Source organism: Saccopteryx leptura, chromosome 3, assembly GCF_036850995.1.
Source record: "Saccopteryx leptura isolate mSacLep1 chromosome 3, mSacLep1_pri_phased_curated, whole genome shotgun sequence".
Taxonomy (NCBI): Eukaryota; Metazoa; Chordata; class Mammalia; order Chiroptera; family Emballonuridae; genus Saccopteryx; species Saccopteryx leptura.
In genome coordinates, this window is record NC_089505.1 from 22,699,439 (window position 1) to 22,771,527 (window position 72,089).

Sequence of the window (72,089 nt, forward strand, 5' to 3'; positions counted from 1 at the left end):
TTGAATTCAACAAATTAATATATAAACCAAATAAATGGCATGACTCGAGAAGATATGCATACCTTTTCAACACACATTCAAGCGGCATTTTTAAAAGAGAAATATGTTGTTGTCTGCCTTCCAGAAGTTATTATTTTAATTAGGATGATAAGATTTGGGTTTGAAAAAAAAAGCTATAGTACCAGACAATAAGTGACAAGTGCTGCTATATTAGGCATATAAGAAGTGTCCTAGGATCAGAGATTATGAAAAATTCATTTCTAATTGTGAGGATTGGAGAAGTCCCCACAGAGAACACATACTTGAGGAAGGACATTGGTTAATAAGTGGAATTTCAGTGGATGAAAACATATTCAGAAAAAAAATGGACTTTCTGGAAGAAGGAATTAATTAAAAGAGAAAAAATAATAAGAAACAGCAATAAAAATAAGTTACCATTTATTAGACACCTACTATGTTACATATATTAGTTAGTAAATTTCTCATGATGATCTTAAGATGTATTTTTTATTATGATTTCTGTTTAATAGAAGAGAAAACTGAAGGAGGTGGAATAGCTCACTCAAGTTAGTTAACTGTACTTTGACCTTGGCCCTGTTTGACCCCACAGCCTCAGCTATTACCTCATACAATTTCTAACAAAATAAGGAACAGACAATTAGTATTCAAGAGTCCCGCGGAGTCAGAAGGCTTTCGTTTGGTATTAGCACTGGTGAGTCAAGGGGAATACAGAGACAAACTTGATTTGGTTAATTCCACTGCCATAGTGACATCACAGGTCGTCTGATTATTGGGCAAAGGTTCTGTCCATTAACTTCTTATCCACTACTTTAATCCAAGAAAGTTTGAAAAATGCAAAAGGTCAATGCATTAATACATTTCTCTAATAGTTACGTATTTAGAATTGTTAAGTTTAAGAAAAGTACTTTGAATTATAACATTATGAATTTTAAGCCAATGTGGATATGCGAAAAAGCTGAATCCTATTTAAATGCTTTTTAAAAATTAAATATGTGTGAAATCTGGCTTCTGTGTCTCAATGGCCTCCCACAGTGTTCATCCAAAAACTATTGGAAGCAATTTTATTTGCTTTATTCTTGTGTGATGAGACACATTTGTCATCCATGTGCTCAAGGGATCAGGGCACAGCTCTCAACATCCTGTAAGTGAAACCACAGTCCACCCTCGAAGAAGAGAGCTCAGTTTCGCATGCTAGTCATCTCTAAAGCCATCAAAATGCCAAGCAGAAGCACCCACAGGCAGCGCCTCTTCCATTTTCCGTCTCTTGAATTTTGTCTCTGCCATTTCCCTTCCGAGGAGATGAAAGGCCAGATTGCCATCTGGAATCCCTATGTTTGAGGATAATACTTCTTTTTCTTTCTACTGTTGGTACCATTGGGGGAGGGGGATCTTTCTGATTGACCAGGATGCATCTCCAAGGGGATCACAGCCGTGCCATTTACTTATCTGAGTGTCAAAGCGAAAGGCAGACAACACTCCTTCTGGTCTGGTTGAAGAGCAGCCTTTCCCAGAGGCCAGAAGTCCTTCAAGTCAAGTGAATTCTCCCGGACCTGTGAACACAGGAACCAGGAGAAGTATCCGAATAGTCCATGCTGCAGGCTGCCCCACCTGTCCTCACCAAGGAAAGACAATGTCAGCTAAGGGCAGGGAATAACTGAAAAAGTATGTGCACAGATTTCTGGAATGCAGAAAAGCTGTCTGTGCAAACAACCAACAAAAGATGGTACAGAATTGCTGTTTGGAAGGAATCTGGATTTCTGTCTTAAATAAATACTGCTTGAACTCACCATCATCAGAGTGAGCTGTCAATCATATTCCATTAGGGTGAGTGTCAGCCACTGTGTAACAGTAGAGAGAGCTGAGACAGGAGATCAAGGTGCAAATTCTAGCCTTCCCTTTTGTAAAGTGTTCACAGGAAAGTCCAACATCCCTAGAACTCACTTTCAAGTGAAAAGTTGGCACAAAAGACCTAGACCCTGGGTAACTTGATGGATACAATGTGGTAATAATTGGGAATCTTTTGACACATAGCAGACATTCATTAAAACCTCTTCGTTTTAATTAAAAGTTGCTCATCCATTTTATAGAGGAATATGTAATATAATTCCTGCATCTTTGATCTTTTGTCCATAAAACAAAATATCGCCCATAAAATGTTTTCTTGACTCAAGGTCGTAGCTCCACAGACCCTCATGTGGGGCAAGATCTTCTCTTTTTCTTTCTCCAGCTTTGACTTCTGACCATCACCATTGCCATCTTTACCAACACCATTATCACTAAGACATCTACCACAAAACGGGCAAAAATAATCTCATTATGAAACTGACCAGGCGGTGGCGCAGTGGATAGAGAGTCGGACTGAAATGTGGAGGACCCAGGTTCAAGACCCCGAGGTCACCAGCTTGAGTGTGGGCTCATCTGGTTTGAGCAAAGTTCACCAGCTTGGACCCAAGGTCGCTAGCTTGAGCAAGGGGTTAGTTGGTCTGCTGTAGCCCCACGATTAAGGCACGATTAATGAACAACTAAGGTGTCGCAATGAAAAACTAATGATTGATGCTTCTAATCTCTCTTTCCTATCTATCCCTCTCTCTGACTCTCTCTCTGTCTCTGTAAAAAAAAAAAAAAAAAAAAAAATCTCATTATAACACATCATTTGTTGAGTTCATTTTGAAGTAACATTTTTAGCTTTTGAGGATTTAAATGGAAGAATAATGGTCTTTTCATTCTTGTAATTTAGGTAAAAAGCTGAGATGTTTATTCTCACTCTCTCCATTCTACCAATTCCCTTCCATTCACCAGTCCTCCCAGCACGGCTCTGGTCAGTGCTCTTTCTAGCTACAGACCCTGGCTTCCCAGGCTCTGGAGGCTTCCTGCGGTCTGCTGGGTATAGGCACTGAAATGAAGTCGGGAAAACAAACTAACAAACATGTATTCTATTAAATCCCAGGCAGGCTGTTTGAGAGACAGCAGGCAAAAAATAAAAAAATACAAATAAAAAGAGTTTTCTTAGAAATATACTATCACACGCTATGTGTGTGTTTCAAAGCTGGTGCCCTCCAAAGCCCAATATTCCCATCCTACTTCTAGCCTTGCCTTCTCTCTCCTTCCTCAGAATGACTGCCACTCTTCAGATGAATTCCTGTGCTTCACATGCAGGCACACAGCATAGACACTTGGGATTTGTTTCTGCCCTAGAAAGGAGTCAACAAGATTAAAGCCAAGGAATAAATCATGGGATGAGAGAGATTCAGAAGCAGTGAGAGAAAAACCCTACAACTCCTGAAGGAAAAGATGCTAGACCCGAGGCGATGTCACGTTGGCTTTTCCTACACTTTCCATTCATTCTATTGTAATTTCAGCTGTCAAGAGAAGTGAATGCTGCCCACACTATATTGGGTGTAAAGTGATTAAACTTTAATGTTACCAGCATCACTTGCCAGAGGAAGTATTAACTTTGTTGCAGATACACTGTACGTGTCCTCTTGCACAACAAGGGCTTTATTCAGACTCCCTCACTGAGCAAGAAGTCAGTCATTCTTTTGCACCACAAGCATTAAAAATGTCCTCCCATGGCCGTGACATGAATTCTGATTTTGTCAAGAAACTGGAGCTGTGAGTGAATCCTGGGACATGCTGTCTTCACCTGAGCATAACTGAGAGCTACAGTTCTCTCCTTTCTAGTGAATAAGCATGGACTAAAAATCAACTCCCACCAGCCAAGAAAGTCCCACACAAGAAACAGAGCTCCCAGAGCGGGAGCATTTTAAAGGGATGGGGCTCTTCCTGGTGAAAGAGATTTGAAACATGGGAGGGATTGGATATCAGGAAGCTTCTCCATTGCTGGCTTTGAGGTGAGGAATGTGGGCAGCCTCTAAGGCTAAGAATGGCCCCCAGATGACACTCAGAAAAAAAAAAGGAGATGTCAATCCTACCACTTCAAGAAACTGAATTTGGCCAACACCGAAAGAGCATGAAAGCAGATACCTAATCTGCAGTATTTTGTTATGGCTGTTTTCACCAATACAGATTTTAGGTAACAGTCACAACATGCCAGGTTTGTGATGTATGGAACCATGAACTAATAAATGGGTGTTGTGATAATTTATTGCACAGTAAAAGGAAATTGATAACAGATCCCGAAGTTCATGGTCATACTCTTATTTAAGATTCTATTTCATTCTTTCTTTTTAACTTTTCTTTTCTTTTTATAATGTGTTAAACTCGAGTGTCATCCTCAAACACCAAGTTTCCAGGTTCAATCCCAGGTCAGGAACATATGCGAGGTTGCCAGTGAATGTATAACTGGGTGAAACAACCAATGAATACTTCTCTCTCTCTGACTCTGTCTCTTTCTTTCTCTCCCTCCCTTCCTCTATCTGTCTCTCTATAATCAATTAATCAATAAAAAGAATAATAATTTTTCTAGACATTTTTCTTTCCCCAGTCAACGTATATAAAATGCACTTTTCAGATGTTATGCACGACAATGGCTTCATCAGATAAACCCACCCCTGCTCCTTGCCCCCAGTCTGGGTGCTATGGGTCCTCACAACCCCATCAATGCCAAACTAGCATCAACAGTTCCGGTTTTATGTTCAGTATCGCACATTCTTTCATATATTCTCTAATTTGTCTGAAAGTAAAGTTTTATTTTCACAAAATCATATCTGAAAAGTGCGTGTGTATATATGTGTCTGTGTCTGGTATATATATGGCCAGGAAAAAGGTTCAACTGCAGTTTGTAGATGATTTTAAATTTCTTTAAATTAAAAACCCAAATTAAAAACATCTAAAATATTTTTTCTTTGTTCTTTTGTCTTTTTTAGCCCATCTTTAGTGATCCAGTTGTCAAGTATTTGAAAAACTAAAATATGTAAATTAATGGAAATTTTGATCCAAAGATAGTTCAGAAATGTAGATTAGCCCTGGCCGGTTGGCTCAGCGGTAGAGCGTCGGCCTAGCGTGCGGAGGACCCGGGTTCGATTCCCGGCCAGGGCACATAGGAGAAGCACCCATTTGCTTCTCCACCCCTCTGCCGTGCCTTTCCTCTCTGTCTCTCTCTTCCCCTCCCGCAGCCAAGGATCCATTGGAGCAAAGATGGCCCGGGCGCTGGAGATGGCTCTGTGGCCTCTGCCCCAGGCGCTAGAGTGGCTCTGGTCGCAACATGGCAATGCCCAGGATGGGCAGAGCATCGCCCCCTGGTGGGCAGAGCGTCGCCCCTGGTGGGCGTGCCGGGTGGATCCCGGTTGGGCGCATGCGGGAGCCTGTCTGACTGTCTCTCCCTGTTTCCAGCTTCAGAAAAATACAAAAAAAAAAAAAGAAATGTAGATTAGACTGCCCAAATCAATGCTTACAATATTGTAATAGAAATGTAATTTCTATTTACACTGGGCCAAATGTTTTCTTTTATATTTATTTTTAAAAATACACATGAAATGTATCTGCATATGTGTTAAATGCGAAAGATTCACAACACTGACTCATCTGGTTTCACAGTGTTGTGATAGGACTAGTATCTGCAGGTATTTGCATGTCCTACACCCGATTGGCTAAGACTTTCCAAATTAGCCTGCGCATTTCTCGTCCGCATCCCATCTCTGAACTATTGGGTGAAAGGTCAACGCTCTACCTTTTTTCCCAAACCACTCATTTACAGAAAGAAAAGGAAAGAATAGAAAAGTCAATTTCACTTAGAAAGTTTTAGATAAAGTGGCAAAAAATACTATTGACTGAAACCTGATCTTTGAGTACATGTCTTTTTAATATTTGATATGAAAATACAGTAAGGGCACGCAAAGTTCTTCTGCTGTATACTAAAATATGAAAACACTTCACTAGATTGTTTCAGTTGCAAGATGAACTAGCCACTCTTTTTTTCTTTGAATGTTTTTCTTTTCCTTGAAGGAACAACTGACACATAATTGTCATTATTCAAATTTGGGTATTTGGCACATTAATTTTTCTAAAAAATTAATAAAATTAGACTGTCAGTTCAAAGACATAACCAAGAGTTCTTGGTTGCTAATTATAAAATTAGAGGTTTCAAACAAAATTAGAATTTTGGAAAATTTGTATCTGCTATATTTAGTGTGATGATTTTCTTTCTTTCTTTTTTTTTTTAGTATTTTTCCGAAGCTGGAAACGGGGAGAGACAGTCAGACTCCCGCATGTGCCCCACCGGGATCCACCCAGCACGCCCACCAGGGGCGACGCTCTGCCCACCAGGGGGCGATACTCTGCCCCTCTGGGGCGTCGCTCTGCCGAGACCAGAGCCACTCTAGCGCCTGGGGCAGAGGCCAAGGAGCCATCCCCAGCGCCCGGGCCATCTTTGCTCCAATAGAGCCTTGGCTGTGGGAGGGGAAGAGAGAGACAGAGAGGAAGGAGGGGGGAGGTGGAGAAGCAAATGGGAGCCTCTCCTCTGTGCCCTGACCGAGAATCGAACCCGGGTCCCCCGCACGCCAGGCCGACGCTCTACCGCTGAGCCAACTGGCCAGGGCCAGTGTGATGATTTTCTAATCTTAAAAAGTTTCTGAGACCAGTGTGGATATTAATGAATATGATTTTTAAAATATTGATTGATCTAATTTGTCAACATATGGAAGGTCTGCCTGACTCAGTAAAGCAACATGAGTTTTCATGGATAAACGATTCATTCAGAGTCAAAGTTAGATTCATAGATATTAATGTAATGGACTATGAAGTTTCATTAATAGCATTTCTGATTCTACATTGCCACAAAAACTCTAAGAAAGTACCACTTGTCAACTTTTGGTATTGTATCAAAATATTCATTTAATTTCTAAATAAAAAAAATATTCACAATTATCTGAAAAGACCATTAAAATATTCTTCTTCTTTCCACAGGTACATCTGTACAAGGCTGATTTTCTCCCCTACACTTTAGCCAAACAACATATCGCACACACCGAATGCTAGATATATGAGAAGCTAGCTGGCTTTTTAAAAAATTTTTAAAGTCACTCCCCTCATTAATTTTTATTTTGCAATATGTGATGAAATTATTATTTATGTTAATACTTATGGGCTTATTGCTTTTAAATTAATAAACATTTTTAACTTTTCAGTCTTCATGTTTAGATTGTACATATTTATTAAAATACCCTATAAGCTAAAGTGATTTATAATAATTAATAATTTTAAAGGGTGTAAAGGGAAACTTAGCCCAAAATGTTTGAAAACCACTTCTACAGGATTTACTTCATTCTAAAAATAGGATACAACCACATACAGAAAAATGTATAATATGTAGATACGTAATTTAACAAACGTTATTAAATGAACTTTTTCCATATAACTTCACTGTGGTCAAGAAAAATTCTACAAGCATTTTAAAAACCCTGGTCTGCCCTTACCAATCGCATACTCTCCCATCTTTTATTGATTGATTCTTAAATAAAATTTCAGATTTATTTACAATTCTACATAGCTTACAATGTGCCAGACCCTGCTCTAAGTGCTTTAATTTATTTATGAGGCATTACTATTATCTCAATATATTGTTGAGAAGATAACAGCAGAGAAAGCTTAAGTGACTGGCCCAACGTCAAGTGATGAGTCGTCATTTAAAGGCAGACAATCTGCTTCTAGTATTTTGACCATTATATCATGTCTCTAAGATTTAAGATTCTTGCTTGAAGTTTAGGGACCAGCCAGGCATTGTGATTTTGTGTGGCAAATCAAGAGCTGGGTTGTGTATACAGCAACTGGAGGTGGAGATGGTGGGCTTTATCTTCTCTGATTCACCCTGACTCTGAGACTCTAGACCTTTGTGTAAGGAGGGATTACTCTTAGACCCCCCACCTTGGGAGTTTAGCTCAAATTCTCAAAAACTGGCAAATATTCTCAGGGCAAAAGTGGCTTTAGTGTTTTATATAAGGACGGGTTTCTGCTCTCATTCACTAACTTGTTGTCTCTTCAGTGGTATTTTTTGGCATTTTTAGATATTTTTAGTGGGAGGTTTGTTCTGATTACTTAGTTTGCCATATTATGATATAATATAGAACTCCATATTGTACTAAATTGAACTTTTATAAACATAATAAATGTTAACAGATGTGCTTGGGGTTGAGATTGAGACTTTGAAAGAGCACCTCAGCTTGTCAGTTTTTTAGGTTGATTCCTATTTATGTATTTATTCCCTGCCTGCTGCTGAAAGAGCTTTAAACCTCATGATTTCAGAATGCCCTTCCCTACTATCCAAACCTTTTTTCCTGGGCTGTGAATGATTGCTAGCTCAGTGCCTATTCATTTAGATCTACAATTGTAGTACTTTGGCTCTTATTCACAATGAACTTCTCTGCAATTTTGTCCCCATTTATCAGACCAAGTCAAATCTCCATGTACTCTTCATTAATTTTGTTGTTTCCACTACACCAAAGAGCGTATACATAATCTTAGCCAAAAGGCCGAGAACCGATTACTGCACCAAAGAGTGTAATGTTATCATCAAACTCTGACATTCTTTCCCGACTCCTGCCTGACAAATATTTATTACACAAGGCTATTGAGTACTGATCCTTTTCATGCTTTAAAATCTTTCATCCACTTAAGTGCCCATTTATTCTTACCCAAGGCATTTCTCTGTTTTTGGTAAATCAACCTCTTCTCTAGTCATCAGGCAACTGCAGGAATAGTCACATTGTGAGTCAATTTTAATGATAGGGTTCTAAGTAAACCTTTTTGAAGTACTTTGGATGCTCAGATTACATTTACTGAGCTCTCTTTTACCTATAAATTTATGTACCATCACATATCTCTCTGATGTGTTAGAAAACTGTATGCCTTTTCCTTCTATAGGTAGTTTTAGTAAGTATTCAATGATTCAATCATTTGCTACAGATTCCTCCAAAATGAAAAATAAATAAATAAATAAACAAACAAACCCCACCAATCCTGAGTGCTTGTACTGCAGAATGGGCTCCAAAATATTCATCAATAAAGTAGCTTAGAATGAGGCGCATACCCTGGAAACCCAGAGAATGTGTTACCATGACAATCTCAAGGTCACTGAGACCTTGAGGTCCCAGGTCTCCTTATGGTTCTCTTTTGTTCACATCTAAAGAGCAACAAGAAGCCACTGAGTTACCTGTACAGCTACTGGCTTTTACTTTTTCTGGAAGGAAGTTAGGTTGATCAACACTTGTGTGTGTGTGTGTGTGTGTGTGTGCGTGTGCTGGTTTCTACATTAATCTAACAGAAAGAGGCAGAGGTCAAGAATCATAGTTATCCAGTGACCCTTTGAACAAGGCTGGTATCAGCTCGTTTTCTTTAATGACAAAAGTGCTGCTGACCTCCCAAAGTCAGTGGCCTCAGATTAAATAGCCTCTGAAAACATGCTCCTCTCTAGACAGGGTCAGAGCCGAGGCAGGGCCTTCAGATGACTTGGAACGACTGGTGATTTCAGCTCTCATTCTTTTCCCATAGGTACATATATATGGTGTTAAGTGATTAAATGGATTTTTAAACAAAAATATCTTGCATTGTAAGTTTTCAATCTTGTGTGGGTCTCCAGAATGCCAGCCTCAATAACTGTGAGAGGGGAAGTCACTTGTCTGTAAGCCCAAAAGGTTGGCACACTCCACTGAACAAAACACAAAACACGTAGTCCACTGAGTATATTTTCCCAAACATCTTATTTTATTCAAAGGAAAAGATAATTACTCTTTCATCTGCTGAAATGGTAAATGAAAGAAATAAAGGCTTTCTCTAAGAGAGCAGAATTGTGTGTAGAGTATGGGAGACATATACCTCTACACAAAACAGTAATTCATGAATGTCTATTGGAGGAATCAATGAAAGAGATAATAGAAATTTAGTCTCTCAATTAATCTGGGAAAAATTATAGGAATAAAATGGGAGATATGTGCAATAGGTAATTTTATGTATCAACTTAACTGGGCCATGGAGTGTCTGGGCCCAAATGTCTGAACGTTTGGTGAAATTTTGTTCATCTTTGATGGTGTTTCTGGATGAGCCTGATGTGTGAGTTAGTAGACTGAGTAAAGCAGATCGCCGTCCACAAGGGCAACGGGCCTCATCCAGTCAGTTGAGAGACTAAAAAGAACAAAAAGCCTTGCCCATCTGAAAGTAAGAGGGAGTTACTCCTACCTGACCGCCTTGAGTGGGACAACAGTCCTTTCCTGTTTGGGACTTGAACTGAAACATTGTCTGTGTCTGGGTCTTGAGCCTGCCAGCATTTAACAAGCTGCTAACTTCCCGTCCAGAATTCTGTTTAGAAGGCATCCACACTGAATAAAGTAAGCAGTTACTTTGCACAAATGTCTTTTGTAAATCCCTAAATTGTCAAGTTCATACAATGTCCTCTATCCAACTTTTAGTTTTAAAGCCTAGGAAACATGAAAAACTTTTGTCAAGATTTTAAGAAATGTAGGGAAAGAATGAACGAACTGCTAGAAGATAGAGGAGGGGGGGCTGTTAGAAAAATCAGAATCACTTAAGAAAATTTGTATGGCAGTAAAATGACTTTATTTATGTAAGTCCTATTATTAGCAAGGTACTGGAAAGCCTGTTCTTCAGTCTACTTGAATAAAGAAAATGGAATTGTTGAACTTGAAGAGCTTCCAGTTAGGAACAAGAGGAAATTTTTTCATTAGATGTGGCAATATCTACTCACAAGACAAAGGCACTGTCACCTGAATCTCCAAAAAAAATTGTTTGTTTGTTTTTTGTTCTTAGGACCTGTTGCGACCTTAGCATTGGCCATCCATCCTAGTGAGCCAGAGCATTCATGAAGGTCTAGAGTAACCAGTCAAGATAACCATTGGCCAAACATAGAACAAATAAAAATCCTGATTTTGTTTTAATTTTTAAGAAATGTTCAGTGGTAGAGTGTCAGCCTGGCGTGCAGGAGTCCCAGGTTCGATTCCTGGCCAGGACACACAGGAGAAGCACCCATCTGCTTCTCCACCCCTCCCCCTCTCCTTCCTCTCTGTCTCTCTCTTTTCCCTTCCCGCGGCCGAGGCTCCATTGGAGCAAAGATGGCCCGGGCGCTGAGGGTGGCTCTGTGGCCTCTGCCTCAGGCGCTAGAATGGCTCTGGTCGCAACAGAGCAACGCCCCAGATGGGCAGAGCATCGCCCCCTGGTTGGCATGCTGGGTGGATCCCGGTCAGGCGCATGCGGGAGTCTGTCTGACTGCCTTCTTGTTTCCAACTTCAGAAAAATACAAAAAAAAAAAAAAGAAATGTTTGTTAATAGTAGATAATAGGCTTGACTTCTCTACATTGTTTCAATTTTCCAACTGATGGATACATTAACTTAGTCAAACCTAATGTTAAATAATGAATGTCAAGTGGTTAATAAATATATGTGAGGACACCTCACACAAAAAGAAAGGAGACTGAGCTTTGGTCTGCAAGGATTTAGACAAAGCCTACTCAGAAATAGAAGACTGGGCTAAATGACCTCTGTAATTTCAACCAGCCTCATGACTCCACAGTGTTTGTGTTGGCTTATAGCACAAAAAATAAACAGTAAGTTTTTGTAGGAAGTATATTAGAAGGAGACACTATTGTGTAAGAAATTTTCCATTTTCAAATCTTTTTTGTTATAAGCAAATGACAAATATTTTGTTTGAGAAAAATTTTTAAAAAATAGAAAATTTGAATTTTAAGACTAATCTATCCATTAATAAAATGTTTAAAATTAATTTACTTCTCTGCCATGATGGTTTTGAAATATGTCTAGGCTGAACTACATTTCTTAGAATTCCCTTTCTTGTTATTTCTAGCTGGAAAAAAGCACAAGGGATACTCTTGGGAGATTTAGAGAGCAGAAGGGGCCACCTCTTTGTACCTGGGACTCACTGACATGATGACACGTCATGTTGGCCTGAAGCAGCGTCTGCGTCCGAGTCTGCTCACCTTGGACTCCCTCACCTTCTCATGCTTACCTCCATGAGGACAGGTCCTGGCTCTTGCAGGGTACCCACAGCACAAGTGCAAAGGATCTTAGGAACTGACAAGTTTCAGTCTGTCCTTAGATACTTCTGGTCCAGTTCCGTGTGTGTGTGTGTGTGTGTGTGTGTGTGTGTGTGTGTGTGTGTGTGTGTGCGTGCGCGCGCGCACATGCGTGCATGAGCTCTAGCTTATTCTTGCTCTCTCCCACTTTGTTATTTTTAAAATTAATTGTATTAGGGTGACATTGGTTAATAAAATTATATAGGTTTCACGTGTACAATTCCATGACACATCACCTGAATATTGCATTATGTGTTTACAACCCAAAGTCATATCTCTTTCCACCACCACATATTTGACGCACTATATAACCCTCTTTCCTTCCTGACTGCCTCCCCTGAGGACTTCAAGCTACAACATCAGATGTGAAGACAATAGCCTTGAAAAATTGCCTATCCAGTTCCCACTATTGTGAAATCCCTTAACACATACACGTATAAATGTTATTAATGGCTCTGCTTCTCTGGTTGAACACTGGCAGGTACTCAGGATAAAACTCCAAGAGGGTTAAACACCAGGTGGACATTCAATGAGATGAGTAAATGCCTCAGCTAAGATGGGAGGTGTGCCTTCAGTAGAATTACAGATCTTTCTATAATCAAATTACTTCCTTAAACTTCACTGGAGCCAAACCAAAAGAGATGAGCTGATACAGAAAACTAACTATACTCAAGGCCATTTGGTACCAGCTTTTAAATGTTGATTAAGAAATAATCTCATCTCATACATAGGGAAAACAGAAGTTCAAAAGCTTAAATAAACTCGGGCCCCTGGCTGTGTTAGAAGGCAGTTCAAGGTTGAGATTTCATAATACCCATATGGTTCCAGTTAGAGTGGGATCAATGGAGGAAAGCTGTGATGTTTATCAGACTGGCTTCCTGGACTCAAAGGGAAGGAAGTCATATACATGATGTATGCTAGATACTTGTTGATTTCATTCTGTGCTATAGGGAACAATGATTTCCCACAGAATATAACAAAAAAACAAACATGGAATAAAGTGACCTATAAGTCAATGTGTGTATACACACACGCATACACACATAATAATAGCTAACATTTCTATAACACTTTGGATGTATTAATTCAATTAGCCACCAATGACTAGGTAATATTATAGCTATTTTTCAGAGAAGAAAGCAATGCACAGTGGGATTAAGTGACTGGATAGGGTCACACAGAGGCATAAAGTGGAGTGAGATCCTGGTAACCAATGCAGTCCAGCCCAGGGCTGCTGTGCCTATGCACGCTGCTCTGCTACCTTGTGTGCAAGTAAATAATGTAATGGTTGTGTAGGTGTGTGAACCCGACCTTCACAGTTCTTTATAATCTGGCTACAAATTGCTCTTTCAACTCCATCTTTCTGTTTTTTTGTTATACATTACATTCCTTACGTTTCAGCAAAACTCTACTCTTTATATAGCTTACTATTTCTTTTTTATCACAGCAAATAGAAAGCTCAAGTAATTCAGATAATCATGCCAAAATCATTATGTCTTCATGAATTCTTAAAACTCACCCAGTTCTCTCCTCCCTTCACATTTTTATTGATGACATCCTGCTCACTTGATGCCTTCTTCTATCTCACCCTCACCCAGTCCATGCTGCTGCAATTTCTAGAAATTCTATCTATTTCTTATAGTTTTGTTGGAATAACAATTCCGTTAGGATACTATTTCTGAGTCCCCTGTCTGGTGGCATTCCCTCCTTCCTCAGGGTTTTTATAGCCCTATGTTCATGGATCATAACATTGCTCAGTACAATGTATACTTGTTTATGTGTTAGCGGATTGTACATGGATCTCCTTTACAATTTAGCCACAGTTGAACATCTGTCTTGGCATCCTGGTGTGGCCCCCTTTCTCTTTGTGACTGCTCACTGCTCTGCTCTCGTACTGAGAGAGACAAGTCAAAAAAATTTCACGAGTTCTCTGTATGTGAAACCTTCCCTTCCTGAGCTACTATATATGGTTATGTACACGCACACCAGGGATATAGACTTCTTCCTTTCTCTGTGAAACTTCTTTAGATATTACCAGATGTAAACAACTACTGTGTACTTCTCAAGTATTTTATTTATAATAATGCCTCTCCTACACCATTTATTATATGTTGATAATCTCCTAATTACACTATCATCCATCCTCCAATAAAGAGTGACTTCCCTGCATTTAACCATCCATTTTTTTTTATCTCTACAGCTTCCTGATTCTTGTCACTGTACATTGCATAGAAGTGATGTTCGCTAATTTTATTTTTTTATTTTTTTTTTTTTTTCATTTTTCTGAAGCTGGAAACGGGGATAGACAGTCAGACAGACTCCCGCATGCGCCCGACCGGGATCCACCCGGCACGCCCACCAGGGGCGGTGCTCTGCCCCCCAGGGGGCGATGCTCTGCCCATCCTGGGCGTCGCCATATTGCGACCAGAGCCACTCTAGCGCCTGAGGCAGAGGCCACAGAGCCATGCCCAGCGCCCGGGCCATCTTTGCTCCAATGGAGCCTTGGCTGCGGGAGGGGAAGAGAGAGACAGAGAGGAAAGCGCGGCGGAGGGGTGGAGAAGCAAATGGGCGCTTCTCCTATGTGCCCTGGCCGGGAATCGAACCCGGGTCCTCCGCACGCTAGGCCGACGCTCTACCGCTGAGCCAACCGGCCAGGGCCTAATTTTATTTTTTAAAACTTTTTAAAACCAACTGCTAAAATATATCAATTTTAATTGCATAGTGCTATGAATTTTGATAAATGTGTGCATTCACCCCCTGGTCAACATTTTTATCACCCACTGGCTTACCACGGGAGGAAGAGGATGGGTGAAAAAGCGTGGTGGTGAAAAGAAATTTGTCATTGATGTGGTTTAGAATTGCCAGTATATAGTAGCAAAATAATCTAATCTTTTCTTTTGTTTTTTGTTTGTTTGTTTTTGGTATATTTACCTTTTGTTTAATTTTTTTAATTTTTTAAAAATTTTTTTCTGAAGCTGGAAACGGGGAGAGACAGACAGACTCCTGCATGCGCCTGACCGGGATCCACCCGGCACGCCCACCAGGGGGCGATGCTCTGCCCCTCCGGGGCGTCGCTCTGTCGCGACCAGAGCCACTCTAGTGCCTGGGGCAGAGGCCAAGGAGCCATCCCCAGCGCCCGGGCCATCTTTGCTCCAATGGAGCCTCGGCTGCGGGAGGGGAAGAGAGAGACAGAGAGGAAGGAGAGGGGGAGGGGTGGAGAAACAGATGAGCGCTTCTCCTGTGTGCACTGGCCGGGAATCGAACCCGGGACTTCCTCACGCAAGGCCGACGCTCCACCACTGAGCCAACCGGCCAGGGCTGTACCTTTTGTTTTAAATATCTACAGACAACATACCCTGGTTACAGACCCAGTAGTGTATATTGTCCGTTTAGGTCTGTGACCAAGGTAGATCACACCCGCTGCCTGCCTTGCAACACCACCGCCAACACCCTTGCTGCTCTGCAGGGCAAAGCTCCACCCCGGCTTCTGGAAACCACCTCTCTCTTTCCTGCAATAATAGATTGTTGTTCTGTCCTTGAACCGCAAATGAATGAAATCATACAGGACATATTCTTTAGTGTCTGGCTTCTTTTATATAATATAATATTTTTAAGATCCATCTACGTTCTTGTGTATTAGTAGATTATTCGTCTAAGTTGTTGATTAATATTTTATTGCTTGAATATATCAAAAATTTAAACATTCTCTCATTGATTTATTTTGAGATGTTTTCAAGTTTGACTATTAAAAACAAAGCTTTTGGGTCAAAGAAGAAGGAGAAAGAAAGGTGAAATAAAAATATGTATAGAGACAAGTGAAAATGACAATACAATATATCAGTAATTCTGGGATGCTTTGAAAGCAATAATAAGGAGGAAGTTTGTACTTTTACAATCCTATCTCAAGAAACAAAAAAAATCTTAGAGCCTGACCTGTGGTGGCGCAGTGGATAAAGTGTCGACCTGGAAATGCTGAGGTCGCAAGTTCAAAACCCTGGGCTTGCCTGGTCAAGGCACATATGGGAGTTGATGCTTCCTGCTCCTCCCCCCCTTCTCTCTCTCTGTCTCTCTCTCTCTCTCTCTCTTCTCTCTCTCCTTTCTAAAATGAATAAATAAAATAAAAAAATTAAAAAAAAAACTTAAGTAAACAACCTAACATTACACTTTAAAGAACTAAAGAAAAATCCAGGCCCTGGCCGGTTGGTTCAGCAGTAGAGCGTCGGCCTGGTGTGCGGGGGACCCGGGTTCGATTCCCGGCCAGGGCACATAGGAGAAGCGCCCATTTGCTTCTCCATCCCCCCTCCTTCCTCTCTGTCTCTCTCTTCCCCTCTCGCAGCCAAGGCTCCATTGGAGCAAAGATGGCCCGGGCACTGGGGATGGCTCCTTGGCCTCTGCCCCAGGCGCTAGAGTGGCTCTGGTCGCGGCAGAGCGACGCCCCGGAGGGACAGAGCATCCCCCCCTGGTGGGCAGAGCGTCGCCCCTGGTGGGCGTGCCGGGTAGATCCCGGCCGGGCGCATGCAGGAGTCTGTCTGACTGTCTCTCCCCTTTCCAGCTTCAGAAAGAAAAATAAAATAAAATAAAAAAACTAAAGAAAAATCCAAAAGCAACCCAAAGTCAGCAGAAAAAAGAAAATAATAAAAATCAGAGCAGAATCAAATGAATACAGAACCAAAATTTTATACAAAAAAATAATGCAACAAAAAGCTGGTTTTTGAAAAGATTAATAAAATTGACAACCCCCTGACTAGACTTACTAGAAAAAAATAGAAAAAATTCATAAATTAAATTAGAAATAAAAGAGAAGTTACCACAGACATCACAGAAATACAAAGATTTATACTAGAATACTGTGAGAGATTATATGCCAACAAATTTAATAACCTCAAATAAATAGATAAGTTCCTAGAAATATATAACCTCCCTAGACTGAATCATGGAGAATTAGAAAATTTAAATACACTAGTCAACAATGAGGTAATTAAAACAACCATCAAAAACCTCCCCCAAAATAAAAGTCCCAGATCAGGCTACATTAGTCAGTTTTACCAAACATTTAAAAAAGTTTTGATACTATCCTTCTCAAACTCTTCTGAAAACTTGAATAAGAAGCAATACTTCTTAACACATTTTATGAGACCAGCATAATCTTGATACCAAAACCTGACAAGGATAACTTACAAAATGAAAACCACAGACCAATATACCTGATGAATACTGATGCAGAATTCCTAAACAAAATACTAGTAAATTGAATACAAATAGACATTAAAAAGATAATACATTATTATCAGGTGGGGTTCATTCCAGGGGCACATATATAATTCTATCAATGTGTTATACCATATTTACAAAATAAAGGATAAAAATCATATGATCACAATAGATGTAGAAAAAACATTTGACACAGTAGAACATTTATATATGATTAAAACAATAATATGTGGTACAGAAAGTACCTTAACATAACAGAAGCCATATATGACAAACCCTCAGCTAATATCATATCAATGGTGAAAAAACTGAAAGCTTTCTTCTCAAATCAGAAACAAAACAAGTATGTCCATTCTCACCACTCTTATTCAACATAGTATTGAAAGTCCTGGTCAGAGCAATCAGGGAAAAGAAGGAAATTAAAGGCATGCCCATTGGACATAAAGAAGTAAAAGTGTCACTTTCTGCAGATGATATGGTTTTTTTTATATAGAAAACCCTGAAGATTCCAACAAAAAACTTTGACACAATAAACAAATATAGTATGGGGGGGTAGTAGAGGGTATGGGGGTAAATGGTGAAGAAAGAAGACTTGATTTGAAGTGGTGAACATACAATACAATATACAGATGATGTATTATAGAATGGTATATGTGAAACCAATATAATTTTATTAACCAATGTCACCCTAATAAACTGAATAAAAAATATAGTAGAGTTGCAGGATATAAAATCATTGTATAAAAAACCCACTGCATCTGGACCAATTTGGTCTTAGAGAAGATTTGATAAATTTGACTCCAAAGGCAAGGGAAGTAAAGGCAAAAATAAATGAGTGGGATTACTTCTGCATAGCAAAAGAAACCACCAACAAAACAAAAAGACAACCAACCAAATGGGAGAAGATATTTGCAAACAACAGCTCTAACAAAAGGATAATATCCAAAATATTCAAAGAGCTTGTATAACTCAACACCAAACACACAAACAATCCAAGTATAAAATGGGTAGAGGACCTGAACAGATACTTCTCCAAAACATTTGCACATGGCCAACAGATGTATGGAAAGATGCTCAACATCACTAGCTATTAGAGAAATTCAACTCAAAATTACAATGAGATGCCTTTTCACACCTGTTAGAATAGCTATTATCAATAAGACAGGTTATAACAAGTGTTGGCAAGATTGTGAAGGAAAAGGAATCCTCATCACTAGTAATGGGAATGTAAACTGGTATAGCCACTATCGAAGAGAGTATGGAGATTCCTCAAAAAATTAAGAATAGAGTTACCATATGACCCAGAAATTCCTCTTCTGACTACCTACCAAGAAAATTTGAAAATATTTATTTGCAAAGATAGATGCACCCCTCTGTTCATTGCAGCATTATTCACGGTGGCCAAGACATGGAAACAACCAGTATCCTTTGATATATGCTTGGATATAGAAGACGTGGTACATATAGACGATGGACTCAATCACAAGAAAAGATGAAATACTGCCATGTGTGACAACACTGATGGACTTCGAGAATATTATGTTAAGCGAAATAAATCAGTCAGGAAGAGCTAAAAACGGTATGATTTCACTCATATGTGTGATAGGAAACTGAAATTCATAGACACAGACAGCAGTATGGTGGTTCCCAGAGGGAAGGGAGTTAGGAGGGTAGTAAAGGGGAAAAGAGGTCGAATATATGGTGTTGGAAGATTTGGTTTTGGGTGCTGGGCACACAATGCCCAATACTATCTGTATTTCTATGATACAGATAGTGTATCATAGAAATACACATTTGAAACCTCTGTAATCTTATTAACCAGTGTCACCTCAATAAATTTAATTAAAAATAAAGCTTATATGAACATGCTTGTACAAATCCTTTTGTAGGTTTTTCCTAATTACACATTTAACTGTAAGACACAACGAAAAAGTTTCCAAAGTGCTTTACAAGCTTTAAACTCCCGCCAGGAATATATGAGAATTTCAATTGTTTTGCGTTCTCATTACATTTGGTGATAATGCTTTTAAAAGTTTCAGCATTTCAGTGGATATAAAGTGGTATCTTGTTGTGGTTTTAATTTAGTCATCTTGTGATTAATGATATAGATTAATTTTTTACCTGTTTAATGGCCATTCATTTATCTTTTTTAGTGAGGTGTCTGCTTAACTATTTTGTTGAATTTTTTCAATTGTGTTTTGTTTTATTTTCTTTATATACTTGGGATGTGGGTTTTTGTATTTGTATATATTGTATCCCAGTTTGTAATTTGTTCATACATTTGCTTAGTGATATCTTTCAAAGAACAATTTTCAATTTGATAAATTTAAATGTTTTAATTTTTTCACTTTAAGTTTAATGCTTTTTGTGTCTTGTCTAAGAAATGTTTGCCTAATCAATGTTAAAAAGATTTTTTTATCTATGTTCTTATCTAGGAGATTTATAGTTTTACTATTTATGCTTAGGTCTTTTACATATTTAGCGATAACGTGTTTGTGGTATAAATAAAAGTAAAGATTGATTTGTTTTCTAAATTTCAGCACTATCAGTGAAAATACAATCTTTGCCTACTTTGAATTATCTTGGCACTGTTGTCACAATTCAGTTGACATCTATATGTATATAGATTTATTTTTAGAATTCCTTTGAACTATGTCTTTATTCTTATGACACTAATTTACTATCTTGATTTATGTGGCTTTTTAATAAGTCTTAAGATCTAGTAAGATATACACTCTAATCTAGATATTTCTTTTCAAAATTATTTTGTATATTTGAAGTTATGTGCAATTCCATATAATGGTTTTTAAATTACCTTGACAATTTATACAATAAAAAGAAATATTTATTTATTTATTTAATTTAGTGAGAGAGAGAGAGAGAGAGAGAGAGAGAGAGAAAGGGACAGGTAGCTGACAGACAGACAGGAAGGGAACGAAATGAGAAGCATTAGCTCATCGTTGTGGCACTTTAGTTGTTCATTGCTTGCTTTCTCACACTTGCCTTGACCAGGGGTTCCAGCTGAGCCAGTGACCCCTTGCTCAAGCCAGCAACGTTGAGTTCAAGCCAGCAACCATGGGGTCATGTCTATGATCCCATGCTCAAGCTGGTGAACCCGTGATCAAGCCGGATGAACCTGTGCTCAAGCCGGTGATCATTAGGTTTTGAACCTGGGTACTCAGTGTCCCGGGTCCACACTCTATCATCCTTGGCAACACCACCTTGTCAGGCATTACTGACATTTTAATTATGTTAACTCTATAGAGAAGTTTGGGGAGAACTGACATCTTAAAAATAATGAATCATTTGCTGTGTGAACATGATATATCTCTCCATTTATTAGGCTTTGATTTCTATAGTCAAATCAGTGTTTCCAATTACGAGCATACAGATTTTGGCATGTAATTTTTAAGCTTTATGTCTTTGCATTTCATTTTTTTTTTTTTTGGTGTGATCATACATGGTACTTTTAATTTTAATTTCCAATTTCTTTTTTGCTAGTTTCTAGAAATACATTTGATTTGTGTATATTGATCTTACAACCTGTGATATTGCTAACTTATTAGGGCTACAAAATGTAGATTTTTTGGAAGTTTTTATATAGATAATTTTCCTTTTTGTGTGTGAATAGATACATTTTATTTGCAATCTGTACATTTCATTTCTAGTTTTGACTTATTGTACTGGCTATAATCCACAGAATGATGTTAAGTAGAAGTAGTAATAATGGACTGTTGCTACATTTTGTTTCTTATCTTGAGGGTAAAGCAATCAGTTTTTCATCACTGAGTATGATGGTAGCTGTAGCTTTTTCATAGGTGTTTTCTTTTCAAATGGAGAAAATTCCCTTCTATTCTCAGTTTTTTGAGAAAATTTTATCAGGAGTAAATGTGCAATTTTAACCAATATATTTTCTATTTCTATTGAAATAAGCAAATAGTTTATATTTTCCATTGTATTGATATGGTATTACATTAATTTTTCATTGAATTTATTGGGGTGACACTGGTTAACAAAAATTTTTTTTTTTTTTAGTTTTTTTTTTTTTTTTTGTATTTCTCTGAAGTTGGAAACGGGGAGAGACAGACAGACTCCTGCATGCGCCCAACCGGGATCCACCCGGCACGCCCACCAGTGGCGATGCTCTGCCCACCAGGGGGCAATGCTCTGCCCCTCCGGGGCATTGCTCTGCCACGACCAGAGCCACTCCAGCACCTGGGGCAGAGGCCAAGGAGCCATCCCCAGCGCCCGGGCCATCTTTGCTCCAATGGAGCCTCAGCTGCGGGAGGGGAAGAGAGAGACAGAGAGGAAGGAGGGGGGGGTGGAGAAGCAAATGGGCGCTTCTCCTATGTGCCCTGGCCGGGAATCGAACCCGGGTCCCCCGCACGCCAGGCCGACACTCTACCGCTGAGCCAACTGGCCAGGGCCTGGTTAACAAAATCATACAGGTTCCAGTTGTACAATTCCACAGCACATCTCTGTACACCATATTGTGTGTTCCCCTTCTCAAGTCAAGTTTTCATCTGTCACCACTTTCTCCCCCTTACCCTCCTCCACCTTCCCCTTCCCTCTGGGGCATCATCACACTGTTGTCGGCATCTGTGAATATTTTCTCTCCTTTTTTGTGCTTTTTTACTCAATCCTTCAATCTTCTTACCCAGCCTCCCCCACTCCAACAGCTATCAGCCTACTCACTATCTAAGAGAATGAATTTTAAAACAACCTGACATTCTAACCTGATTGTGACATATTTTTAAAACATATTTTTGGGCTTAATCAACTAATATTTTATGCAGGATTTGTGGCCTGTCACTAAGATATTGACACTAAAATATTAGCCTGTCATTTACTCCTCTCATAATGTCTTGGTCTGGCTGTAGTATGTGAGAAATGCTAGCATCATAAAATGAGTGGGAAGTTCCCTTGTTCTTCATTTTTTGGAAGAGACTGAATAGAATTGGCTTTGAGTAATACCCAAAACAGTGGATCTGGGTTCTGGCCTCTCTTTCTCCAAGGGAGCAAACGCTTGTCTTTGTCTCTGCTTAGGGTACCCATCTTTCCTTAGATTTCAGGTTAGTTGCTAATTCTCTTTTGTCAATTCTGTGATGGCTTCAAGAAAAGTTATAATTTTATATATTATTCAAATTTTTATTTTTATCAGGAGGTCAGAGCACTGTTTACTTTCTAGATTCCTACCTATTATCTAGCTGTTTGCAGCAAGAAGAAAAGTCTTATACCACTTGTTTCACTGTGACTAGATGTGGTGTCCAGTAATTTTGTTATAAATTGATTAGAAATAGATGCCAATAGTCAAAAAGAGACTGAGTCTGAATGGATTGGAATGAAGCTACTTTGACTAGAGCTTTATGTCTGTGAGTGAAAAATGCACATTCAATGTGTATGGCTCAGTTTTTATTTTCTAGGTTCTCAGCAGGATAGTGATCATTCTCATTTACAATGTTTTCCTAGATATATATCATCAAAGAGCCCTGATAAATGGCTCTACAAAGCACATCTGTGGATGTTTGCCGATACTTCAACCATATCAGTGAGTTCCATTTCATGCTCAAATCAACTGTGCCTACACATAATGGAAATTTATTGGTCTATATTTTTCTCTCAGTCTAGCTTTCCTAAGAGACTGATGAAAAATGAAATAAATCCTATCAGTGTTTTTACAATTCTTAAGGCAAAAACCATAACACTTCTAAAAAAAACCCCAGGAAGTGTGTTTTAATGGTCAAAGGACCACAAAGGATGCAGGTGCCCCAAACTTCATATATCCCGGGGTACAAGGGTGTCAGATGCATATCATTCCTAGGCACGTTCTCGGATGTCAGAGGAATACCCTAGCCTTGTGACCAAGCTCATGAGAGCAAGTCATGAGTCTATAAAAATCTGAAAATGCTTGCGAATTTTACTCCTGTTTTGAAAAATTTTACTCCTTCTTTATACAAATACAACTTTGCTATCATCTTTGAGCATTTAGTAGGTGCTCAATACATGCTAGTGAAATCACTGTGTAGGTTGAATGCAGGCTTTTGAAGACTTCTTCCAGCCCAGTGCTTGCCCCTCTTCTTGGGTTGTGCTTTCTCCTCACCAACCAAACACAGAGGCCTTTTATTGCAAGGTCATTTCCTGAGAAAATACCTAGAAATTAAATGTAAAATGGATGCTTTAGTATCAATTTGAATTTGATAAGGCATCAATTTCACAATATTATGGATGAGACTAGTGGTCTTTACATTCTAAAATGAAGCTGTATATTTATTCTATTATCTTGACTATGAAAAACAACCATAATATGTACTGTGCCATATGTAGCACACTCATTCCAATTTGCTCTAGGTACATCAAAGGCATACATACAAGCATTTAGATGCATGCATCAGAACTACTAACTCTCTGTCATTACTCAGAAGTAGTGGGTGACGAACCAGTAGGTTACAAAGCACTTCAGAACTCTCGGGAGATATCAGTAAAATGAGACATGCCATATATAATGTAATTATATATCTCTCAGTGGTGTTATTTTGAAAGACAATAACCCATTTAATATTTTGAAATGGCTTACCCAGACAGAATTTTTTGGAACATCTTGCATTTCCCTTGACCTTAGTCTCTAAGGTCTTTCAGCTTTAAAAGATTCTTTTTTTTTTATAACTGTTTGGACTTCCTAAGGAAGGCAGCGAAGATTTCTCATTGTTGAAAAGGTATTTGCTTAGAATTTCAAATTGATTTTAAAAAATCAATTAAAATGCATGTACCTTACTCTCCACTGATCACTTCTTATTCAACCTTTTCTCCATATGATGTCATAACCAAAACATGACTGTGGAACCAATCACAGTGGGCTATTTTTTCATAATCTATATCTTTTTCTTTGGACATGTGGACATGTACTGCCAATAATACTACCACTGATAATGATCTACTTTTACAAACACCAGTTATCTGACACTTACTAATACATTATTTGGGAAACAAAAACTAGATAGACAATAAACGTGTAGTAACATGGGATAGATTTTTATCAGAAGGCCTGGTTCAAACCCCTGGAATCAACAGTTCTTTAATCATGGACGGTAAGTCCATAGTTTCTTCACTTATGTAATGGCAGAATAGTACTTGCTTTACCTACTTCGTAAGGTTATTAGGAAGATGACATAAAGTTATATATGCGATCTATGTTTGTGTGTGTATGTTCCCTGCTCACAGTAGCTAGGCAACAGTTTCAAATCCCTAGAAATTTTATACAAGCAATTTTTATACAAGTAAAGTATTGGTAATAAAGTAGACAAAGTAATAATACTAGTGCTGGGTAACAACCATCTTTGTGACACTTCCTTTGTGCTCTGCATATGCATTAGGTTATTTGATCATTGATCCTGTCTAATGGAGAAAACCGATGCTCAGATGGCCCTTTGCTCCAGTCACACAGCCAGGAAACCCAGCAGAGATTCAAACCCAGGTCTGATTGGGGGCAAAGCCTATGTTCTGTACATTACTATGTATACTTCTTGCTCTCTGATTGACAGAATTAAAGGAGTCAACAAGGAGATGAGGAAATAAGTAAGAGACTTGGGTGTAAAAATATTATTAACACCTCAGTAGTAAAAACCAAAGAAGTCAGCAAATAAAAATTTTGCCTGGGTAATAGAAAGTATTGAAACGTAATATAATAGTAATTTAACCTCAGTGACAACCATAGAATAAATAAAATAACACCAACTGGCCTTGTTAAATGAGGACTCTTAAGCCAATGGTCAACAAAAAAATTAATGAGTTATTCGATTATCTTAAGAAGAAATTAAGTGTGAGGCAGTAAATTGTAAAAGCACCCATTTTTTTGGAGTGAGTTTTGGAATAATACTTGTAAAGATAAGACTTTATGTTAGATTTCAAATTAGTTTTGCCATGTGAATTTAATTTTATATGGGGAGACAGTTTCCTTTTTATATTTATGCAGTTTGAAAAAGACTAAATTTTAAAGTGAGTTCCAAGAAAAATAGTAAAATCCTCAAGACAAGGGATTTGACATAATCATATTTTTAGGACTAAAGTTGATTCCCTTGTCCACTGGAAATCATGCTTTGAGGCATTTTGATTTGGTTTGATTTTTAATATATTATTGGAAAGTAGGGTCTTGAGCTATAAGAACAGATGGATTGTCACTATCAAATGAAAACTAATATTTTATTTATAATAATCTTTCTTATTTTAATACATATTTATATTATATATAGGAAAAATTAATATCTGGTCATAAACGTGACCTCCATTCCTATATTCTTTTCATATATGTACACACACCACACACACACACACACACACACTCAGGTAGAGAATGACCTGAGTATGGGTGAAACATTACATGCTCTAGCCAGAGCTTCTTAAAAATAAAATTCCTTTGGGGAGGGAGTAGCTCACTGATCTGTTATGAACTTGCTGTGAATTACTTATTTATCAGAGGTTTTTCTATTGTTCTCGATGATTGGGGGTGCAGAAAGACTTTGTCAGGGGAATACAGAGATTGGGAGGGAGAAGACTCTTTCCTTAGGCCACTCAACAGGCACAGTTTCAGTGGTGCTTGTTAGAACTCTGCCCCCTGAGAAGAAAGCCAAAACATAAATAAATAAACCAGTTCAGTAAGCTGTATAGCCACAGGGTGACCTGAAGTCACCAAAATCATCTATTTTATGTCTCTTCGGATGGTCTAAATCAAGGATCACTAACTCAAGTATTTATAGGGGACTCTGCAGATGACATTCATAAGCCAAGAAATCCTAGTAGGGCAATGACAAACTTGAGAGTAGTGCCATTTATTTAGTTGTTTTTTTTTTAATTTTTTTTTTAATGTGAAATCTTCCAAATTTAAAATATTGGCTCTGTATTTGTATTAACTGGATCAATCATTGAAATTACATAGGCTAGCATCAATCAATCATCAAAATTACATTAGGCTAGCATTGGCCTTAGGCTGCAATGTTCTGTGTCTTTATAGTGCTTCATCTTAGGCTTTACTGTATAAATGAGGAGAGTGAGGAAGATTAGGTGGCATGGTGAGGGGAGTATGCTTATTATTCCTTCATTCATTACAGAGAACCTATGTTATAAGCCCCAGTTCTATTCATTGCATATACATTTGGGAACAAGATGAAGTTCCTGTCTTCATAGAGTTCATCTTTGTGTGAGTAGGAGTCATGAGGCTGCTAAAAAAGAAAAATTGATGAGATTAGAAAGAACGGCCATGAAGAGGAGAGACCCAGAGAATTTTTGGGTGGTATAAGGGTTTGTGACTTCTCATCTTGCAGAAAGAAAAATGACTCCCATAAAGATGAATGAATAGCTCAAGGACATAGCAAATTACTGGGAAAATCCAGGTGAGAATCTAATTTATGGTGTGCAGACTCTGTAAAGTGATTACACAGGGTCTATACCTAGTTTGATGTTCTGTTGTCACTGCCCAGAAGTTCTTGATCACTTTATCATTGACCTTTTCATTTGGAAAAGAAGTGCAATGGAACTATGGGGAGTGTGCTGGCTACTTCTTCTGCACATGGCATGTGTGTCTTTCAGCACAGATCTATAATGTTCTGAGTTCAGCAAGGCTACAAGCAAGAAAAAGGTAAGGGTGTTAGGTCTATGGGAAACTGGAGGTGGTGCTGGTGAGGTCCTGACAACCCCAAGAGACTACATTTTCCATTCCAATGAGAACTTGCTTTGAACACAGAGAAAAGAAAATAGTGTTCTAAAAAATCAACCAACTTCCTTGGCCGGTTGGCTCAGTGGTAGAGCGTCGGCCTGGCGTGCAGAAGTCCCGGGTTCGATTCCCGGCCAGGGCACATAGGAGAAGCGCCCATCTGCTTCTCCACCCCTCCCCCCCTCCTTCCTCTCTGTCTCTCTCTTCCCCTCCTGCAGCCAAGGCTCCATTGGAGCAAAGATGGCCCGGGCGCTGGGGATGGCTCCTTGGCGTCTGCCCCAGGCACTAGAGTGGCTCTGGTCGCGACAGAGCGATGCCCTGGATGGGCAGAGCATCGCCCCCTGGTGGGCGTGCCAGGTGGATCCCGGTCGGGCGCATGCGGGAGTCTGTCTGACTGTCTATCCCCGTTTCTAGCTTCAGAAAAATACAAAAAAAAAAAAAAAAAAAATCAAACAACCAAGGACACTTCTCATATCCTCTGTTTAGTTGTGCGACTTTCTTGTGTTAGTCAATCACTTATGATGAGCATGACATCACAGAAGGAAAGGGAAAGGTAGGGGAACACATAGTTTAACTTTTAATCTTTCCTTACCCCTCAGTAGCCTGAGGTGGAGAGTGTTGGTAGGATTTATATGCATCAAAAATTGAAATAAAAACAGTTGAGTTCTTTCTGTGCATTCCTACTGTCAGGTAAGAATGAAATGCATGCTCTGGCCAGTTAGCTCAATGGTAGAGTGTCACCAGGCTTGTGGAGGTTCAGGGTTCGATTCTCAGTCAGGGCATACAGAAGCAACCCTCTGCTTCTTCAATCCTCCCACCCCTTCTTCTCTCTGTCTCTCTTTTCTCTTCTCCTCCTGCATCCATGGGCACTGAGGATGGCTCCATGGCCTTACTTCAGGCACTAAGATGGCTCGGTTGATGGGCAAAGGAGCAGTAGCCCCAGATGGGCAGAGCTTCGCCCCATAGGGGTCTTGCAGGGTAGATTCTGGTCAGAACACATGCGGCATCTGTCTCTCTGACTCCCTGCTTCTCAATTAATAACAATAATAAATGCATCTGTATTTAAAACTAAAAAAATGAATTGTGTGGTTTCAGTGATTTTTCATTTCAGTTAAACATTTTTCTGTAGTTTTTAATACTGTCATTGTATAATATAAAGCTAAATGGTAAAATTTATGTCAAGAAAGGAAATAGCTTTTTATTTTAGTACCTTCAATTCTTTTTTCCTGCTTTTCACCAAGCGACCTTGCACTTTTATTTTGCCCGGGGCCCTGCAGATTATGTAGCCGGCCTGGCTAAACCACAGTTAGAATTTGTTATCCTAACTTCTAAGTCACAAGAGCTCATTACCCTCTGGTTTGATGTTCCAGATTTTAATGGTGATGATTATAAGCCTAGAACAATGAAACAAGGAAGACTTGTTTAAATAGTTTTCACTTTACATAACAGTTATCATAACCATGATTTCATAGTAAATATGAATGCATCCACACTTGCCCATTTTTGTTCTGTTCTGGGCTAATGAGGTAGTGTGAAAAGGCAGGCAGCACATACAACAATTTATGTTAATTATGGCTTTTTTGGTGTGATCATCGAAACATGGTTATCTGACACTGCAATACAGAAAAAATTCTTTGTCTCAGCTGGAAATAAATGATGAGGATATGGCGTACACTTTTCCAAAGAGAGGGGCTTTTCAAATAGCACACTGTCCTTATTTGGGGACACTCATTTTGAAGAGCTAATATTTGCTCTTTTATCTTCTCATTTTCAAAGCTCTTAACATAGAAACGTGAAAAGGTTTTGACAGACTGAGTGGCTGAAACAGTAGGAATTTGGCCTCACTGTTCTGGAGGCTAGAAGTCTAAGATCCAGGTGTCATTAAGGCTGGCTCGTTCTGAGGGCTGCGGGGAGAGTTTGCTCCATGTCTCTCCCCGGGGTCCTGGCGTTTGGCTAGCCATCTCTGGCATTCCTTTGGGTGGGAAGGCATCACCTTGCTCTTTGCCTGCACCTTCACCTGGAGTTCTCCCTGTTGAGTGCGTGTCTATTGCCAAGCTTTCCCTTTTTTTACCAGGAGCTCATATTAACTTGATTGACACCGTAAAGATTCTGTCTCCAAATAAGATCACCTTCTGAGATACTGGGGGTTGGAACTTCAACATATGACATTTTAGGAGACACAATTCAATCCATAACTTCCTGACATCCTTGCAAATATTAACCTTGGTCAGGATAAGGAGACAAAATAATATGTGTCCAGTCCCCATCAGGCTCCTGCTTAATATTTGATTCTTCACTGGAGGCCCACTCACATGTAGCTGACATCAGCGTGCTTCCGGGGAGGGAGGCCAGTAGAAGGATGTGTCCCTCTACTCCAAGACATCACTAATCAATGGTCTGAACAGAAGGCCATGCCTCCGTCACCCTACCACGTCAGTAGTTCTGTTCGTCAATGCCAGGCATGATTCATGGTCAAGAGGGATGGTAGAAATGAGGCCATCCTCTGCATAATCAGGAGTCACAATTATACTCTGTTCCTTCGGCATGTAACAAGGGCTTGCTCCTGGTGACTTTATTTCCAGGTTTGATTGTAAATCTCCCAGTGGTCTATGCTCCTGTGCATGTGAGATGGTATATTTAAAAGGAGTCAGAAAAGCTTGAAATATTAGAGAAGCTTACCCTTCAGGGTAAATTGATGGACAGCTAAGCCGTAGCCTTAGTTTGGACTGAACAAAGCTTCTGACAGGGCTTGAAACATGGTAGCCATTCAGGAACATTTTGTTGAATAAATCAGTAAAACTAATGAGTGGGGGCTGTGATCTTATATGCTTCTCCAACTTCTTACTTCTGGATCTTTTTCTCTCTACATTGTAAGAGTGGAGGAGAGAGGTATTTTTATGTTTGTTTCCTGGTCCACTGTCATACATAACCACTTTTATCCACAGCTCACATGTTTTTAATAAAGAAGGTTGATTTCTACAGTATATAGCCAAGTTTACTACATTTAGATTGTCTAACTTTTCCCTGTCCTTAGAAATTCCTTTGACTTAGAGCCAGTGGTTATGCAGATGTGTGTTTGCGATAAGCTGTGACTGAGATGAACAACTTCTTTTCCATCCTATCATTTGCCACTTAATCCTTTTTTGCTGACTTTGCGTGGTAGGGTATGCTCTTGGCAGAAACCTAGTGTTGGACATCTATTCCAAACTTGGAAGAAAGAAGCCAACATTCTATTTTCAATTTAGTTAGACCTTTGTGGATAGGAAATAGTCATGATATTAAATGAGGTTACCAGGAAGAGAATGAAGAGAATAGGGCCAAGAGATAAATCATTCTGCAAGGCCAAAAGAAGCAAAATTCTTCTTTCAATGGATCCTTGATTTGGGAATTTGTGTCCCTTTCTGAATATAAACAAATTTGATTCCATTTAGATAAAATCTGTCATATCTTTTATAAATTTGTAAAGCCAAAGAAACTTCTACTATTGTCCATGACTGACATTCTCATACACTTACTTAGCTGGTTATGTCTCAAGTATTAAGGCTAAAAATAATGGCTAAAATTGATATAACACTTTCTCTGTACCAGGCATTATACTGGACAATATTTACTTGTTTTATCTCATTTCATGCTCAATATAATGCTTTAAGGTGAATACCATTAACTATGTACATTTTACATACAAGGAAACTGAGAAATGGTAAAATTAGGTAATTTGTCTAACAGCTATTAATAATGGCAGAATAAGGACTGACACCTCGAACATGTGATTGAGAACATGTGCTCTTAATTATCACATCAGAGCATCAGACTGCCTCCTATGAGCCTGTTCTTCTGGACAATGAGGCTTAGTCCCATTTGTTTTTCTAATCTGTCTCAGACAGCCTGTTTTAAAAGATAAGCACATTATTCAAAAACTATTATGTCGTGTCTCATATTTTAATTTGAAAGGATTCTAGTAAAATTTTTTGTATATAAGGAGGGAGTAATAAAACAAGCATGAACCCTAAGTAACTAAAATTTTGGTCTTGAGAAAGGACAGGTTAAATAACCTATTAATTTAGTAAGTTAGGCTTTTAAAAGTGTGCTTGTATTATTTTTACTTTTTATACCAACAGCAAGTTATCCCAGACCCTTTTCTCATGAAAGTTTTTGCTCCATGGACGTCTCGGTCACCCTTGCTGTATGCCCACAGATCCTTTAATCTGGCAAATATAAGATGACAGTATCGCAAGTTTTCAGCTTTCCTCGTACCCACTTTAAGGCTTATTGCAGAGCTTACTCATCCTTCTGACTTTTTAACTTTTTTACACGGGAGAAATGCAGTCATCCATCTCTCACAATACAAGTTGAATATAAGCCTATGTTGCCTTTTTTTTTTTTAATTAAGACAATAAAAACAATTGTAAAGTGTCAGTTCAATAGAAATTTAAAAGAAAATTCCATGACCTTGTTGAAGGTGTCATATTTCATGTTTGTATCTTCAGCACAGGGTCTGGCACACAGTAAATACACAATGAATATTTTCTAAAACACACTGGAATAAGACGTAGGTTGGATTTCTAGCTAAGAGTGTTGCTTTAAAAAGAAAGACTAGATAATACAGCCGGAAATTCTAGGCAGTGCAAAGAATGTTGGAGACCCCAGTCTTCTGAAGGGGAGGAGAGTGAGGAAGGCCCTGGAAATCAGTGCTTCTTCTTCTTCTTTTTTTTTTTTTTTTTTTTTTTTTTTTTGTATTTTTCTGAAGCTGGAAACGGGGAGAGACAGTCAGACAGACTCCCGCATGCGCCCGACCGGGATCCACCCGGCACGCCCACCAGGGGCGATGCTCTGCCCACCAGGGGGCGATGCTCTGTCCCTCCGGGGGGTCGCTCTGCCCCGACCAGAGCCACTCTAGCGCCTGGGGCAGAGGCCAAGGAGCCATCCCCAGCACCCGGGCCATCCTTGCTCCAATGGAGCCTCGGCTGCGGGAGGGGAAGAGAGAGACAGAGAGGAAGGAGGGGGGGTGGTGGAGAAGCAAATGGGCGCTTCTCCTATGTGCCCTGGCTGGGAATCGAACCTGGGTCCCCCGCACGCCAGGCCGACGCTCTACTGCTGAGCCAACCAGCCAGGGCCTCAGTGCTTCTTCTTTTTAAGTTCAACCTCTGGCAGGTGTTGAGATCCATGGTGTTGCTGTCTATGGATGCTGAGAACTCACCTCTGTTCTTGTTCAGATTTTGTTCTTGGAGGTTGACCTTAGAGACTCTAAGATGCCATCATCCTTAAAAGGAAAGATAAAAAAAATTAATGCATCTTAATTATTTCAAGTATATCAAGAGTGTTTCAAATTTCAAACTTGCATAAATATTTATTACTTTTGATGTATATATCTCAGCAGTTGACATATTTTATAAGTACTAGGAAAACAGTGAGCAATGGTAGAATTTTTTTTAAATTTGTGTTTTTGAGAGACCAACTAAGACCAGAAACCATTATTCTGTAATATAACCAACCAGCTGATTAAAGGAATTTGTGTTTCTTAGCATCCAGGGTGAGATACAAGAAACAGATGGTTTAATTGACCACAGAGAGAATTTTCTGGGTTTAGTGGGGTGAGACACAGGAGATTTCTGATGAGAATGCAGAGGGAAAGTTTGGTCCATGCTGGCTGAGGTCTTGCACAAACAGGAAGAGCTAATTTGGAAGGATCAGGAGACTAAAGTGTGACAGTATCAAAGACAAGATTTGATAAGAATGATGAGTAGATTGAGGACTAGAATTAGACATTTCTCACCTCAGAATTAAATATTTTGAAATGGAAAAGTTGAAAATTAAGAAAGAGCAAATGTAGCTAGGCATTGTTTGATGAAGCAGAATTATCAAAGTCAGATCTAAGATTTCCTTGAACTCTCCTTGAAGTTCCCTTCTGCAACATAGTGAAAAGGTTAAAGTCGCCTGTGGATACATGCTTCTCTTTGACTCCAGTCCACCTGAGGTCATCCTAAGCAGGATGCCTGATAAGGAAGGGCAGCTGTAGTAGGCTGTCCTCATATGCTCAAGGAATCTTTTACAGGAATCTGCCCTGTGATTGTGATGGGCTCTGAATTGACTACTCTCAACTAGATCATCCTATCAGTTGTGGTCCATTCTTCCTGGACTGGGCTGTTCTTAGAAAATACCAAATGAACTGTGCTCTTTAAATTTGGAACATCCCAGTATTTCTCTTGTCTCTAGATGCCGAAATTAATCTTTATTTAGAAACTGCCTATCTACTTCCCACGCCCGTATTTTGACCTTACCTCTTCTTTCTGAACTTCGGATATATTGTGCTACCTTCCATTTGGTAGACCATCTCATAGCTGAGGTTCCCTGCCCTTACAGAAATTTAATATCCTTTAAACTTTTTTGTTGTTTAAATATACATTAGGCTCTCTCTCTTTCTCTCTTCTTTCTGAGTCTACTCCATTTATTATTTTTTTTCAAGACTTTATTTAACATCTCCCAGATTCATTTAAAAAATCCGGGTTTTTGTTTTTCATGCTCAGCTGGAAAGAGCTAAGAAACGAGTCCACACTTAGAGTATTTTATCTCAGTTATTATTTACCTCAGATAGGCTTGAAGTATTTTTCTAAAATTATGGTAACAACAAAGTTACCTAAACAAGTGGGGTAAGTTTTTTAGGGCAGAAAGAGCCTTCTTTGTGTTCTCAAATCATAATCTTGCCAGTGGAAATGGTGTTCTTTTATGGAGTCAGTGAAAAAGCATTTTATAGAACATACTATATGTAGAACATACTATATATATGTTTTGCAGTAAGATTGTTTTCAGGTTTGAAATGGAAGACTGCCTACAGGTTCGCAGTGGCTCATATTTGTTCCTTCCGCCGTGGAAAAAGTGCAGTCTAATCTTCATCAGGCCCAGTACAAAGGTTAGTGTCCAGATGGTCTGTGCCGTGGTCCAGTCCAGTAAGTCCTCATCCGGTTAGCGTACTTTGTGTTCCTGGCTGTGCCTTGGTTGGTGCTACATCCCAGCTGGGATTCACGTGGTTGCTGTCAGCTGTCTGGCCTGGGCAGCTTTCAAAAACCTGCTACCTGCCTTAAAAGCTTGTGAACCAATGGGGTGAGCTTGTGTTCCCAAGGAGGAAGAGAGAAGGGAAGGCCAGTTCTTTGTTAGGCTTGTGTTTATAGTTTTAGGCTGGGAATGACTAGCTTTTCTCCAAGCGAGCCAATCAGTTTCTTAATCTTTTTGCATGGGTTGCTGTCACTAACCAATCAGATCCTTCTTTTGGGCTAGACTGACAGGCCTCTATGGCTGCCATCCTGGCTTCTACTGCACATGCCTCAAATTGGAAGCACAGAAGCACCCTTCTCCATAGTCTTGAGATGAACTGGTTATATCTTGGGGAGCTTGAATAACTGATTCGTCCTCCTTATGGGGAAGAAAGGAAGGGTGTTAATCTCCTTAATGGGGGGGTGGTGTCCAGAACTATAAATGCTATAGTTTCCTAGTAAGTGGAAGGCTGTAACTTCCTTCTGAAACAGGATCTTCAATGTCTGATTACCTCTGCGCCTTTTCTTTATTAATTATTATTTACCTACGATAACAATAATAGGTGGCACTCTATGGGTTAGGATGTCAGTCATATATACCCCTTCGTTAGTGATTTCAGAACAAGACTAGACTAGCCTAGACAAAGAATTAGTCTGGCAGGTAATATTCCTTATTCAATACAGTAGCTCAAAATATCTAGTGAGGAAGATCATGCATGATTTCTCTTCCTTGAAAATTACTGCTTAATTTTGTTGACTTTTCTTGGAACACGTCAATAAAACATATCCAGTGGTGAGAAATTTCTTGTAGTCATTTTAATGTATGCTCTCTCCTCCTAATGGGATGCTGGTTTTGATCAATATGGGAGGCCAGGGGACTGTGCTGTCAGAAAGAGAGAGAGAGAGACTGATTTTGGAAGAGAGCCTGACACCCTCAGGAGGCGTTCAGGATCCCAGCATTAGCACTGTTAGCCACATCCTAAGAGACAGCTGGCTTAGTGAAGTGAGGAGTATTTTGTTCTCTAAGCAGAAAGCTTCAGGGCATGGAGGTTTATGAATTTGTGAAGTTACTTTGCATATTCTGAATTAGTTGCCTTTCCTTTCACAGGAATTAACTTTTTATTCTGCCATCCTGTGTTTGCTTTGAAGAGTTGGTCTTTTTTCAAAGCCTTTTTTTTTTTTCCATTCATTGTTAGGTTCTGGTTTAAAATTGCTTTTATTCCTAAAGTAAAATTCTTTGAGTCTTCAACTTTTCCTATGTGCTGGGAAATAATGCTTCAAATTTAAAGACATTTGGCCACACTTCACACCAGTGTTTCTTCAAACAGACACATCTACTGGTGACTAGTTTTCAAAGGTGAGACTGAGTTCTTTGGCCCATGCACCAAACAAATGTAACATTCTTTGGTGTGGATTCCATGCAAACATTACCTTCTCATTGTATAAATGAGTGCTAGACATGAGTAAGTTCATTGTCTTTTGTGATGGATGTTGGTACAATGCTCAAAAGTGTAGCAAGATTAAAGTAATTTCAGTGGTTATCAGTTGAATATACCTAATAACATAGTGGGCCCATGGTCAGAAGTTATGGGGATGAGCTATTTCTAGCCAAAACGCAAGGATCTAGTTTAACTCTTTCCTGGTGCCAGGACAGTGCAACCTCCCTGGGAACTTAGGTCAACCTTGGGCTTAATAGTAGATAAGGGAAGAGGGAAAAAAACCTTCAAAACTGAATATGTACACCAGGGGTCGGGAATCTTTCTGGCTGAGAGAGCCATGAACACCACACATTTTAAAATGTAATTCCATGAGAGCCATACAACAACCTGTGTACCTTACGCATTATCCAATAAAAATTTGGTGTTGTCCCAGAGGATAGCTGTGATTGGCTCCGGCCACCCGCAACCATGAACATGAGCGGTAGGAAATGAATGGATTGTAATACATGAGAATGTTTTATATTTTTATGTTATTATTATTTTTATTAAAGATTTGTCTGCGAGCCAGATGCAGCCATCAAAAGAGCCGCATCTGGCTCGTGAGCCATAGGTTCTCGACCCCTGATGTAAACCTACAGCGTCTAAGTATTAAAAGTGACTGAGATGGCAATTTGATTTAAAAGATCACTGAATTACTCTAAATTTACTAAAATTAGATAGAATAATAATTTTCCACTCAGTAGTGATTGGAAGCTTTAGAAAAACTTAACTTTTGATGGAGAAAATAAGTAATATATTGAATTTAGGCAATTCAAATATTAGTATATATAATGTTGACACTGCTACACATATATTGTCACTTTTATTACAATAATAAATAGCTTGCATCTCTGTTTTATAGTTCATGAATGTTAGGCTCAGTGAGTTGAGTTAATTGTTCATGTACACAAAATTAAAAAGACAGAATTCAAATCCTGGTTTATTGTTATCTTTGAATATATGTATCCTCATTTATTGATGTCGCCCCATTAAAAAAATAAAATTATTAAAAAAAAAAAAAAGAAAGAGAGAAGGGAGGGAGGAGCAGGAAGCATCAACTCCCATAAATGCCTTGACCGGGCAAGCCCAGGACCAGCGACCTCAGTGTTCCAGGTGGACACTTTATCCACTGCGCCACCACAGGCACATAAACAACAAATATTGGTGAGAATAACATTTGCCAAAATAAAAAAAAAGATTTAATGAGAAAAAACAAACAAACAAACAAAACCAAGTTGTGTCTTTTCCATCATTAGCACAGGCCTTGAAGGAGGAAAGCACCATCAGAAACTGGTTAACACCATAGAGAGCTGACCTCACTCACCTCCGCCTTGGTCCCACCATTTTCTAAAATAAAGATCCTCCTAAATGTAAACGTTTATAATTCTATTTTAATAAATAGTGTGTCAGAGAGAAGTTAGTAATTTATTTTTCTTTAGATATGAGTCACCATCTTAATTTTATTAAAGTTGAAATATGAAAAAGTTGAGACATTGTACCAGAGTTCAGGACAAGCTTAGCTTATCATATACTCATTTTCCCTACTTGTTGGTGCATTTGTTTCTTTCTCTCTCTCTCTTTTTTTTTTTTTTTTTTTTTTTAGGAGTCAGAAAAGCCCTTGTTTGTCTTCAGCATTAGCCTAATGTGGAGAGATGAAGTAGTTTAAAGTTTCTTCTAAAGAAAGAGCTCTGCAATCATCATTTAGCTCAAAGTGGGTGGTGAGAGATAATCTCTACTCTATTAAAAAGTTGTCAGGCCTCTGACAATTATAAAAATCTCTTGCCAACAAACCCTTTTATTATATAGAGTTTGGGTTAGCAGTACCTTCCCCCAACTGTAATAAGTATCCATGTGGGAGAGAAGAACAGAGTTTGAGGATATTTTTTTTTATTCTAGAGAAAAAGTATCTTCTTCAAATAATACAACTAAGCTACAAAGATATATTCTTCATTGATTCAAAAACAAAAAAAAATATTCCCAAAGTGTTATTGTATCACTACTTACATTTTTAAACTTGCCTTTATTTTTAAAAAGTGTCTAAAAATCATCTTAAAAGATTCAGAATATTTTTCCTTAAGTACTTTGCATATTTCTCCACTGTCTTCATACTTGCATTGTTTTGATGAGAAATATACTGTCCTTATCTTTGTTTCTCTGTATATAACCTTTATTTATTTATTTTTTGCATCTATTGATGGAAATGTGCCTCGCTTACCATTTATATGGCAAAGATCTAACTTCCAAGGTGATAGTATTCGGAGTTGGGGCCTTTGGGAAATAATTAGGTTTCGATGAGATCATGATGGTGGAACCATCAAGATGGGATAATAAAAGAAGAAAGAAACAGCAGAGTTTTCTCTCTTTCCATGTAAACACATCAAGGAAAGGCTGTGTGATGACATAATGAGAAGCTGGCCATTTACAACCAAAGGAGAGAATTCATTAGACATCAACTTGCCTGTACCTTAATCTTGAACTTAAAATTTTCAGAACTGTGAGAAAATAAATTTAAATTTCTGTTATTTAAGTTACCCAGTCTATGGCATTTCCCATGGCAGCCTGAGCAAACTAAGATTTTATCAATCTGATTATGCTCTTTCTTAGTGTAATATTCTTCATGTTCCATATATTCGGGGTTCATTGAATTTCTAGGACATGTGCATTTACTATTTTCTTTAAATGTGAAATATTTGCATCTACCAGTTTGTAAAGTATGTTTTATTCCCATCCCTGCTATATTTGAGAACTCCAATTGTGTATACATTAGGCCACCCAAATTTGCCCCACAGCTCACTGATGCTCTTCAATTATCTTTATTTTTTCCATGTGTTTCATTTTAACTTTTTTTGCTACATCTTCAAGTTCATTAATCTTTTCTTTTATATATTCAAATCTGCTGTTAATCTCATGTATTCTAGTTTTTATCTTAATAAATTTAATTTGATCTTTTAAAAATATATTTCATGTTTCTACTTACATGCTCAATTTTCTATGTAACTTTTTAAAATAAAGAATATTATTACAGATTGCTTTAATATCTCTGCCTACTAATGGCATGATTTTTTATAACTTCTGAGTCTCTTCCAGTTAGAAAATACTCTTCCTCATCATTAGGAGTCATATTTCTAGTTTTTTTGCATATCTGGTAACTTTTATTGACTGCTAGACATTTGTAAATTTTACCTTGTTTGATGTTTTATATTTCTAAATATACATATATATACTCTTAAATCTTGTTCTGGCATAAAAATTATTTGGAAATACAATTGATTCTTTTGATTCTTAAACAACATGGGTTTGAACTGTGTGGGTCCATGTATTTGTAGATTTTTTAAAATAAATATGCATAGTACTGTAAGTGTATTTTATCTTTCTTATGATTTATTTGTTGATTGATTTTAGAGAGAGGAGAAGGAAAGAGAAAGAAACATCAATTCATTATTCTATTAATTTATGCATTCATTGATTGATTCTTGACTGTACCTTGACCTGGGATCGAACCTGTAACCTTGTAATATGAAGACAATGTTCTAACCAACTGAGCTACCCAGCCAGAGCCTATTTTGATTTTCTTCATAACATTTTTCTCTTTAGCTTCCTTATTGTGAGAGTACAGAATAAAATACATATAACATACAAAAGTTATTATAATTGTATGTTATCAGTAAACCTTTTGATCACAGTAGGGTATTACTAGTTAATTTTTTGGGGAGTTAAAAGTTATACCTGGATTTTTTTTTTATTTATTCATTTTTAGAGAGGAGAGAGAGACAGAGAGGGAAAGAGAGGAGAGAGAGACAGAGAGAGAGAAGTGGGGAGGAGCTGGAAGCATCAACTCCCATATGTGCCTTGACCAGGCAAGCCCAGGGTTTCGAACTGGCGACCTCAGCATTTCCAGGTCGACGCTTTATCCACTGCGCCACCACAGGTCAGGCCTATACCTGGATTTTTAACTGTGCGGGACAGTGCCCTTAACTAGCACATTGTTCAAGGGTCAAATAGAGTTGTTTGTTTGTTTGGTTGGTTTTTTTGAGGGTTATTTATCAGCTTTATTACATGAATCAGACTTTCCTTAATTTAAGGGTAATTTTGTTTCACTACTGAGACAATGCTTATTGTGTTCTCTCTTCAATGTCATATAAATTACAAGATTCTTTTCCTTTTCTGGGATGAATACAAATTATTTACATTTCTGTGTGAGTTCCACAGATTTCTCACTCTAATAATTTAGGGTGCTTTTCTTCAGCTCTATATAATTTCCTTAGAGTGCTCAGCTACAGATTGATACAGGATGCTCTAGGAATTTCTGGAATTCTATTTCTATAGAACTTTATCTTCTTTCATAATCTGTCCTGCAAACTCTACCTGCCTTGGTCTCTCCAGACTTTCAACTCAATATTATCAATTCAGGATGATTTTTAGACTCCATCTTGGTTCCTCTCTGATTTTTTTTTTCACTTTTAAAATCCTTTAAATTACAATTTAACTAGAACTTCTGTAACACCCACCACAAGCACTTTAGACAAATTCTAACATTCTGATAATCAACATATTAAGAAATAACAGATATTAAGGATAAAACTTAGAAAATTAAAAACATGAAAAAAGATATTTTAAAATAAGTCTATTAGAATAGGAGTTGCTAAGGAACTATCACCACTAAAGATTTTCCTTGGAAATATCTTATTTTAAACATACAGTGAAGACAAACACTGTGGGCAGACCAGGCCCAGCGACAAAGACATGCAGCATGAGTCAGAGAAGAAAAAGGGACACACTTTCCAATCCACCTGCTCCAATTTGCAGCTCTGAGCAGTTATCAGTAAATATCTGGAAGCTCTTCCTGTTGTGTTAAATTTAAAATTTAAAATGCATTTCACTCTACAGTTAATAGTGGACAAAAGCAATTAGGACTCCAATAACAGTCTTCCTTCACTGACTAGGATTTACCTCATCCTTCTGAATCAACCCACTTCCTCATCCTTAGAGCAAACAAGAGTGTGGGTATTGGCCTATTTTACTACTTTTCAAGTTCATTCGGAAGTTTACTGTGACCCAGAAATGCTCTCCCAACAATAAGGAGAAGCATTAATGAGGCTCACCTTGTTTATTTCTTCTCTCTCAGGAATTACATTCTGTACTGACATCTAATATAGATATTATATATTTTGTCTACTTTTTTTTTTTTAAATCTTTCAGTCATGAAGGTCAATGTGGTTTTTGTTACTTTCTACTGGCTGGAGAAGAGGTCAATTTAGTTTTACTTAATCTCACCTTTGGTGGTATCTTCATGTACCTTTTTCTGGCTTTTGCTTTGACATAAACAAGTTTATGCCAAACAGTAACATTTAAATTAAATTTGGCCTCATCTCCTTGACTGTCATTCATATATCCTAGACATAATCAACTCTGTCATTGTTTTTGTTAGACAGATCCATCTTATGGTCTAACATTGCCGTCTTGGATGTGAACCCACTTCTCACATGTAGCTACGGAGCACTTTCAGAATGACTTGTCCAAACTGAGATGGCCTGCCTGTTAGGAGAAAATGCACACTGGATTTCAGAGATTTATTACAAAAGAAGTAAACTATCTCCTTCCTAATTACTTACATGTATTACATTTTGAAATGAATATATTTTATGTGGGACTCCATTTGTTTCTTTGCCGCGCTTTTCTCTCTGTCTCTCTCTTCCCCTCCCGCAGCCAAGGCTCCATTGGAGCAAAGATGGCCCGGTCACTGGGGATGGCTCTGTGGCCTCTGCCTCAGGCACTGGAGTGGCTCTGGTCGCAACATGGCGACGCCCAGGATGGGCAGAGCATTGCCCCTGGTGGGCGTGCCGGGTGGATCCCGGTCGGGCACATGCGGGAGTCTGTCTGACTGTCTCTCCCTGTTTCCAGCTTCAGAAAAAAAAAAAAAAAAATTAAAAAAAAAAAAAGCAAAACTAAAATGAATGTACCAAAATTTTAAAATCACATAGGTTGATGGCCTTATATTTCTGTTGAACAGTGCTGTTCAGAACACTTTCAAATTAATATGTAAAATCTGTTCTTAATCCTAGAATAGTCACTAATATTCTTCAGATTTACAGATCAGAAAGTGTATGACAATGGAAATGAAGAGAAACCTAAGTAGCTGACTTGAATTGTGACCCTAGTTCTCTAGGAAGATGACCAAAGTGACTTTTGCAAAACCTTACTCTTTTTCCCTAAACTCTGATTTGTAGTCCTGAATTTTTTTCTGTTTTAATTTAAATATCTGTTCAGGATAGTGGATCCCAAAGTGTGGCTTTTGCTTTAGCTGCATTGATTACCTGGGAATTTGTTAGAAATGCAATTATAATGTACTAGGAATTCTACTCCTTTAAGTGACAAAATCTTACTTAAAATCTTTACAATATCCTCAGTAAAAAACAGAAACTATGTCTCTGGATGTGATGTTTACCAAAACCCCTATGTATCCTCTTACCTTTTTCTATATAAATATATATATATATTTTTTTTTTTTCTTTCCATTTCCTCTTGATTAAACTGAGTTTTTCTTTCTGTCTTTCTGGATCCTACTCTAATGTATTCTTATGATAAATCAACATTTTACAAACCACTGAGATCTTTGTGTCATTTGGTGTGGATTGGGCTGTGCAGTGTTTCTGAGAAATTAGGTGACAATCGAGGCTAGTCACTGCATTCTGAATTAGGTATCCTGAGCATGAGAAGAAAAACAGTTGTTTGCAGAGCTGGGCTAGAATTCTGTCTTTGCTGGGTCTTAATCCTTGCACATCTCTCTGTGCACGCATGTGCTCCTCTCTGCTATAATTTTACTGAACTTTCTGCTGGTTCCTGCAGATCCTACATTCTGTCTGGCTGACTAATGATCTATTATTCCCTTTTTTCTTGAGCCATCCTATGATTTCATCACATAAATAGTAGCTTGGTTTTTTTCCCTGAATACTTGGAATGCTACCTTTTATTTGGATTGCTGCAGACATTAGTAGGATGGGATGTGAGTCATAATTTATTTGACCTGTTTGACAGCAGAAAAGCAGAGGCACATTTCTGATGATAAGGAGGTTTGCTTCTAGGAAAATAAGTTATTCTAAAACTAACTGCAAGCATTGTCATTCTCGGGTCAGGACAGCAAGCCTAAATGCCTAAATTTGTCTAGCTATAAGTGTAAACCAGTGAAGAAGGCTGAGTGAGTGATATGATGGAATGCATGTGCATACAATTCAAAGGGGCAACCATGCTTGCCTTGGTATCGTCACTGCCAGGCTGATCCGGATGGACACTAGTGCCAACATTTTCAAGTTTTCAATAGAAAGTCTAAGTTCAGATGTTAATATAAATTTTTCTGATTTTACATGACTGACAGTGAATTAATTTTAAAACAACAACAATAAGTGCTAAACAGAATATATTGATGGCCAAAGGCAATTTGCTTACAATCCCTCTGTAGATCCCACAGCTTCGGCTGTTTAAAATTAAATGATTAGGTAGTATATTACCATTTCTCTTCAGTGTTCATGGAGAGTACATCCATCAGAATGATGCTGTGATAGGATGTATTCTAAAGCATCTTTCCATTTCCTCTAGAATCCAAAAGGCAATAAAGATGCAACAGTTGCCTCGTATGTGCAGAGATACAAACCTGTCTAAAGCATCGTCTTTTTCTTTCCTCAAGAAGGTGATTATTCAGTGATGAGAAATAGATGGTATATGGTCCTTTCCATAAAGTGCTGTGCATCCAAAACAGGAGAATAGTAAACGCCAAGGAAATATTTCTGTAAACTGTAGAAATGTCTAGGAACTCAGAGGGGATGTTGAAGATCAATACAAGGCTGTAGATCAGTGTAGATCTTATGAAGCAGGAAGCCCAGCTGCGACATGGATAAGATGACAGGAGAGGAAAATTCCAAGTAAGGAGCAAAATGGCAATGCTGGGATTGCGTATGACACTATCTGTGAGTAAATGTCATTATTTGTGGGCATTAAGGGTTTATGTTGAGTAGTAAGGGGGTGACAATTTGCACCTAAAACCTCCATATACAACTTTTGAAAGCTTCAACTTTCAAGCCAAAATATTTGGGCTATCCAGTCCTGGTTGTGAAGGTGGACACATCAGGCTATTTTAGCTTATTTTTATCTAATACTTTAATCTAAATGAATTCTTCTTGTTTTGATCCTCTGCTTACCAAGCTATCCTCTGATTCTCACTTGACATTTCTGTGAGCTTATGTAATTGACTGTAAGAGATCATACCTGGTCTCAGATACTTTTGACCCAACTGTTTTGACCCAGCTGATTTTGTTTTTTGCTCCAAAGATATATATACTATTTTATATATATGTAGAAAATATTTTACCTTAGTAATATATTTATATGTGTATATTATCAACTGTGTGTGTGTGTATATATATATATATATATATATATATATATATATATAGAGAGAGAGAGAGAGAGAGAGAGAGGTATATATAGGTATATAGTTAATTATATATACACAGATATACAGACATATATACATACATAGTTAATGATAGATATTTTTCTATATATATTTAATGATGTACAAATACATATTTAATGATAAAATTTTGCTAAATATAATTTTTCAGATAAAAATCCATTAAGCTAAATTAGTTTTTTTTCATTTCCCTCTAAAGAGCAACCAAGCCATTTCTAAATTCATTTTTTATTTTAATCTTATTAATATTATTTTCAGTAAGGTTAATTAACTTTACTATCATTTTTATTTGACCTCTTTTGAACTCTACATTAAGTTTTATATGCTATAAGTTCTTCCATTTAGAATTTTCATATTTATGGTTATTATTTCTCTCTGTCTGATTTTCTGAGGTCAAAGTTGTCACTGTAACTTTTGTTAAGATGTTTCATGTCTTGACCTGGCCAGTTGGCTCAGTGATAGAGCATTGGCCCACCATGTGAATGTTCCAGGTTTGATTCCCAATCAGGGCACACAGGAGAAGCACCCATCTGCTTCTCCACCCTTCCTACTTTTGCTTCTCTCCCTTCCCTCCTGCAGCCATGGCTTGATTGGATAAAGTTGGCCCTGGGTGCTAAGGATGGCTCCATGGCCTCACTTTAGGGGCTGAAATAGTTCAGTTGCTGAGCAATGTTGCAATGCCCCAAGATGGGCAGAGCCTCGCCCCCTAGTGTGCTTTCTGGGTCAATTCCAATCAAGGCACATGTGAGAGTCTGTCTCTCTGCCTCCCTTCCTCCCACGGAATAATAATAATAAAAATATGTTTTATGTCTCCATAAATATTTTGACAGTAATAAAATTTATAAGCCAGCATAATACTCTATATTTTTATTTTGTTATTTTTGCTTAATCTATTTTTAGATTAAATAATACTTATTATGAATTGGACAAGAAACTATTAGCTTGTGTTTATTTCTTAGTACATCAATGAGATGATGGCAAACAGTTTCTTCAAGACATCTCCAAATTAGATTTTCTTTTTGGAATTTGAAAATTCTATTCTCCATCAATATACTTCATGAGTACTGTATACCATGTACTCAATGTCCTTGAAATTGATGTAACAAAGAATAAACAATGGTGTCAGCATTATGGAATTAAAGGTACCACATTATATCTGACCAACTTAGATTTCCTAGTGACTTTCTGGTTTTATATGACTACTTTTTGAGGTTGGGTTCTTTTATTCAACCAGTGTTTATTGAAAACTGACTATGTGTCAGACATACCACTTTGCACGTACAATAATAATTATACTTCCATGGGCCCTGTACTCCTAGAGCTCACAGTACTGTTGGGAAGATAATCCAATGATAAGTTAACATCATGAATGATGGATATTATCATATATTAAAAAATGATGTCATGGGAGTGCAAAACTTAACCTTCTGTGGGAGCCAAGGAAATCTCTCTGAAAAAGAAAAAATAAAAAAATATTTAGGCTGAAAAGGAAAGGGGATATAGTGGAAGGAACAGCATTCGAGTAAGTTTTGTCACTGCAGGGTAGAATGGGAGGAGAGGGTGTCGAAGATGAGATAGGAGAGAGAGTAACAGATCTGATCATCAAGGTATATAATCTATTTTAAAATTTGAAGTTTATGTAAAACACGATGGGAATTCATTAAGATATTTTAAGAAAAAGAGTGACATGACAGAGTCTGAAAACAGTGTGGAGAATGTGTGAAGGATGATACAAAGCTACAAGTGGAGAGGCCAGATAAGATTGAAGGTTATTGTGGGGATGAGAAATTATGTTGGTTGGGTTAGGATAGAAGGGAGCAAGGTGGATCGACTTAAGTCTTTGGGAGGTAAAGTTCATTGGGTAATTGATTAGATGCAGTTGGAATGAGTTGGTGAAGGAGGGAGCAAGTCATGAGATGAGTTCCAGGCATTCACCTGGCACAACTAAGAAGTTAGTGGAGTGATTTGTTGATGTAAAAACATCTGGTTTAGAGAATAATGTGACATATTTAGATTTAGAAATGCTTGGTTTTAAGTGTCCATGAAATATCCAAGTCTACTTGTTCAAGTAGATAGTGGGAAATATGATTGTGGAACTCATGAGTCAAAACTGGACAGGGGAGTCTAGTTACTACTAGACTAGTTACTGAAGAGTAATCAGCATATGACTCATAATTAAAGTCATGGGCATGGATAAGGACACCCTGGGAGAGGGATTAGAGTAGGAAAGGCATGGAGCTGAGGGCAGAACTCTGAGGATCACCAGTACCTAAACGACAGGTAGAAGTAGACAACACTACAAAGGCTATTGAAGATAAACAAAGAGATAGGAAGAAGACCAGGATTAATGTCATAAGAACCAAACGATGATAAAAGTACCAAATTCTGCTGAAAGAGCAAGCAAGACAAAGGTCTATAAATGTTCCTTGGTGATGAAATGCTGATAATGAGTTTTGATGGGGCAGAAAACAAGTTGGGAAATGAATAGGGTGTGAGGAGGTAAAAACAATACATTCAATATGTTTGCTTGAGAAAAAATAGGAAAAAAATACAGTGTTAGCTGAAGGGAGAGATAGAGCAGAGGAGAAGGTGTTATAGAAAGTGACATAAAGATATTTAAATGATGATGCAAAGACATCTGTAGAGTGACAGAGTATGAACTTACAGAAGAGACTGGAGGAAGAAGTATGATAGAGTGGTCTCCAAAGCAGAAAGCATTGAGTGCTGGGTTGAGGTGGCCCTTCAATTTCAGGCAAAGTCATAACTAACTAATAAATAAACCTATATTAGTTTCCTCTTGGCGTCCTGACATCCAACTTGGTATTGTCTCTTGGCCCCTGTGCTCAAACATTCTTAACTATTTTGGAGATACTCCATTCTGACCAGAGCCTTCTCTCTCCCATTGCATTCATCGCTTTTTAGCTTCAATTCTGCCTCATTTTCCCTCTATGAATTCATAAACAAGTCACATCCACAAGTGTTTTAATGAAAAGAAGATGGATGCTGGAGTCAGGTGGTTGTGGAGTCAATACTGACTCCATTACTTATTTTTGTAGTTTTACTTTAGACAATACCTATACTCTCTAAGCCTGCTTTCTTATCCATAAAAATGGATGTGACTCTTTGAAAATTAAATGAGAGAACACTGTAGAACACTGTAGGCTCTTAAGTGTGTTTATTTCCCTTATAAAGAGTCATCTCTCAATTGGAAATCACCTGCATGATTTACAAAAGCATCTCTAAGTTTTTTATTTAGTCTCATTCTTATTTTACCTTCATACTGCTTTCTTCCTCACAGTTTTGGTTAGTCATAAAAGTCTCAAGGCCATTTTTTGCTATCTTTTACATCAAACTTTTGGGGGCAGAGGGGTAGAAAGGCTTGGGTGAAGGGTGGGGAGGGTTAGGGCACAACTATTTCTAAACTTCAATCTGCCCTCTTACTGCAAAGACTCAGAAAATAGCATAGGTTACACAAAACAGAAACTCTCAGTCCTGGTTTCAAAACCAAGAATATTATTGATCATCTTTCCATTTCTTATTTTACAAAATAAACACTGTAAGTTTTTAGCAAAAAAAAAAGGGAGGTGCTAGTGAATTTTAAAACAGCAGACTCTTGATATAATAACTGTGAATCCAAGATAAATTTATTTCTGGGAAAATATGTTAATTCCTGAAAGCAAGATTAAAACATGAGAACAACCAAAGACCTATAAGCGCAAACAAATATCTTAGAAAGAACTGTTTCCTTTCCATATGGTCTAGATCAGATCTTGTTTTCAGTGAGAGTCCTAGTACAGAAATAACAGTAATATATGAGATGCTAAATGTTGTACACAAACTCTGTCTTTAAAAATTATTTGACAGACAACAAAATTGACCACTCTCCCTTAGTTTAAAAACTGATTCATTTATGGACATACCAGGTCATATGACACCTCACCTCAGCCCATAATCCTTCTTTTTGATCATTAAATTATGTTTCCATATAACTTGAAAGGCAGTCTTAAACAGCAAGATGTGTACTATTTCAACTCCGGGTACTTGGGTGTTCACTATAGAGGTCTCTGCTAAAATCGAAGAAAAGTATTGATACAAAGCCTACACATTTCCTCTGCCCATATTGTTGGAGGCACTTGAAATTTTTGGAATGCTGATAATATTAAGGGGAGTGATTGCTCTGACTTAAAATAAATAGATTTGAAGATGGAAGGAGAAATTTGGTCCTCAGAAATCAGAAAAAAAAAATGTAAGAAAAAAAGCTGTAGTACACAATACTGCACAGTTTTTCAGGCTGTTTATATTTAAAATAGAATAAATAACATGCAAAATGCAACTTTTTTTTTTTACTATGTAGGTGTTGGGAAGCATTTCCTTTCTGGGGTGCTGGTGGTTGGCTTCTATTCACTCTCTCCAGAGCTGTGAAGTCTTTCTAACTTGGAGACTCGTCTCCTCTCACTACATCTCATTTCCAAACTTCAGGAAAAACGAGGTGTCAGACACCAAAGTGATTTCAATTTGGCTAACAGTTTAAGAAACTGAAATACGAATTGCTTTGTAAAAGTTTCTGTCCCAAACAGAGCAATTGAACTCAGTTTGACTACTCATTTCAGAAAAGAAAATTCAAACAATGGCTTTGGAAGTAATTGGAACACCCTTAATAAGGTCAGACTCAGTGTCTGCCATCTTGCATGTTGTCCTCAACCGCTGCCCTGTGAGATTTCTTCTGGAGATCCAAACGCTATTTCTCATTACAGTTCTGATTTGTACTTGCAAACATGTTCTTTCTTCTTCCACCATTTTCTCAATACCTATTTACTCAAAGAGCTTTTTTGTATTAAAATTATGGAAAAGTGATCTTGGCAAGACAAAGAAGCTGCAAAACAATGGAGAATTTGAAATGCTACTGAAAACCAGTACCTTTTTTAAAATGTGGTTTTAGGGAAAGAAAGTAGATGTGTAGTTTATACGTCAACTTGGGGTTTTCAAGTCTCTTAAAAGATCTGGGTAAGTTGGCCTTGAATAGTTTCCCAAGATTCTGTGAATTTCTGGGAAAGAAATTGTGCCATCTCATGATAATCTCTGGTTTGGACTTTTGCCCCTAATGAATTATTATTTTCAGTTTTGTATCTTACAATTTTTATTCATCTCTTCCATGGTTTTTCCCAGAGAGGCATGCAGCCAATATTATTGATTTCTACAGCAAATTTATTCACAGGGTATTCTTATGCATAGAAAACTTGACCAAAAATTAGGTATTTACATTTCTTTAGCAAAAGTCTGTTACACATATTTCTTCTTAAAAATTCTGCAGGTGATCTGTGTTTCTTGATCATTTTTCTCCCTTCTCACCACCCTCCCCTCTCCTCTGACACTCTGCTCCTCTTTAAGGAGAAAAGTAAATCTTCCCATTTTAGGTGTTTCTAGCCTTCATTGTTTTTGCATATCCTACTGTTCAGTTAGACATATAACATTTCCAACTAGTTTTTAGATAATATCATTCTTTTTCCAGGTGCTTTGTGGAAAACAGTGTGAGAAGTAGGTTTGGGAGAGTGGGGAATATATACTTCCTGTAGTCTAATAACTGATTATGTTGTATTAGTAATGACATAGTCCCAGTGTTTGCCTCTGCACTGTGGGGGGGGGTTTTGTGTCCACTTTCTCCTTCCCCTCTGGGCTTTAACCACACTGCCTTTATTGATAACCATTAAACTTACTACAGGTGACAGAATAGTGGTCTCCAAATGATGCCCATCGCTTAATTACTGGAACCTGGAACCATGTTAGGTTACATGTCAAAGGGAATGAAGGTTTCAAATGGAATTAGGTTTCTCATCAATTGCCTTTGAAATACAGAGATTATTTTAGATCATCCAGATGAGCTCAATAAAATCACATGAGTCATTAAAAGTATAGGAAGGAGGCAGGAGACCAGGTAAGTGAGATATAGTGTGATAAGGACTTGACTGCCATTTCTGACTTCCAAGATGGAGGAAGGGGGCCATGAGCCAAAGAAAGCAGGCAGCCTCTGGAGACTGGAAAAGGCAAGCCAGTGGATTCCTCCCTAGAGCCTTTGGAGCAGGCAGCCTCTGGGGACTGGAAAAGGCAAGCCAGTGGATTCCTCCCTAGAGCCTTTGGAGCAGGCAGCCTCTGGAGACTGGAAAAGGCAAGCCAGTGGATTCCTCCCTAGAGCCTTTGGGAAGGAAAACAGGGACGCTCACACCTTGATTTTTATCCCTGTTAGATCCACTATAGACATCTGACTTCAAGAACCATAACATAATAAATCCATGGTGTTTTAAGTTGCTATATTTATGGTAATTTTTTAGGGCAGCAAATAGAAAACTCACACATTTCCCGAGTTCCCTCCCAACACGTGAATTTGCATGTGCCAGTCCTCCTGCCTGGCATGCCTTTCCTCTGTTTTCTGAATAGTTAGCTAACTCCCACTACGTATTTCAATTGGTCACATTCCTAGAAAGAACTTCCTGATTAGATCGATTCCTTATGAAATGTTCTCAATGAGTGTCACATGCTTTTATTTTCTTAAAGGTTTTATTTATTGATTTTTTAGAAAGAGAGGAGGGAGAAAGAGGGAGGGAAGGAGTAGTATCAACTCACAGTTGCTTCACTTTTGTTGTTTATTGATCGTTTCTCATATATGCCTTGACCCGGCAAGCCTGGGGTTTCAACCTGTGACCTCAGTATTGCAGGTCGGTGCTTTATCCATTGTGACACTACAGGTCAGGCTCACAGACTTTTATTTTGAAGCATTTTTCACAGTTGCTATTTCACCTTTCATTTGTTGGACCATTTGTCTAATATTTTTTCCCTCCATACAGTGCCAGTGCCTGGTTAACTCACCACTGTATCTCAAGAGCCTCCCACCGTAGTGGGCACATACTAGAAGTTTAATGTCTCGACATCCTACTGATTTTTCAGACTATGAAGGCTAGTCTTTAAGGTGTTCCCTATTAGGAATACATTGATTTACATGGCATGTTATCAATTTACTTTCTATACTACTAACTGAATTCCCATATAGATACCTCATTGCCTTGCAATCTCAGCTCTTTTAAGTTTGCTTCATCTGGCCTTCTAACCATTTAGTCTATTCTTCCATTTCTCATTTCCAAACACCTTTTGTTTGAGTTTTATTAACCTACGTTTTAGAACTCTTAGTTCTGCTACCTTCTTTGAAAAATGTTGATTTGTTGTTACTGTTTTAAAAAGCAGTCATCTTGGCTGCAAACCCATTAGAGCTCCCTCTCCTGGAGTGAGCAGTAGCTGAAATCAGCTCTCAGTCGGACATGTGCATGAATAAGGGTTCAGCCACAGAATTGAAGAGTGCTTATGCTCAGATTTTGTGGTCCCCTCTTCTCTAGTACTTTTATTTCTGGAATTGTCCTCATATTTTCCAGCTGCACTAGTGTTCCTGAACCCTGCTCTTTGACTCTTCAAGCCACTAAAGACAAGGCTCTAGTACCCGATATCTCTGCACTGTGTAAGCTAGGAAGTCCCTCAGGAGAAAAGCCATATAAACACAACTTTCCCCCAGTACAATTCCCATCTTTCATGATTCAAGCCTCCTCTAGGTCCTGCCTGGTTCTGTTTGTTATACAGTAACTTCAGTGATTTAGTTTTTAAATGTTTTATCTAGCCTGACCAGGCAGTGGTGCAATGGATAGAGTGTCAGACTGGGAAGCAGGAGACCCAGGTTCAAAACCCCAAGACCTCCAGCTTGAGCACGGGCTTATTGGCTTGAGCACAGGCTCACCAGCTTGAGCATGGGTTCACTGGCTTGAGCATGAAATCATAGACATGATCTCATGGTTGCTGGCTTGAGCCCAAAGGTCGCTGGCTTGAAGCCCAATTCACTGGCTTCAGTCCAAGGTCACTGGCTTGAGCAAGGGGTCACTTGCTCTGCTGTAGCCCCGCCCCCCCACCAAAGTACATATGAGAAAGCAACCAATGAACAACTAAGGAGCTGTAAAGAAGAATTGATGCTTCTCATCTCTCTCCCTTCCTGCCTGTCTCTCTCTCTGTCTTTGTCACAGACACACACACAAAAAAAAATGTTTTATCTAAAGCATATACTTTTTTCTTTCTGTGGGAAGGTTGATCTGACATAAGTCACTAGTCTATTAACCAAAATTTTAAAGGAAGCTTTGAAATTATTTAGTTATTTGCATAGATTTTTGATACAGACAAGACACAAGATAAGCATATGTGATTTCAAATCTCATATTAATCCACATGCCCTGTTAAAAATACTGCGTTGCTGTGATATGTGCTCGGTGTCTTCAAAAAGAAAAGAAGGCATGGCAACTGTGACAGGAAAACAATGACTAATAAAGAGAAAATGAGTTAAGATAAAGGATGAGATCACAGCAATCATGGAAACGTAGGAGGCGCCGATAAAATTAGGAATGCAAGGACACTCCAAATGCCGTAGCAAAGCCAAGTTTATGCGTTTGAAGCAGTGACGAGAAAAATTAGGAATACAAGGAAAGGAATCAGTAATTGCTATGGTCTGAATGTGTGCACTTATAGTTCACTGATGAATCCTAACCCTTATAGGTCATAGTATCAGGTGAGGGCTTTGGAGGGTGATTAGGTCATGGCAACAGAACCCTTATAAATGGGACTAGTGCCTTTATGAAAGAGGCTCCAGAGAGATTTCATCAATCCTTATTCCATGTGAGGAGACAACTAAAAGTCTGCAACCTGGAAAAGGGCTTTCACACAACCATGCTGGCACCCTGATCTTGGACTTGAAGCCTCTAGGATGGTGAGCAGTGAATGTTATATACAGCCTGAATAGACTAACACAGCAATATAAGGCAGAGGATTATCGTGAAACATTTCCAGATAGTGAACTATGATGAAAATACTATAGTGAGAGGAGATTATAATCACAGAGGAAAAACACAATAGTGATCTATTTATATTTTTTATTTTGTTTTCTCTAAAGGAAGAAGGGTAGATGATGAAGTAGAAGCAATAATCAACATACAAGAGAAAGAAACTGCATAGAAGAACTTGAGCCTACAAAACAGCGATTGCATTTTACTTACCAAACTTGTGGTATTGTCATAGACTCTGTTTATAGTAATGAACCCTATGGAGATGGTTCCTGCAATGACAAAGTTTCTGTTCTCACAGAGGTGGACATGCAGTAATCAATAACTAAGTTATTTATGTATATAATTTTAGATATTGATAGTTGTCAGAAAAAAACATGTCAAAAGATTATTCATTAGGGTATTGTCAATTTTTACACAAACTAATATACTGGAAAAAGAAATATTTATATGACATATTGGGGTAACCTTGAGGGAATATGGAAGTAATTTTATATATATTTGATGAAAAGATTATATGTTTCTTCATATTATATAATTTCCATAAGTAAAATAGAATGCCAACATTGTAAAATAAAATAAATGCTGATTTGGTGTAATACTTTAAGATTAATATATCCCCAAATTATCTAATTAAATATGTACACAATTACTAGCCATGCCTTTTTAAGGATAATTTCTTCAAGTAATTTATCATTACCATTGACTAAACTTGGTTTACACAAATAGATAACAAATTTAAATTTAAAAAAAAAGAGCTACCCAAAATTTTATAGCAGTTAAAATAGTATTTCCCTGATTAATGCATTCTTGAAATAAATTGTAATAAGGTAAATGGGTTTATATATAATTAACATTTTAATATCAATATTTAACAGTAACAGTGAAGCTTTAATCTGCAGATTGTGCATGCCTTGCTAGAATAGTCATTCTGCTGCTAGCTGCTGGTTTGAAAGGCCTGGGAGTATCCAAAATATATGACAGCGGAGTCTAAGGGCTCCTGCCTAGGTGTGTTCCTGCTCATCTTCCTCAACTTTCAGCCACGATCTCAGCTGCCCATCTTGTTCCTTGGGCACTGGTACATGAACTCCTCACCAGTTGCATGGCCCATTGTCTATAACAGGTGGCAGTGGTCACTCTGCAGATGAATCTAATGCCTGAGTGGTAGAATACTGTATTTATTTGAGCTTGCTCAGTGTATTGTGGTACAGAGAAGAGATGGTGCTCTGGCATTTGTTGGTGTCAGGGACCGTGGACCATGCTGTCAGACTGCACTCTGTATAGGCCATTCCTGAGGAGTCCCAGCAAAAGGTGTTCAAGGTTGGAGGGGGCCAACCTGAAGTTTCCAGCAACCCAAATACCGTGAATGATTGAAGGCTTAGGAGATCCTTGGACATAAATGTGCTTATTTATTGGGAGACTGTTTTAAAGTACAGAAGTCAGCCCTGGCCAGATAGCTTGGTTGGTTAGAGGATTGTCCCAAAGCACAGAGATTGCTGGTTCAATTCCTTGGTCAGTGCACATGTAGGAACAGGTCAGTTTTTCCTCCCTCTCTCTCTTTGTCTCTCACTGAAATTAATAAATTTTAAAAAGGATATTACAGAAGTTAATAGACAGTTATTATTTTTCTCAGTATGCCATTATAAAATAAATTCGGGTTTGAGTTTTGTTTTTTTATTCTTTAATTGTTTAAAATTTCTGCTTTCTGTATTCCAATATTGTAGACATAAAAAGGGGACAGGTACAATTTCAGTGGCCAAAAGTAACCCCACAAGATGATCTGATTATAAATTCCTAACTGGGCAGGTCATGGTGCATAGTCACACTTCAGGCCTAAACTTCTTTTCTAAAAAGTTTTAAAGCCAACCCTGTCCATTGTTCTTGTGCATTTAAGTTAACATCCCTTTGAAATACGAGGAGCAGTCCTCTTTGCCAGACCTCTAGAAGGAGTAACTATCCTCAAGGAAGCATTAATCTTCTTACCTATCCTGTACCCTGCTTTCTTCCTCCTTCATGCAATCTCCCTAACATTCCTCCCTTAATTTCAAACATATAAAAATAAAAAACTGCAAAACTGTCTTTCTGTGGAGATTTGAGATCTTGCTTTTTGGCACATAGACCAGGGGTAGTCAACCTTTTTGTACCTACCGCCCACTTTTGTATCTCTGTTAGTAGTAACATTTTCTAACCACCCACCGGTTCCACAGTAATGGTGATTTATAAAGTAGGGAAGTCACTTTACTTTATAAAATTTATAAAGCAGAGTTACAGCAAGTTAAAGCATATAATAATAATTACTTACCAAGTATGTCGGATTTTCGCTAAATTTGGCAGAATAAATCTTTATGAAACAACTTACTATAGTTAAATCTATCTTTTTATTTATACTTTGGTTGCTCCGCTACCACCCATCATGAAGGCTGGAATGCCCACTAGTGGGCGGTAGGGACCAGGTTGACTACCACTGACAGAGACCATGTACATGTCCCTGATTGCTTTAGTTTTGTTATTGATTATAACTTTCACAGATTAATGAAAAAAGATTCCCTTTCTCACTGTAATTATAATTTTACCTCATCTTGATGGAAATACCATAACCCTGGTCTTTTTTTATGCATAATGTTTGCCTAATACCCTTTATTCTTTAACAGTTAATATTTCTCTGTCATTTTGATTCATACTACATTAGGAACCTAGTCCACTGGATAGCCTTATGTTTATCCTGGGTATTTGCCCTTTAGAAAGGAATTTTTTTCTGTTTACTTTTATTATTGTCTTGACTCATTTATTTGCTTCTTCTTCTGTTATTTTGTTTTATGTTCTCTTTTTTGACCTTTCTTGGTATTTATTGTGTTTTATTAAATCTTTGATTTTGGTTTATTTCTGTGAGTCACATATCTTTTTCTGGAACATCTATCATTTCATTATTCTTTATCTGGGCCACCATGTTTATCATCAAACATCTTCATTCTCAATATTTTAAACTTTTTTTTTGACATTCTTGGAAACTTCTAAGTTGATATTCCACAAGACTAATTTATTTTACCAATTCTATTTATTAATGCCTCCAATTTAGATATTAAATTTGGTTCTTCATTAGAAGATTTTCCTTATTTTTCTGTTTCAAAGTTTTCTTTCTAGATCTCTGTTGTTGTCTTAATAAATTTTTTTCTGTAATTTCTTATTACTTTTCTGTAGTTACCATTGTAGTCTTGCTTCTTTTAATGACATTAAAAAATATAATCTATAATTTTTTTTCTTAAAATATTTTTTTGTTTCTTTTAAATCTATTTATTGCTTTTTATAGAGAAGAAGGGAGAGAGAAAAAAGAGGAAGACAAAATTTTTCTCTGATTATCTGGGACTATGATTATATTCTCTTATAATTCAGTATCATTTTTCTAAACATTTATTTACATGTTCTTGACTGTAAAGAGATGTAGTCAAATCTAGGATTTGCTCACAGGTATGAAAACAGATTTATTTGCCCATCTGCAGGTTGACTATTTACCAATTTTATCTAACCTGAAAGGAAAATCTTAAAATTATTTAAAAACACAACAAAAGGCACTGATCAAGGATGGTTTACCCATAGAAATGTTTGAGGTTAATGGAATGAATTAAGTAATTACTCAAGAAGTCATCCATCTCTAAATTCTTTAAAACTTCCTCCTTGCTATTATTTATTAGTGGCCTTGTTCACCTCTCATAACACCAGCCTGGTGAGTTCCAAGAACACAGAACAGTATGTGCCTTTGACTAGCCGCTCTGTGGAAAGTAGTGTTTGTTTGAACTGAATGACATCATTTCCTATAGAATTCGAGAAGTCAACATTCAAAAAAAATTTCTCTAACACTTTCAAAATGAGCATGATTTTTTTTGCATCATTCTTTGCTTTGGGATTAGCAATACTAAGACAGCTGCAATAGCAACAGAAATTTAAATCCCTAACAAGCCACAAAGTTAAATACCAGGTTTTTCTACCCTTCAAAACTCAGGAGAACACTATAAACCAGTCAAAACTTGTCATGTGCTTTAGTAATTGGAATGTGTGGGGTGAGTTTCAGGTAAGCATCCCAGTGAAGCGAGTTAAGTTGTCAACTTCCTTCAATGTACTTAGTTTAAAGAAAATGCAACAGGATTGACAACATTTATCACAACGTCATTTGCTTTGGTTGGCCATCATGCTGGCAAAGATCAGAAAACTGGCAAAATAAGCTGTATTTCATTTGGAAAGGTACTTTTCCTCCCAGTTTAATTTGTTTCCTATCTGTTGTGTAAGGATCTAAACTCGCCTATGCAAACCCGACATGAGAGTAGGTGTTTCTGGGGAGAATGAGTGGAGGAAAGCATGAATGAATGTGGTTTGGGAAAAGAATAGGATGTGAATTTCAGAACAGCAAAATGACTGTCTAAAACCACTTCACAGAGAAGGAGAGAAGGAAATGGCTTAGCCTCAGTGATCTCTCAGGTGTGGGAAGTAACCTGAAAGGCCTTCCACTCGGCAGTGCGGTGTGCAAAAACGAACAAAGGCTTCTTTGCTTATCATTCAGCAGCTCGGATTTTCCCAGCCCTTTCCTGTTCTGCGAAGACAGGCCTTTGGAAAACAAATCCTGCTGTCCCAGCACTTAACATCATGCCATTTGCTCAAGAATGAGCAGGATCAGAATAATATCTCATCAGCAATTTAGATATTCATCCAAAGGTTTGGAACTTGAGATAGATACTGGATGGCAGATCTTAATTTAGATCAGGGGTCCCCAAACTACAGCCCGCGGGCCGCATGCGGCCCCCTGAGGCCATTTATCCGGCCCCCACCACACTTCCAAAAGGGGTACCTCTTTCATTGGTGGTCAGTGAGAGGAGCATAGTTCCCATTGAAATACTGGTCAGTTTGTTGATTTAAATTTACTCGTTCTTTATTTTAAATATCGTATTTGTTCCCGTTTTGTTTTTTTACTTTAAAATAAGATATGTGCAATGTGCACAGGGATTTGTTCATATTTTTTTTATAGTCTGGCCCTCCAACAGTCTGACGGACAGTGAACTGGCCCTCTGTGTAAAAAGTTTGGGGACCCCTGATTTAGATAAATAGAAACGCACACAAGAACGCTATTCAGTTGTAGCTCAGATGATCACATTTTAGGTCGTCTCAGAGCTTGCGGCAGCCTATAAGGCAGGAGTTTCTATGGGAGGTTAATTTGCCATTTGGTACTTCTGGGTAGATTCAGGTTGTGAAGAGTGTGTAAGGTGCTGCCTCATTACGCGTTTCCTGTGAATTTCCAGAAACTGTGATGCTTGTTGTTTGATCAGAGCCTGTTATCTCTTCTCCCCCACAGCTCTATATCACACCCCTTGATGAGTCAGAAGCAGACTCTCAGGGAAAAAAAAAGAAAAGAAGTGCAGCCCCAAATTAGAATTTAATGCTATGTAGTCTTCTTATTAAAGAAGCCATGGAGCATTTTATGAATCAAAGGGAGAATAACATGTTGTTACCTAAAAATGAAGATAGAAGCCTTCTCCCAGAATGCAAAAGGAAGACTTTCAGCATTATCTCAGGGATGCTAAGTTACTTAAGAAGCAAGATCATAATCAAAAGGCTTCTTTGGTGAACACAGAGATCAAGTCAAAAAGGAATTCAGATAATCTCATAAAGAGTGCTTCAGCTGAGAGAGAGACAACCTTGCCCATGAGATAAGTCGCTTATACTCCAATGGCCAAGAATATTTTCACTTAGGGAGCTCTGAATACATTTTTGACAAAATTCTGATGCAACCCCTTTTCCTATGTTTCATGCAGGTTATCTGCTAGTAGCAACTTTTTTCAAAATTTATAAACACGCATATTTCACAGATTGTATCCCAGTGCCACAGTACTTAAATTAAACTCTGGAGCAGAGTTTCTTAACCTCGACACTGTCAATACCTTGGGCTGGATTAATCTTTCTTGTGGGGACAGCCCCATCCATTGTAGGGTGTTTTCCAACATCCCTGGCTTCCACCCACTAGATGCCAGTAGCACCTTCTGCCCGCTTTATTCTGTGATGACAATAAAAATGTCTCCATACATAGCCAAAAATAAAACTGCTGCTTGTTTGATTAGAAGCAACCCTTTAGTCACTCATTTACAAGCTATTGTAATGCATTTTAGGGTGACAGACTTCACCTACTGACTTACCATAGTCCCTGAAGAGCAGAATCTATTTTTTAAAAACTCATTATCCATTCTTTCAAGATTCTACTTCTTAATGGCAGACAAAGACTGCTGTATAAAGAATCTAATGCAATATCTTGAGATATAGAAGAATATAACACATGTTATTAATTCTTAAAAATCTAGACCTTTTTATGCATAATGGAATCCCTTAATTGGCTTGAATGTTTATTTTCTCTTGTATTTTCATATACTTCAATTTCCATTATCCTCTTCTACCTGATATCAGCCCTCTTCTATTGCCTCCTGACTAAACAGCGGCAATTGCTACAACCTTCTCAGTTACCTGATATTTAACCATATCAATCAATTGTTACATTCCACTCTGAAATGGGTACCATGTAAAAAATCTCGAAACACTTCCTGTACATTATTCATTTTTTGAAATAAAATAAACGGATCTCTTCCTGAGAAAAAGTGTTCTTTCTTAGCTTCCAAATTTCTTTCTTAAAAACCCTGAAATGTCACTCAACCCTTTGTTTTACTACTTGTATGTTTCACTTGTAAGAAAAAAAGACAATGAGCCATTTGAGGACACTGATGGCTACTACTTGTGCTCCAACAGGTGCAAAGCATGGAGGCATTTTGGGAGCGAGTATTGTTTCATAAATTGTATTAAATGGATAAGGTTGTAGTTGCAGAGTTTAAGAAGACTTTATACTAATACCATCAGCTGCCCTAGATGTTAACTACTGAAGTCACTACACCTCTAATCACACTTCTCTTCTCCTCTCCTGCTTCTCCATTGAGCCTATCTCCTTTGCTTTTCCCACTTAACAGGCTGAAGAGAAACAGAACTGTGGAACTTTGGATTTTTCATTGTGGGCACAATGAAAGGTGATTCCAGACTGAAGTGGGAATGGTAATTTGGAGGAGAAAATTAATTAGGCAGAAGAATTCACTCCTAATTTTAGAATAAAAAAAATTGATATATATTGAACTATTGAGCCAGTTCACCAAAATAAATCAAATCAAAGAGACATTTTGCATGTGGGCAAATTACCTTTAGAAAAGAAAAAGCCTAAGGTCTTAAAATAATGAAGGTTTCTATGTTAATATTGGAATATTGGAAAGGAGAAAAAGGTAGGATTTAAGCATGTTCTCCCTTTGTCTTAAGTTTGACCTTTTAAGAGACTTTCTCAAGGGTACAGTTCATAAAAGATAGCTTAAGATCAAGGGATAGCTAAATAAGAAGCTAAACCCACATATTGGTGAAAAAGGGACTCAGTCTCTAAAAAAAATTTCAGTAATTGAAGATCAAAGACAACTAGAATCATAGCATTCGAGAGCTAGGAAGAACTCAATCTTCTAACTTGTTATTCATAAGAAGTTAGAAGAGATAATTGTTGAAATACACCTTTTTCAAGATTCTATAAAATTTTGAGTTAATGGAGGATAATTTGATTGACATAACAAGAACAAAATGAAAAAACAACAACACAAAAACACCTTTATATCACATTCTTCAGGAACACCTCTACTATATGCAGTAACAGAGATCTAAGCGAATAAGAGGCTGCAAGCGATGTTGGTTCATTCAGACATTTATGGAGGATGATCCCTTGGTAGGTATATGTTAGAACTGAGAGAAGTACTGTTAAGTCTCCCTTACATACACAGTATTGTGCTGAACTGTGCAGCCCACTTTGTGCTGTTCTCTCATGGTATCTGTGCCTTACAATCAGGAAGAGATCATCTGGCATAGTCTGTACAATAGTAGAGATGGATTTGATCTGACACATCATAATACCTTCTTGCTTGGTCCTTCTTGAAATAGAATTTCTCAACACCTTGGGCATAGTCTGTGGTCACAGAACAGTATAAGGTAACAAGGACTCAGAGTCTTGTGTTTGGCCTCGTAAGTGAGGAAACTCATCCAAGTGATAGTAAAGGCCACACAACGACGGTTCAGCAGGCATGGGCCCAGGTGTTAGGGTGGAAGTTCTCAAATGTTGTGGGCATGCATCTCTGCCCCTGGAGTTAAATGTAGATGTCTAGGCCCTGTTCCCAGCACTTCCAATTTTAAAAAGTTGGATGTTGGGCCCAGAACTTTGCATGTCTAACCAGTGGTATAAGTGATTCTGAAGCAGGTGGTCCTCTCTGAGAAATGCAGTTCTGTAAATTCAATTGATTTCTGCTCTCCTCATTGGCTCAGGTCCTTTGAATTAGATCCATGAAAAATTTTTTTTATCTGCTTCTATTTTGAGGAAGCCAGTTTTAGAATCATAAATTACTTCTAGAATGCTCTTACTGTTATTCAAAATAGTATCACTTGGCAAAGTGGAAATGATTTTGAGAAGAGGGAACATAAAAAGCTTTTGAAAAGAAAACCAGATCATAAGATGGCCTATTAAGCAGCAAGAATAGCCTCCACTTTGAAGCCATGGAGAATTTTAGCAAATGGTCTCAATGAGGAAATGACTAATGGAGATTTTGGGGAGCCAAGGGAAAGCATCATACTCCTGTCAGTCGTTAGACCAAGAATGTTTGTTCGGCTGGAAGACCTTGTGACACAAGGGAGAGCCAGGTGACTGGGAGATTAGTGTTCTCATCACAGACTTTTATTCACTTATGCAGAAACCATTCCAGCTGAATTCACATTTCCAAGGCTGTGAAGAACATCCAGGGGAAAAGTTGCCTGGATTTATAAGAAGTCTTAAAACCTTGGCTTCAGCCTGAGCATTTGGAGCTTAGGTTAGAACAGCTGAGAGATCAATTCTGTGGTCCCCATTATTAGAAGAACCCAGGGTGGTTCGTTATTCAATATGGGTCATGGCAGGAAATGGGTTTAGGCAAACTTATGAAATCTGGTGAATAGTTTTAAAAAAACAACATAAAGGTATAGGGGCGAGTGCCCTTCTGTCAGAATGATTTAGTAAAACAGAAAACAAACAAACAAAAAGTACATAAATCGAGTTGGCAAATGTATGCCAAGAAACATGACTAACAGCAAAGGCAGTGGAAAATACTCTGGTATCTATTTTCACTACAGACAATCACCATAGGGAAGGAGAACTAATAAATAATAATAAAATTAAGGGATAAAAAAAAAAAAAACTGAAACAAGCCTTCTGAGCCAGCTTTTTCCCAGTGCCCTCCAGCCTACCTTTCTGTCATCTGCCCAGGTCTCCCACGTCTCTAGATTGCCCTCTGATGGTCCAAGCCAGTACTGCTCTGTCTCTTCCAGGAGAAAGTCTACAGAATTTCTCTTGGAAAACAGACTATTAGGCATCCCCACTGCCTTTTTGTCTCACTGTCTTCTACTAAATCTGACAAGCTAGTGATTTTCAAATACTTTTAATAATGGAATCCTCTCTTCAAATAGCATTTCATGCAGACGTTGGAACATAAAACAGTACAAGTAGAGCTGCTTGGCAGGCAGGGTATATCCATTTTGCCCCCATGAGCACCGTTAGGCAACGATTGTGTAAAGTCACTGTACCAACGGACTCTGAGGAGTCATCTTAACGAATATGCAGCGTGAGGCAAATTAGTTTTATGGCTGTTCCACATGGAAAATAATACAATAATGAATAAATAATAATACAAGAATAAACTCTGTGTTCTGTGCACTCACACTATAAATGTTCTCTTGCCCAACCCAATGTTTGCATTTAAGCAGAGCTATCTTGAAAATAATATACATTCATCAGAACACCTTAGGTTGCAATAAATAGAAACCCAACTTTAATTAAAGTAGAATATGAGAAACTTTTGCTTATGAATCTTCAAAATGCAAGGGTATATAATCCTAGAATAGGATAAAAAATGCAGTTACTCAAATGATGTCAACAAGAATTTTCTCTTTTTATCTCTCAGTTTTATGTAAAAAAACTTGTTGGCTTGATCTCCTGTAAGTTCTCATCACAAAGTTGCAAAAGAAGACATCCAGGCCTACGGCAACTATAGCTGGACTCTATATAAAGCAAGACATTATTTTCTTTTTGGCTGAATCTCTGTCCCTCTCCTACCACTCTCACCCGCCCATGTAAAGGATTCTGATGGGCCCTGTTTGGGACTGAGAACCATTGTTGTGTCTGGCACTGAGGTTAGATATCCACGACTCCCACATGGAATGAATGTATCAGTAAGGCTCTCTACCTCAGTTCCCAATGAAAGAAACAGAGTGTCTAAATTAAAAGTCAGGATGGGTTTCAGGATGCAGAGATCCCCTGTCATTAAGATGCAGAGATCCCCTGTCATTAAAGCTGTAGCTTCGTTTCTGTGCTCTTGACTGTCTCCTTGTCCTCTGCTGGGCTCTCACCATGCCTAGGACATCAACTTTGCTAATGGAGTGACCAAGGGGGATCTGGCACCCTTTGTAATGGAGCTAACAAGGCACTTGTTCCAGGAGTCGCAGAAGTTGAAGAAGGAGATATGGTCAAGCTCAAGGGGCCTTGGGTCTGGCTATGTTCCAAGTGAAGTAGGTGACCCGCCAAATACTGAGCATTAACAATGTTTCATGCTCTGCACCAAACTTCTAAAAATATAGATTATGGTTGTTGCTTCATTTGTGCCTTCCAGGACTCATGCAAAATATCTCATGGGCTCACGCTAATCCAGAACTACCCAGTGATGGGAATTCTGGGAAATGTAGTGCTAGGTTAGCTAAATTGTCATAATCCAAACCTACCACAGGAATTAATGCAAGTAGAAAGAAAAGTAGCATCTAACCAGGTAGGATCTTAGTCATCCATCAATAGAGGATTTAGTCCACAAGACTCCTCCGTAGACACTGGGCGGACCTTCAGTGTTCCTCTTGGGGCACTCTGTCTCCTGGCAAAGATAGTAGCAGGGCCCTCTTCCAGGAAGACCCAGGCAAAAGCTAGTCCCTGCAGCATTGTTCACAGTGGCCAAGACATGGAAACAGCCGGAATGCCCTGCAATAGAGGATCGGATAAAGAAGATATGGTACATATATACAATGGAGTACTACTCAGCCATAAGAAATGATGACATAGTATCATTTACAACAACATGGATGGACCTTGATAACATTATACTGAGTGAAATAAGCAAAAGAGAAAAAGCTAAGAACTGTATGATTCCATACATAGGTGGGACACAAAATTAAGACTCATAGACATAGACAAAAGTACAGTGGTTACCAGGGGGAAGGGAAGGGTGGAGAGAGAGGGGGATGGGAGAAGGGGAGGGGCTTAAAGAGAAACAAAATATAGGGTGAGAGAAGATGATTTGACTTTGGGTGATGGGTATACAGTATAATTGACTGTCCAAATGATGTGGAGATGTTTTCTCGAAATCTATGTACTCTGGTTGACCAATGTCACCCTGCTAAATTTAATTGTCTAAATAAAATTTAAAAAAAGAAAAAAAATGCTTTAGTTTTGTTGAGTATAATTCCCCCCACTCTACTCTTTAGTTCTTTGTAGTAAAATTGACAAAAGACAAGACTAACAGGACAATAAAAACCAACTTAAAACACATAGGAGAATCATAGTATGATGCTCAGATCATAAAATGAGGCCAAAGAAATGATGAAATGAGGCACATTTTTATCCTTTTTAGACAAAGAAATGACACATTTATAAGAAATTGACAAGACAAAGAAAGTGCTCCTTAGACGAGAATCTAAGCAGATTTGGGTATTCATGAGCGAGAAATCTAAACAATGTTTGGGCTTGGATAGGAAATGAGTAAGTATGCTAGAAAGTTTGTTTACACACGCTTTCTGACTATGGATAGCGAGTGTACTGACAAGAATGACTGACTCTCAGTCCTTTGTCAGCGGGGAGGTTACTTATCAAGGAAATTTATGCTCTGCTTTTAGGGGGATGGAGGACAATCAGAGAGCTCTTCCCACTCTTGCTACTACTTCTCGGATGGTTTTCGTCTGAAATAATTAATATGTCACTGGGGAATGTCTTGGGGCAGGCTGCCTTGGGCCCCAATAATATTCAAAACAGCGGTCACCATACCTTAGACTGATTCCTTTTCAGGCTTAAGAATTGATTGTTTCTGAATGTTCTGGTGTCATGTTATAACATCTAAATCTATTCATATAGGCAAGATAATCACAGAGATTACACAGGAGAAAAACAGAAAGAGGGAGAGGGAGCAGGGGAGAGGGAGAACGCCTAGCGTTAGGATTTCCATCACTATCAGAAGAGTGGTCATACATTTGGGTAGGACTTTTTTTTTAAAGTGAGCTTAACTGTGGTAGCTGTCAAAAATCAAACTCTGCACACTGAATAAAATAATGCAGAAAATTCAGTTTATTTTAAGGTTTTCCATCTGCAAGCTGGAAACTCAAGGTTATGGGAGCAATGAGTTTCAAGTTGCTCACAAAGGGATTTTTATGGGGTAAATGCAGAAATAATTTGGCTTTTTCAGCTCATTGGTTGCCTAGTGGCTTTCTCTCTTATTTGGATCTGAGTTGCTGAGTTGAGGGAGCAAAAAAATCCAGAAGAGGCGTAAACAAACTTGGTGTTTGAAGATTGGCTGGTGTCTTCTGCTGACTTCCGGTAAGAACTGCAAATCCTGGTAGGGTAAGTTTTCTTTAAGCATTTGCATCGACCAGCTCCATTTTGTTTGTGATATACGTGACTCTATTTTGTTTGGTTCTACATGGTTGTTTGAAGTCTTCAAGGATGGTTGCTAAGAAGATGAACTATTTGTATATATTTGTGTATACGACGAATTAAGAAAGCTGGAGCTGGAATAAGTTTATAAATCCAAGGATCAGCCCTGGCCGGTTGGCTCAGTGGTAGAGCGTCGGCCTGTCGTGCAGAGGTCCTGGTTTGATTCCAGGCCAGGGCACACAGGAGAAGCGCCCATTTGCTTCTCCACCCCCGTCCCCTCCTCCTCTCTGTCTCTCTCTTCCCCTCCAGCAGCCGAGGCTCCATTGGAGCAAAGATGGCCCCGGGCGCTGGGGATGGCTCCTTGGCCTCTGCCCCAGGCGCTAGAGTGGCTCTGGTCACGGCAGAGCGATGCCCCAGAGGGGCAGAGCATTGCCCCTGGTGGGCGTGCCGGGTGGATCCCAGTCAGGCGCATGCGGTAGTGTGTCTGACTGTCTCGCCTGGTTTCTAGCTTCAGAAAAATACAAAAAAAAAAAAAAAAAAAAAAATCCAAGGATCAGAATTAGACACATCTATGGGTAGCTATAACTGATGGATCTGAAAGTAATAAATAGCCTTTTATTAAAAACCATTGGGTATGCTGAGAGGCAGTGAAGTAAAATTGCTCCAAGTATTGACTCTAGAGTCAAGCTACCAAACTGGTATCTGGTCTCCACTGTGTACTAGTGACTATGGGACCTTGCACAGGTTACATAAAACTCTCTTTGACTTCATTTATTTATATTTAAATGGCAATGAGAGTAAGAATAGTTACATGTAGGAAAGGATAAATGACAACATATGCAAATTGCTGACTAGTACCTGGAACAGAGAAAACACTAAGTAAAGTACAACTATTATTATAATTCTACACCTATATGAGTTAAGATAACAAAATGTAGTCATTAGGATTTTTCATCCAGCATGTTGAGAAACACCAAAAGTACTGTTGTTTAAGTGGTTATTATCACCTGTCGAGTACCCATTACATGAAAGTATTTTCCAGTTATTATTTAACTAAACCTGTACAGCAATCCAAGAGAACAGATTTTCTTATTCTCAATTTGCAAAAAAGGAAATCAAAATTACCTAAGGTTGCATAGCTGAAAATTAAAAGAACAAGGAACCAACCCAGTTCTATTTGGCTACAGGCTCTGTGAGTGCTCCATCGATTGTGCCAGAAAGCCACACCCCACGATTCGGCAGTGAGCCTGCCCCAAAGGTTTGCGTTCTTAATTGAGCCCCATCTTTCTCTCCAGGCCCTGTCAGGAACCAAGCATTGAGCTTCCTGTATAGGACACAATATTTTAGGCCTTTTTTTTGTATTTGTTACTCTGACTTTTGAAAAGTGTCCCTAAATCTAGAAAGCCTTGGGACCCTCAGCCAGTTTGGGGTTGGGATGGAGAGCTTGATGGGAAATATTAAGCAAGATAACAATCGGGACTCGCAGGGGAGACAGGCTTTTCTTTTCTTTTCTTTTTTCATAAAATGATGGAAGTGCCCTCTCTTTCCAAGAAGCGGCTATTCTTCAAACCCCAGGCAGTTCTCTGGCTGCCCTGGCGTGCTCCACTCTGTCCCTCAGCATTGATTGTCCTTTGAGTTGTTCTGAGTCTCCTGAAGATGTTCTCTGCGTGATTACTTTGTGACTCAAAATGCTGATTGAGACCAAGCAGCCCTTTCTTTGTCAACATATTATGCTTGCTGCCTCCAATACAACAGTTTTTAAATTATTATTATTAAAATGTTTGCAAAAGTATCACTTCAAAAGAATTTCAGGACCTCTATGGTCACATTGTGAGAATGACATATGTTTGTACATGGGAAAATATTGCACTGTTGACTTCTTCTTTGTCCCAAAAGAATCTTTTTAGTTGGTGGTCTAAGTGTGAAACTACTCAGAGGACTACAGAAGTTTCCTGACTCTACCTCTGGTGACTGGTGTGTGTGTGTGTGTGTGTGTGTGTGTGTGTGTGTGTGTGTGTGTGTGTGTGTGTAGAGGAGCCATTGCCCCCTAACGCTCTCATTCTACATCCAGTCTCCTTCATCAGCTCCAGAGAAGTGAATGAAGAATCATCACAGCACACCTTCCCTGTGTCGGAGACATTTCTAAATATTCCTTGGGTATTTGAGAGAGCTCCTGTTGTCGTCTGCACAACACAACTCTCTGGCCTCAAAGAAAGCATTATTTCTGGTTATGAAGAGTCACAGAGAGACCACCTAAAGAAAATTAAACAGAAAAAGAGGCTTTATTGCTCATTTTTTAAAAATGTTCTTTTCCTCCCCCCAAAAATGTCAATCAAGGTAATTTGATTCATAGACAGGAAGAGAATAGGTTTTTTTCAAATCTTATCTGCCCCACTAGGAGACAGAAACTAATGAGTGATCCTAAATGGTTAGCTGATGCTTCTGTATTGACTTGTGGTTTGCAGCCTTACTTCCTTTGCTTTGTGACATCATTTTCCTGCTCATTTCCCACAGTTGCATATGTGGGTTTATGTGATGCACACTAATCCAACAAATGGAAGAAATTATGTACCATGTCAGACAGCTTTCAGGAATAGAATTTGGAACAAAGGGGTCAATGCTTGAAGGATCCATAAAATTAAATGAGTGATGAGATAACTGATGAGGAATGCTTCTGAGACTCAGATTAAAGAATCCTGCTCACCGAATGTTTGTGGAGGTTCTCTATCACCCCTGATCTTCCTGCTTCCAACACTCCCTCCTGGGCTAGCGGGCATGTTGGGCTACTAGGCGGAAGTTTATCCCACAAAGCCCAGTAGACTGAGAATAACAGCCATCATTTCCATTAGTAGGAGAGAAGAGAGCTTCTTTGAAGCAGTGTGGTTTGAGGGAACCATAAGTAATCTAGGAACTTTAGGATGCTGGTGCAATTCCATAGAGAGAAAAGGGAGTTTAGGCTATTTCATTTGGCCAAAAGACTCTCAGCCTAGAAAATGCTTCCCAACATAGCTTTGAGTCACTATAAATTCTGCAATCACTCTAACCCTAGTAATGTAACACCCACATTACCGTAAAGGTAGCTTGGAATTGTAGGGGAATATAAGAAGTGCCTTTTGAGTCTTACTCTGAAGGAAGATACTTTGAGTTATGCTTTTGCTTTCTGCTATGACGAATACCTCTGGTAGTAGTTTCTTACTGAATTCTCTGCTACATTTTTATGTTTCAGATAGATGGTCAAAAATTGCAATGTTGGCCCTTGATGGTTGGCTCAGCAGTAGAACTTCAGCCTGGTGTGTGGAAGTCCTGGGTTTGATTTCTAGTCCGGACACACAGGAGAAGTGACCACCGGTTTCTCTACCCCTTCCCCCCTTTCCCTCCCACAGCCATGGCTCCAATGGTTTGAGCAAAGTTGGCCCCGGACACTAAGGATGGCTCTATGGCTTTACTTCAGGCACTAAAATTGCTTGGTTGCCAAGCAACAGAACTGCAGCACAGCTGGGCAAAGCATCGCCTGGTAGGGGCTTGCTGGGTGGATTCTAGTCAGGGCACATGTGGGAGTCTGTCTCTGCCTCTCCACCTCTCACTTAATTTAAAAAAATGCAATGTTGCATTGCTGTTTGATGTCTGCTTTGTTTCTGCTGGTCTCCATATAACCAGATGCTGCATTTGTAGGAACACATGTTAAGCTAACCACTTGTACTAAGCCCATATAGATGTGATTGTCACTTGAAACTTATTAGACTATAGAAAAGAGTAATCTCTTTTTAGGAGTCTGAATTGCAGTTTTCAAGGTGGTACCTGAAATAAGTGTATTCGCTATTACATGGCGTTCATAGAAGCTCAAGGGAACATTAGAGCCTCATGGTGTGTGGCCATGCTTAATCATGGAAAGATCCCATGCTTATCAGAAAAGCTACCACTGTGCTCGTGGAGGATAGCAGTAAATATAAGAAAATTAAAGATTTGGGTCCCAAGCTACTTGTATCTCTAAGTATCTTCAGGGATGTCTCTCAGTTTTTCAGTGCTTATGACAGTGTCTGGCATATAGAACGCACTCAATAAATATCAGTTGAATGGATGCCAAAGGAATGCTTAGCCTGAGCAGAGTCTGGGGAGGGCTGTTTACATCTAGGGCGATGATACTCCAGCTTAAAACAGCAGACACTTTCCACAGCTGTTGAAAATACTGCTGCTATGAACTTTGTCCTCAACAGAAGAGTCAGGATAGCTTGATATGTGGGAAGAAAGCTTTGTGATCACAGTGACCTAGCTGTTGACTATATAGCCTTTCAAAGTTTCAGCTTACTCTTCTATAAAATGGAACAAGAAGATGTACAGCACTAAAGCAAGTACTGAATTGTATTATACGTTGTTAAAGTTGGAAAAGCATTTAGTTTACTTCTTAATGCTGACCTAAGAAATTTCCATACACTGTTTGGGGTACTTGGACAAAGACCAATGTATCTATATTATTTGGGAGTGAAGAATTTCAGAAAAAAAGAACACTTATTGAATTATATATAGTTTACCAGAAAGTTCTATCCATTTTGAAATAAAACAAAATACAAATTTTTCTTACCATCAATAAACTTTATTAAATAATATAATTGCCATTATTATTAATGATTTCTTGCCAGCGTGAGGGCAATTTGTATATCCCATTTTTGAAAAATGTTTCATCTTTTGATGTGAAAAATTAAACCAGTGCTTGTTTGGTATCTTCTTTATTTTTGAATTTTTTGCCCTTCAAGAAATTTTGTAAGGATGAAAACAAGTGATAGTCAGAGGGTGCTAAGTCCGGGGAATATGGTGGATGCGACAGACATGCTTCTGTAGCATTTCTTCCTTGTTGAAACTCGTAAAAATTACAGTGGCGTAAATGAACTTTATCAGTAGCCATGGGTACACTATCGCTTCACACATAAGACTAATGTGAATCAACTTTGTTTTAGTTAATTTGCTACGTCAGTATGTATACATTAAGTGATAAAAATAGGCACACATGCGCCAAATAAACATGTGCTTACGTGTCGAAACTTGTTGTGATAGAAACGAACAGAACTTTCCGGTAGACCTTATATATATACATTTATGTTACCTTATCAAATTTTTACAATAATTCTGTGAGGTAATAATCTGTAACATCAATCAGTTGAGGCTCAATATACTTAAGAAACATCCAGCTAGTAAATGATGAAGCCGTCATTTCAGCCCACTCTGTCTGACTCCTCAGCCTGTGCTCGGCCCTCTACCCAGGGCTGCCTCCAGACAAGCTGTGTCAATTGTGCGAGAAGAATGAAGGACTGTTGATTTTTTTTCTACTTTTGGCCTTCAGTTGATGTAACTTAATTTTCTGCTTATTTTCAAAAATATCACATGTAAAAATGGTCTGAGAAAATTCTGTACTGAATATCTAATAGGCTATGCAAATTAATTAAAAATCAATGTTGCCTTCAAGAAGTCAGGTAACAACATTTATAGTTCACAAATATGACTTCTCTTCAGTTTTCGTAAATTTTTATTTTAGCAGTTGTTTGAAGTATTGATACAATTGAACTGTATTTTCTTTGCATTTTTAAATAAGTGTAAAGGTTTCTCTTTTTCCAGAAGAAATGAAAAAGTTTCTTCTCGTGTTTTATGGATGAATGAACACGTATAGATAAATATACTATAATGAATGCACACACACACATACACACACTCATGCACATCTATGTATGTAAAAAGTAATGATGCTTTTTCTTATGACTATTCCTCTTGTAGGTGAAATGACCCCATGATCCCATATATATGTGAATGCTATATATACATACATGTGTATATGCATATAGGATATATAGATAGATTACATATGCATATATATCACATGTACCTATGGGATATATGTAGAGTAAATGTACTTGACATCTGTACCGACATTCTATATGCATTTCCAATGAAAGCAAGTCACTGTTATTAAACCTTTGATTTGTCTTGTGTCTTGTTCAGCTCTGTGTCCATCCTACATTTCAAAATATTCATCAGTGTCACTCAGAACAAATACTCATGAGCATTTTCTGAGAAATTGCTTTGAAGTGTCAGCTGTCATCTCACAGCTCAGACCATTTAGGCTCAACCCCAGGAAAATTCCTATACGCTGTTACCTTTAAAGACCTAGGAAAATATTCTCCCCATCAGTCTAGGGATATATAATGTACAGATGTGCATCTTTTTGAAAGCATAGGTTCATTCCCTTGTCATTACAACATCTGTCTCCAGGCAAGACTATTTATTGCCAGGCTGTGGAGACAGCCTCCCTGAGAGTGGTCATATGGCGGTGACCCCAGTGCATTCTGAGTCAGTGTTCTCTCACTTTGGAGGTACAACCTGCCTGTCTCATACACCGAGGAGAACTCCGCTTCTGAGCTGTTTGGCTGGAGCAACCCCTCAGTCTGAAATAAAGGGCACAGGTGGTAAAAATGGCTGAGATGAGATAGCTTCCATATGCCCACTCTCCCACTGTCCCTCCCACTTCTTGGCTCGGTAGCAAGAGGATGCCAGTTATCCAAAATGCCAGTGGAAGGAGGGGGA